The sequence below is a fragment of the Lepidochelys olivacea genome (genome assembly GCF_965140295.1).
Source record: "Lepidochelys olivacea isolate rLepOli2 genome assembly, chromosome: 10".
Classification (NCBI taxonomy): domain Eukaryota; kingdom Metazoa; phylum Chordata; order Testudines; family Cheloniidae; genus Lepidochelys; species Lepidochelys olivacea.
This window is the reverse complement of record NC_140420.1, coordinates 51,199,855-51,250,392: the sequence shown is the minus strand read 5'-3', so window position 1 is coordinate 51,250,392 and position 50,538 is coordinate 51,199,855. Positions and strand designations below refer to the sequence as shown.

Genomic DNA, 50,538 nt, shown 5'->3' with positions numbered 1-50,538 from the left:
GCTTGTAGAAAGTGGTGTTGGAGAGCTGCCGAGCAGCCTCTTTTTCATATTCCGACCTATTCATGAAGACAACAGCACCTCCTTTGTCAGCCTTTTTTATTATGATGTCAGAGTTGTTTCTGAGGCTGTGGATGGCATTGTGTTCTGCACGGCTGAGGTTGTGGGGCAAGTGATGCTGCTTTTCCACAATTTCAGCCCGTGCACATTGGCGGAAGCACTCTATGTAGAAGTCCAGTCTGTTGTTTCGACCTTCAGGAGGAGTCCACCTAGAATGCTTCTTTTTGTAGTGTTGGTAGGGAGGTCTCTGTGGATTAGTATGTTGCCCAGAGGTGTGTTGGGAGACAGGCCAGTCCTTGCCTACAGACAACCCCACAACCTGAAGCAAATACTCACCAGCAACCACATACCACACAACAGAACCACTAACACAGGAACAGTTTCAGAGTAACAGCCGTGTTAGTCTGTATTCGCAAAAAGAAAAGGAATACTTGTGGCACCTTAGAGACTAACCAATTTATTTGAGCATAAGCTTTCGTGAGCTACAGCTCACTTCATCGGATGCATACTGTGGAAACTGCAGAAGACATATACACAGAGACCATGAAACAATACCTCCTCCCATCCCACTCTCCTGCTGGTAATAGCTTATCTAAAGTGATTACTCTCCTTACAACAATGTGTATGATAATCAAGGTGGGCCATTTCCAGCACAAATCCAGGTTCTCACCCCCACTTTGGATAAGCTATTACCAGCAGGAGAGTGAGATGGGAGGAGGTATTGTTTCATGGTCTCTGTGTATATAATGTCTTCTGCAGTTTCCACAGTATGCATCCGATGAAGTGAGCTGTAGCTCACGAAAGCTTATGCTCAAATAAATTGGTTAGTCTCTAAGGTGCCACAAGTACTCCTTTTCTTTTAACCCAGGAACCTATCCTTCCAACAAAGCCCATTGCCAACTGTGCCCACATATCTATTCAGGGGACACCATCACAGGGCCTAATAACATCAGCCACACTATCAGAGGCTTGTTCACCTCCACATCCACCAATGTGATATATGCCATCATGTGCCAGCAATACCCCCTGCCACATACATTGGTCAAACTGGACAGTCTCTACATAAAAGAATAAATGGACACAAATCAGATGTCAAGAATTATAACATTCATAAACCAGTCGGAGAACACTTCAATCTCTCTGATCACGCGATTACAGACATAAAAGTTGCGATATTACAACAAAAAAACTTCAAAACCAGACTCCAGCGAGAGACTGTTGAATTGGAATTCATTTGCAAATTGGATACAATTAACTTGGGTTACCTTGCATAATGACTTAGCCACTCCCAGTCTCTATTCAAGCCTATTTCCCCTTGTTTTTTTCCTACCCCCCCCCCGACGTTCTTATTAAAACCTGGATTTGTGCTGGAAATGGCCCAACTTGATTATCATACACATTGTAAGGAGGGTGATCACTTTAGATAAGCTATTACTAGCAGGAGAGTGGGGTGGGGGGAGAGAAAACCTTTTGTAGTGGTAAATACCCATTTTTTCATGCTTTGTGTGTATAAAAGATCTTCTATACTTCCCACAGTATGTATCCGATGAAGTGAGCTGTAGCTCACGAAAGCTTATGCTCAGATAAATTGGTTAGTCTCTAAGGTGCCACACATACTCCTTTTCTTTTTGCTTCATACTACTGCTTCCTATGGGAAAAGCAGTTTCAACTTGTGTTTCAACTTACAATGCAATTCTGAGGAACGAATTGTGCCGTAAGTCTAAGGACTCCCTGTATTTTTATTTATTCTGTTAGGTGGGAGGGTGATGATTGTAGCTTGTAGGTGGAGGGATACAAGAGAAGGGATACAGGAGAATGATTGAACTTGGAACTATTGCAGTAGAGTAGGTTCAAGAAACTGGCCTTATGTAACTTTCCTGTTACTTCTAAAAATGTGGAATCACCTCTTCTTATCTGAGTGTAAGATTGACAGAATAAATACCTTACATTGAAGAAAGACACAAATTTAACCTGAGTCACACCAAGAACTGACCTTCTCTCAGGGCTTGTCTACACTTACATCTAAATCGGCACTGCTGTGATCGATGCAGCTGTGTCAATGGGATGGGAGAGCACTCTCCTGTTGACGTCTGTACTCCACCTCCACAAGAGGCGGAAGGTAAGTCAGCAGGAGAGCATCTCCCGTCCACACAGCATGGTGTAAACGCCGCTGTAAGTCAACCTAAGTTACATCGACTTCAATTACAAAATCCAAATACTGATAGCTCTGTGATCTTGCAAGTACTCTGAGTTGAATGAAGCTTTCCAATAAGGTCTGGAGCGTCTGCCACAATAGCCATGTTTATCCAGAGTTCCTGTCATTGGCTGCCATATCACAAACCAGGAACATACATAACTGAAGTAGCGTAACTTAAAGGTCGACTTATAGCTTTAGTGTAGATCAGGCCTTAGTCAAATAAAGTAAAGGGAAGTAAAACATCCAAACACTTTTTAGCTAAAGATACCTGTAATGAGCTATCTGCCAGAGCATCTGTGACTGGAATCCCAGGGGAGCTATGCTGAGTTCACTCAATTAGGGTGAACTGCAAAGAATAGGGCAGACAATCCCTAAAGCTGGTGGATATTCCAATACTTAGATTTACCAAGACAGGACAAAACAGCTTCTATAAATACCTCACTGGTTACCCAGAAGCCAACAACACAGTTCCCTCAAAGCAACCCAGCCTCAGGCCTCCAGCCAGACACCCAAGTCAAATATGATGAGAATTACTGAAAAACTTATTCATCATATAAAAAAGTTCTACCAGTCCCAAAGGATCAGACACATTACCTCCCAGGTTAATGAATATTTTGGCTCTTACCCAAATACAAGCTTACAGCCAATTCTCATTAACTAAACCAGGGATCGGCAAACCGCGGGCCACAGGGATATGCTGGCCGCCGCTTCCCACAGCTCCCATTGGCCGGGAACGGTGAACTGCAGCCATTGAGAGCTGCGGGGGGCCATGCCTGCGGGCGGTCAATATGAACAAAATGTCTCGCAGCCCGCCAGCAGATTACCCTGACGGGCTGCATGCCGAACATTGCCAACCCCTGAACTAAACTAAAATGTATTTAAAAAGAAGAGAGAGAGAGAGAGTATTGGTTAAAAGATCAATATACATACAGACATGAGTACAGTTCTAAGATTAGATTCATAGTAGAGATGGTGAACTTTGTAGCTGCAAAGAGTTAGTCCATAGTTATAGTCCAATGTTCATACTCAGAGTGATCCAGACAGGACTGGAGATCTCAGCCTTATGACTTACGTTTCCCCTGCATGAAGCGTCAAGCCAATCTGAGATAAAAAGGATCAGGATCCAAGGGGGTTTTATACAGTTCCAGGACTTCTCTTGACAGGTTGGAGTCCTTAGGTGAACAACAGGCAATCATGGAGACTTTGAAGTAGACCTATTTCCTAAGCATCACTGGTAATTACCTACATGGATTAACATAAGGCAATTGCCCGTTTTCCACCATTCTCAGGTGATTTGCTATACATTTCAAAGAGAGATGAATACAGTGATATCCTATGTTTACAGTTCATTTAGATGTGAATACTTCCTTTTGATCTCTGAATTAACAGAATACAGCATAGACAGGGACTGTTTGATTACATTGTTAACCTCTAACAATATATATGTAAACCCACAAAAACACAAACATTATCTACCAATATGTCCCTAAAGGTTGAATCTGGGTCAATTAGCCTGCAAGCTGCTTTACCCTTTCTGGCCATGCATCACACTTTGGATAAGATTCGTTGCAATTATATAACAGTGGTAGCAACAATGATTTGCATGGTCATACTCTAATCGGATAACGTCACAGCATCTTACTGATAGTTGACTGTTACTGATGAAAAGTTGCTTAAAAGTTTGAATTCACGTTTATCTATATCTAACTGCTAATGTATGGTTATCTTTAATTACACATACATATACACATACTTTTCTAAATCCTTATTGTATAACTTATATTGACCCTTGAAATTAACTATCGAGTGAAGTTCTTAGTGATCTTCATGGTCAGTCCCTAGCTATCTGTTAGAGTATCCAGCCAGTTTAAAGTCAGTGATAGATTTCTCATTCATTGTCAAACAAGTGTACTATCTCAAGGCCAATCAAACCATTGATTTTTAAGCAAAATTCCCCCACTTTAATGAATGGGGAATTTTTCTTAATAAAAAAACAATAGCATGTGTCCTTCAGTCTTCAAATTTACAAAATATGCAATTAAAGTATTTCTGCATTTAGTTGCCTATATAACTTCATAGCTGCTATGTACAGTATTTTAATTACTAGCAATGTGATTTTTCAGCATCGAACTGTGCCCTTGATTGCCATTTTGATTTTCTGTGGATTTTTTTCTCTATTTTATTCAGTAAACCTGCACAACTTAACCAGAAACAGAAAGTCCATAAAGAACACAGACAACTTGAGTTTATATGGTAAGACAGCTTTATCATATTTCATGCAATTCGTGCTTAACCTAAAGGGGCACCGCATAGCCAAATACCATATAGTTAAAGTATACTGCAAAATGACCTATCTATGCAGCTAATTACATTAGATTTTTCAACCAAACAGATTTTTATTAAAATGGAATGGATTTTTAAAATCAAAATTAATTTAAAGTTTATGATGTTTATGTTGTGTCTTTCCCGGGTGTTAGACAATGAAACAAACTAGTCACTTTCAGTTTTCCTTAAAGCCATTTTTAGTTAATTTCATTTTTTAGCTCTAATGGAATCTCTGTGTTGCAAAAACTGGATGGGAATTTCTCTTTTTTAAAAAGCTGTTTCCATTGGAATGAAAAAAATCCTGCAACAGTTCTATGAATTTTAGGTCTGGACATTAACTTGTTTTTACAAAGCCTACTGTTTGTACCTTAGAGTGTCACTTTAAATTGCGATTTTCTACATTGAATTTTGGTCTTACGGTCTTTCAGTGAAATGATTACATAACTTGGTTATACTGCTAGCCCACGTTATCTAAATATTGCATTTGTGTAGTAAATTATTCATATAAGTCTCTGGTTGCCTGGGGAAAGGTGAAAACCAATCCAGATATCTAAACTTTTCTAAGAGGAATGGAAAAAGAATAGAACAAATGAAAAATGTACATCTAGTGGAGGTACCATCAGAGATTGGTTACATTAAAAATGCCTAAAGTATGTAAGTTCTAATGCAAATCCAATACATTAATTTATAAAAATAACTTACCTGTAACATGTAATATGACCTTTGCTTCTTAATAGCCTAGGAAGGGTTTGTGTCTGACTACTAATGAATATATTCAAAAGCTATTTATAAAATAATAAATTCTACAGGAGAGAAGGACTATAAATTCTGCAAAACATTCTGCAACAGCAACATTATAGTCTAAGGCCTTTCTACAGTAAGGAGCAGCAGCCATTAGCTAAAAGTGGGGAGTCACGTTCCATCTAAACTGTACAAAACAATAGAATATCTGGTTGTTAAGAAAGCATTCCTGGCCTAAGAAGGCTTGCACCAACAAGTGACCAAATAAACAGACAGACCTTAAAACAGTTTTAAGAAAAACTTTGCAAGATAATACTCTGTCTGGAAGAAACACTTAGTAGTTTAAGTTGGGAAATCTATAATTAGGGCCCTACCAAATTCACGGCCATGAAAAACACATCATGGACCATGAAATCTGGTCTCCCCTGTGAAATCTGGTCTCTTATGTACTTTTACCCTGTACTATACAGATTGCATGGGGGAGACCACTATTTCTCAAACTGGGGGTCCTGACCCAAAAGGGGGTTGCGGGGAGGGGGTTGCAAGCTAAGTTCCCTCTAAGCTGCGCGACCGCACAGCTGCATATTAAGTCCCACTCAGGTGCTCAGGGCTGCGGTGGGGAGAGGCGCCCCTCCACACTGGCCAAAGCACAGACCTGCAACAGCAGGGAGAGTAGCCTCTCCCTGCCATGGCAGGTCCATGCTTTGGCGCCCCTCCCCGCCAGCCCCAGCACAGACCTGCCGTGGCGGGGAGAGGTGCCCCTCTCTGCTGGCCCCAGCACAGAGCTGCCTCGCACTTACCGTGGCCGGGGGAGAGGAGCCCCTCCCTCAGCCCAACCCAGCTGCCACAACCTGAGAGAGGTGCTTCTACCCCAGCCCAAGCTGCTGTGGCGAGAGTGGGCTGGGGGGAGTCCTCTCTTCCCACTGCAGCCTGGGGGCAGCCTGCACCCTGAATCCATCATCCGCAGCCCCAGCCCACAGCCCAAGCCCTGAGCCCCCTCCCACACTCTGAACCCCTCATCCCCAGCCCACCAGAGAGCTTGCACCCCCAGCCAGAGCCATCAACCCCAACACCCCAACCCTCTATCCTAGCACTGAGCCCCCTCCCACACCCCAAACCCCTCAAAGCCAGCCCCACCCCAGAGCCTGCACCCCCACCCCAATCCTCTTCCCCGGCCCTGAGCCCCCCCTCCCACACCCTGAACCCCTCATCCCCAGCCCCACCCCAGAGCCCGCACCTACAGCCAGAGCCTTCATCCCCCCAGACCACAACCCTCTGCCCCAGCCCTGAGCCTACTCCCACACTGCAAACCCCTCAGCCCCACCCCCACCACATGAATTTTGTTATGTGCACCAATATGAAGGTGATGTGTCACACAACACCTCCATATTGGTGCACATTACAAAATTCATTCTGCATATGGATGTAAAAAATTATAGGGAACACTGGTCGCAAGGTTACTGTAGGGGGGTCACAGTATTGCTACCTTTACTTCTGCGCGGTCTTCAGAGCTGGGTGGCCAGAGACTGGCAGCTACTAGCTGGATGACCAGCTCTGAAGGCAGCACCCTGCCAGCAGCAGTGCAGAAGTAAGGGTGGCGATACCATACATTTCACCCTTACTTCTGCACTGCTGCCTTCAGAGCTGGGTGGACGGAGTGGCAGCTGCTTGCTGAGGGCTCAGCTTTGAAGGCAGCAGCGCAAAACTCAGGGTGGCAAAACCATACCATGCCACCCTTACTTCTGCACTGCTGCAGGAAGTGGTGCTGCCTTCAGAGCTGAGCTCCCAGCCACCACTGCCACTCTCCGGCCGCCCAGCTCTGCAGGCAGCGCCACCAGCAACAGCAGCACAGAAATACCGCAACCCCGCCACAATAACATTGCAAACCCCCCACCCACCCCATGACCCCCTTTTGGGTCAGGACCCCTACAGTTACAACACTGTGAAATTTCAAATTTAAATATCTGAAATCATGACATTTATGATTTTTTAAATCCTCTGACTGTGAAATTGACCAAAATGGACCATGAATTTGGTAGGGCCCTATCTATGACCCAAAGGTAGCAAGTCAAAATTCCCTTTTATTTTATCTTTAATTGTTTCTGACTGTTTTGTAACTGGTTTCACAATATTTGAATTGACTCTTGTATGTAGCAGGTGATGTGCTAGGATTGGTTAAAGAATTGTTTTGTAATGTGCCAGGACTGGTTAAAATATTGTTTCATAATACTTTAGTAAAAATGATTCATTAAGGTACAGATAAGCAGGACCTAAGTTTAATTATATAAACTTGAGTCTAAAAAGAAGTTCTTTGGAACCTAGCTCCAGGACACAACCTAAGATCAAAGCTGTCAGAACCCTCACACCCTGCCGATCACACCATGCAGAACACGGAGGCCCAGATGACTCAGTCCTGACTGACCATCAGGAAAAGTTTGTCTGCTTTATCGGAAGTGGTGAGCATTGTATCCTTAGCGTGTGTATTCTGTTGATCAGTTGCTAATAAGTACAAGTTAAGGATATTATTGTGTAAAGGCTCTTTCATTGGGAAAAGGCCCCGCCAACCCATAGAGAGTTACACCCCGAGCCCAGGCAGGGTAGGAGTGGGTGTCCTAAATTGATTGGGTTACACCTCAAGCCCATGGAAGGGTAGGGGTGGGTGGCCTACATTATGCGGATAACAACATCAAGAGGCATTTATGTGGCATTAGATTTTAGTGACACAAACATTCTTCAGTAGCTGATAAAGGAAAACAGACCCCTTAGAATCCGTATTCTTCAGGAGGCAAAAGGAAACTTCTGTTATGTTCACTGAATATTGCTTTGGCAATTTACAAAACTAGAATTTAAACAGAATACACAGAACCTCCCCAAGCACCAGAAGGGTACTCTCATCAGTCTCGTTACTAAAACATTTGCAGTCCCTAGTTCAAAACAGATGAAATCATGATTGCTAGTATACAAAGAAACTTATTATGTATCCAAAGCTTTATATTAAGTAAAAAACAATTGATATTACCTTCTTTTTGCTTGTTAATAGACAGCCTGAAATTATTGCTCCTTGTTGTTTTCTGGCTTAAAGCCACAATTATTTTCTTGACCTGCTTGCTATTTTACATCTGCAGGAATTTCCCATTTCCCAGGAATTAATTTCATTAATATATTATTCACTCTGTAAATTTATTCTCTCTAGTGTTGCCAGACAAAGAATGTCTGCATCCCTACCCTAAAAACAAACTGCAAAACTTTTTTTAAAAAAAATTAAAATTAAAGATCTTAACATTCTTAAAAAAATATGTATAGTCTTAAAGTGCAAATAATTTACATTAATTAACAGACTCTCTCAATACCATTCCCTCCTTCATTTACCCTCAAAGACCACAATACTCAAACTAGATGATCAGAGTTGTCCCTTCTAGCCTTAAAATCTATTATTCCAAATACTAAAAAGAAAAGGAGGACTTGTGGCACCTTAGAGACTAGGTGCCACAAGTCCTCCTTTTCTTTTTGCGAATACAGACTAACACGGCTGCTACTCTGAAACCTATTCCAAATACTGTACTTGTGTAAAAAGAATCTTAAAAAGCATAACTGAGTCTGTACATTATTATAGCAAATACCTGATTTTCAGAAATGCTGAGCATCAGCAAGTCCCACTGAAGTCAATGGGAGTTGCAGGTGTCCAACATCGCTAAAGATTAGGCATTCAGACATCTTGCAACAGTGTAAATGGCCTTTGTTATGAAGGTTTAAGAAGGGAGATTCTGGGCTAGATTCTGTTTGTTACCACCAGTGTAAATCCAGATTACCTCCGTTTACTTTAATGAAGACACTCTGGATTTAAATTGGTGTAACTGAGTTCAAAAACCAGGCATAAATCCAGACATGAGCATGACTGGTCAAATAGGAGGCATGTCTTATGCAAAGTGCACTTAAGAGCATCCTTTGTTAAAATAAAGGGCACCTAAATCAGTGAGGTATGTTAGAGTAGTTCCCACTTTCCAGCAGTGCACTGGGATACTTTCCAATTACAATACTCATCAAAAGACTATGCAGCACATCCAGCCAGCCAAACAGAAAACAATCCCAGTAAAATGGTGAGGAGCAGTGTCCTCCAAACTTTACCCCTGTTGCAGTGTTCCCCTCTGTGGCCACACTGCTGACCAGATTTCAGATCAGGATCTCTCCCAAAGCCCAAGGGCTGGTCCCTTTGTCTTTTTAGATGAAAGAGAGAGCACGAGCAGTGATGAGCTGCCAAAATCTTAACAACCAGTTCCCTATAAAAAGTTCTGGTTGAAGGGATGTGCCCCAGTATGTATTTTTTCTACCAGTAGGGTTACCATATTACCTTATTTTTATCTTACCTTAAATTACCTATTACCCCCACCCCCTGTCCTGATTTTTCACACTTGCTGTCTGGTCACCCTAGGGTGTGCACATGTGTGGGGCCCAGCTGTTCCCTGCCCCCCTCATTGAAGCAGGTGTGCAGGGTTACTGCCCTGGGAACTGCAGGGCACCAGTGGATGTTGGGCCAGCTGCAGACAGGGGCGTGGGCCAGGGCTAGCTGGAGGCAGGGGGTGCGGGGCTGGCTGTGGGCAGGGCAGGGGCTGACTGGAGGTAGGGGCTGGCTGGAGGCAGGGCAGGGGAGTGCGGGGCTGGCTGGAGACAGGGGGTATGGGGCTGGCTGGCTTCGGGCAGGGCTGAAGGAGGGTGCAGCAGGGGTTGGCTGGAGACGGGGGGTGTGGGGCTGGCTAGCTTCCGGCAGGGGGTGCGGCAGGGGCTGGCTGCGGGCAGGGCAGGGAGTGCGGCAGGGGCTGGCTGGAGACAGGGCAGGGGTGAGTGTGGCAGGGGTTGGCTGGAGTTAGGGCAGGGGGTGCGGGGCTGGCTGGAGACGGGGGCTGGCTGGAGACGGGGGCTGGCTGTGGGCAGGGGCTGCGGGGGCGGCTGGAGATGGGAGCTGGTTGCGGGCAGGGGGTGCAGGGCTGGCTGCAGCAGGGCGGGGGTGCGTGCAGCAGGGATTGGCTGGATACAGGCAGGGGGTGCGGGGGTGGCTGGAGGCAGGGGCTGGCTGCGGGCGGGGGGTGCAGGGCTGGTTGCAGAAGGGCAGGGGGTGCATGCAGCAGGGGTTGGCTGGATACAGGGCAGGGGGTGCGGCAGGGGTGGCTTGATACAGGGCAGGGGGTGCGGGGGTGGCTGGAGATGGGGGCTGGCTGCGGGCAGGGGCTGCAGGGCTGGCTGTGGGCAGGGGGTGCTGGCGTGGCTGGAGGCAGGGCAGGGGGTGGCTGGAGACGGGGGATGGCTGCAGGCAGGGGGTCCTGGGGTGGCTGGAGACGGGCTGGCTGCGGGCGGGGGGTGCAGGGCTGGTTGCAGAAGGGCAGGGGGTGCATGCAGCAGGGGTTGGCTGGATACAGGGCAGGGGGTGCGGCAGAGGTGCCTTGATACAGGGCAGGGGGTGCGGCTGGAGATGGGGGCTGGCTGCGGGCAGGGGGTGCAGGGCTGGCTGTGCGCAGGGGGTGCTGGGGTGGCTGGAGGCAGGGCAGGGGGTGGCTGGAGATGGGGGATGGCTGCGGGCAGGGGGTGCAGGGGGTGGCTGGAGACAGGGGCTGGCTGCAGGCAGGGTGGTGGGTACTCACGGGGAGAGTGGCTCGGAGCAGCCCGAGCAGCAGGACGCAGCCCAGGCCCAGCAGAGCAGCTGGGGACCCACCAGGCAGCAGCGGGAGCCCCAGGGCCAGGGGAGCAGCAGCAGCAACAGGGCTCGTGCCCAGGGCCAGGCGGCAGCCCACATGGCTCCCGCAGTGCAGCGCCCCCGGCGGCCAGAGGAGGAATTACATCACTTCCTGGCTGGAGTCCATCAAAGCCTCAGCGCCCCCTGCAGGGAAGCAGGTAAACAACCGGTTCTAAAACTGCTTCAAAATTTAACAACCAGTTCATGCGAACAGGTGCGAACCGGTGCAAACCGGCTCCAGCTCACCACTGAGCACGGGAAAGAGGAGAGAGAGAGAAAAGTGAATAGGGAGAGATGACCTGGGGTGTTTTTGCCCCGCCTCACTTTTATACTCCAGTCACCTTTGAAGTGGGTTTTTCTGTGGATTACCCCTCAAAGCTAAGGGCACATCTACACAGGGAAAGTTACAGCACCGGCAGTTACAGCGTCACTCACAGAGCGCTGAAGGGAAACCGCTGTTGTGTGTTCACACTGTCAGCTGCCTGCGCAATAGCGTGTTCACACTTGCGGCACTTGCAGTGGTATTCGGAGTGGTGCACTCTGGGCAGCTATCCCACAGAGTACCTCTTTCTCTTCTGCCGCTAAGACTTGTGGGAAGGCAGAGGGGGTCGTGGAGCATTCTGGGTCCTATCCCAATGACTTGTGATGCATTGCTTCACATCCCAGCAATCCCTGTGCTTCTGTCCACATTTGGCACCATCTTTCAATGGTTTGTATACTGCACGCCCTGCCTCTTCAGGCTGCAGGAATGGATCCCAAACTGTTGACCAATATGCTGCTCGCTCTGACTAACACGTCACAAGTGGCAGTGGAGTTATTTCTTAAACTACAAAGGCAAGAGGAGTCCGACATTGATCTTGCCACACAAGTAGCTTTGACACAAGATTGCTTCTGGCATTCATGGAGGTGCTGACCACAGTGGAACATTACTTTTGGGCTCAGGAAACAAGCACTGAGTGGTGGGATCACATGTGATGCACGTCTGGGATGATGAGCAGAGGCTGCAGGACTTTTGGATGAGGAAACCCACATTCATGTGACTGTGTGATAAGCTCACCCCAGCCCTGCGGTGCAAGGACATGAGAATGAGAGCTGCCCTGTCATTGGAAAAGCGTGTGACAATTGCACTGTGGAAGCTGGCTACTCCAGACTACTACCGATCGGTCGCTGACCAGGTCAGAGTGGGAAAGTCGACCGTTGGACTTGTGTTGATGGAAGTGTGCAGTGCCATTAATTCCATCCTGCTCCGAAAGACTATGGTTCTGGGCAACGTGCATGACATTGTGGATTGTTTTGCACAAACGGGCTTCCCTAACTGTGGAGGAGTGATAGATGGCATGCATATTCCTATTCTAGCACCAGACCACCTAGCCACCAAGTACATTAATTGCAAGGGATATTTATCAATGGTTCTCCAGGTGCTTGTGGATCACTGTGGGCGTTTCACAGACATTAATGCAGGCTGGTCTTGAAAGGTGCATGATACACGCATCTTTCGGAACACTGGCCTGTTCAGGAATCTGCAAGCTGGGACTTTTTTCCCAGACCAGAAGATCACTGTAGAGGAAGTCAAAATGCCCAGTGTGATCCTAAGCCCGCCTACCCCTTAATGCTGTGGCTTATGAAGCCATACACGGGGCAACTTGACAGCAGCAAGGAGCGATTCAACAACAGGCTGAGCAAGTGCAGAATGACTGTTGAGTGTGTTTTTGGCCATTTAAAAGCCAGCTGGCGATGTCTGTATGGGAAGCTGGACCTGGCCAATGACAATATTCCTATGCTTATAGTTGTGTACTGTATGCTCCACAATATTTGTGAAGGGAAGGGTGAAAGCTTCACTCAGGGCTGGACTGCAGAAGCTCAGTGCCTAGAGGCTGAGTTTCAACAGCCAGAGACCAGGGCTATTAGAGGGGCACAGTACGGGGCCATAAGGATCAGGGATGCCTTGAGGCAGCAATTTGAAGCTGAAAGCCACTAATATTTGTTGCTATGCTCGGGATTGCAGTGCTTGTAATGCTAGGAGGTGATTGGTACACATGATGCAATAAGGGGATTTAGCATAATTGTATGAGGGAGGGAGGCTGGGCTCCCAAAGTAATCTCTGTGAAGTTTAAATGCAACATTTTACAGAAACAGTATTGTTTGCAACACAGACAACACTGATTCAGTGCTTTAAAACACAGCCAGTATTCATATACCTGTCACTAACTGGCTGACTCCAGGCAAGCGCACGTGAGCCACAAGACCCCCAAAATGGTGAGTAGCCGCAGGAGCAAGGTAAATCACTCTTTCTGGACCCTGCTGCTGTACACTGGGCATGTGGCTCTTGGGGAGAGCCAGCACTGTAGTGGGGGCCTGATAATCATTCCTGTCCCCATACTTTTCACAGGATGTGATCATTATGGAAGATATCTCGCTGCTGACGATGAGCAGGGAATCAAGGGAGGGTCTTCTCCAAGCCTGTGGCCTCCGCCCTGGCCCCTATGGGGCTCGCCTATGTGCAGCAATGAGCCCAGCACAGTGGTGTGGGAAAGTTACCACTAATGGGGAAAAAAACAAAGCAGTTCTGCTGAAGAACATGTGGCAACAGATTGCCCAGTATCTACATGAGAGTATCCTAGAGATCTCTGAGGGAGATTCCCGTGAAGTGAGGGAGTCAATCAACAGCCTGTTCTGCTGCTCAGACTAGGCATACGGTGGGAGACAAGCCTGTTTTCTGCAACCTTCCTACCCCCAACAACTCACTTCAGTGATTCCCAAAATCAGATCCACTTACCAGGGGCCTCCTCTCCTGTTTGCGCTTAGTCAATCTCCGATAGTGGAAACACAAAAAAGAAGCTTACAAGAAGGGGAGGTTGGACAAATGACCAGAGAGGAGTATAAAAATATTGCTCACACATGCAGGAGTGAAATCAGGAAGGCCAAATCACACTTAGAGTTGCAGCTAGCAAGGGATGTTAAGAGTAACAAGAAGGGTTTCTTCAGGTACGTTAGCAACAAGAAGAAAGTCAAGGAAAGTGTGAGCTCCTTACTGAATGAGGGAGGCAACTTAGTGACAGAGGATGTGGAAAAAGCTAATGTACTCAATGCTTTTTTCGTCTCTGTCTTTACGAACAAGGTCAGCTCCCAGACTACTGCACTGGGCAGCACAGCATGGGGAGGAGGTGACCAGCCCTCTGTGGAGAAAGAAGTGGTTCAGGACTATTTAGAAAAGCTGGACGAGCACAAGTCCATGGGGCCGGATGCGCTGCATCTGAGGGTTCTAAAGGAGTTGGTGGATGTGATCGCAGAGCCATTGGCCATTATCTTTGAAAACTCATGGCGATCGGGGGAGGTCCTGGATGACTGGAAAAAGGCTAAAGTACTGCCCATCTTTTAAAAAGAGAAGAAGGAGGATCCAGGGAACTACAGGCCAGTCAGCCTCACCTCAGTCCCTGGAAAAATCATGGAGCAGGTCCTCAAAGAATCAATTCTGAAGCACTTAGAGGAAAGTGATCAGGAACAGTCAGCATGGATTCACCAAGGGCAAGTCATGCCTGACTAACCTAATTGCCTTCTATGACGAGATAACTGGCTCTGTGTATGCGGGGAAAGCAGTGGATGTGTTATTCCTTGACTTTAGCAAAGCTTTTGATATGGTCTCCCACAGTATTCTTGCCAGCAAGTTGAAGTATGGGCTGGATGAATGGACTATAAGGTGGACAGAAAGCTCGCTAGATTGTCGGGCTCAATGGGTAGTGATCAATGGTTCCATGTCTAGTTGGCAGCCGGTATCAAGTGGAGTGCCCATGGGGTCGGTCCTGGGGCCGGTTTTGTTCAATATCTTCATTAATGACCGGGAGGATGGCGTGGACTGAACCCTCAGCAAGTTTTCAGATGACACTAAACTGGGAGGAGTGGTAGATATGCTGGAGGGTAGGGATAGGATACAGAGGGACCTAGACAAATTAAAGAATTGGGCCAAAAGAAATCTGATGAGGTTCAACAAGGACAAGTGCAGAGTCCTGCACTTAGGACGGAAGAATCCCATGCACTGTTACAGACTAGGGACTGAGTTGCTAGGCAGCAGTTCTTCAGAAAAGGATCTAGGGGTTACAGTGGATGAGAAGCTGGATATGAGTCAACAGCGTGCTCTTGTTGCCAAGAATGCTAATGGCTTTTTGGGCTGTATAAGCAGGAACATTGCCAGCAGAGCGAGGGACATGATTGTTCCCCTCTATTTGGCATTGGTGAGGCCTCATCTGGAGTACCGTGTTCAGTTTTGGGCCCCACACTACAAGAAGGATGTGGAAAAATTGGAGAGAGTCCAGCGGAGGGCAACAAAAATGGTTAGGGGGCTGGAGCACATGATTTATGAGGAGACGCTGAGGGAACTGGGATTATTTAGTCTGCAGAAGAGAAGAATGAGGGGGTATCTGATAGCTGCTTTCATCTACCTTAAAGGGGGTTCCAAAGAGGGTGGATCTGTTCTCAGTGGTAGCAGATGACAGAACAAGGAGTAATGGTCTCAAGTTGCAGTGGGGGAGGTTTAGGTTGGATATTAGGAAAAAATTTTCACTAGGAGGGTGGTGAAGCACTGGAATGGGTTACCTAGGGAGGTGGTGGAATCTCCTTCTTTCGAGGTTTTTAAGGTCAGGCTTGACAAAGCCCTGGCTGGGATGAGTTAGTTGGGGATTGGTCCTGCTTTGAGCAGCAGGTTGGACTAGATGACCTCCTGAGTTCCCTTCCAACCCTGATATTCTATGATTCCTTCACTTGAACCTACATTGCAATGTGTCCCAGTCATGGCCTCTTTCTGTCATGCATCATGATATCTTTCCATCGGTATCATAATTCCTACAGCTGGAGCGCAGCTGGAACTGGACAGCCTCCTCTCCCCAAATGCTGATGAGGTCCAGCAGCTCGGCATTGCTCCAAGCAGGGGATCGCCTGGTGCGTGGAGCATTCATGGCCACCTGGAAAGATACGTTGAGACCACTGCACGTATCACCAAGCAAACAGGAAGGGGACTTTCAAATTTCCAAAGGAATTTACAGGGTGGGGATGATGGTTGGTCACCTGAGGGCAGGGCAGTAGAGTTCAAACTGATGACCAGAGAGGTGAGAACAGGCATTATAGGACACCTCCCACAGACCAATCACAGCGCTGTAATCAACCACAGTGGGTTTTTAAAGCGCTACAACTGCACGGTTTCTGCGCACTAAGTGGCTTGGCAGTGTGTACACCTCAGGAGTTACAGCGCATAAAGCTGCTTTACTGCACAGAAACTTACCAGTGTAGACAAGGCCTAAGTTTATTCAAACGGTAAAGAAGGTGGTGAAGATGGCTCCATGCTCTTTCTTCTCCTCTGTGTATGCTGAAATGCTGATTTGCCTTGTCTCCCGATTGTCTCAAGGAGCCTGTTTACTATTTATATGTAAATTGAGGTAAACACACATTTCTTTGTTTAACCACTCCTGCCTAGACAGTGCGGGGTGGATTTGAACAAGTGCCACCAAAAGTTTGCATAGAGCAGGCCAAGCGTACAAAGGATCAGAAACAGGGCCCAGATCTACTGACTACAAGTTTTGTGCCTTAACTCCAAGACAATTTATCCTCAGACAGGTGCGCCAACTACCGCATCAAATATATAGCCATCTCCTACAAGGAAGTGCCCAAGTGGGAAGGGGGGTTACAATGCTATACAGGCCAAACCATAGGTAATATCTATGAATAATGCTTAGTCTGTATAGCATTTATGAGTAGTTTGTTGTGAGTTTTTGATATTCAAAAGTCAAGCTGTATTGGTTAATTTCAATTGGACACACAGGTCATGTGGTATTCTTCTGTTTCCTGGTTGGTTGAGCATAACTGATAGAAGCAGGTTTTTGGTGTGAAAACTCAGGTTTACAAATTTCTATGAGTATTCTCTTGAACAGTGCTGTTTCCACAAACATCCCTTCTACAAAACTCACAATCCTGAAGTTTTGAAGAGTTGGGTAAGACTGTGATTTTTCAAATATTTTAATGTACATTCATTTATGACTATACATTCTGCTCTACACGAGCAACTTCAGTATAGGCCCTCTGAATTTACAACAGTGTAACAGAGAGCAGAATTTGGCATAAGAACCTGATTTGCTGATTCCCTGATGCTGCATGGCCCCACCAGTGAATACTCCCTGGTTCAGAATAACCCCAAACAGCTTTGTGACACTCCCAAAGAAGTCCCTGGCACAAGGGACATTTCAGGGCAAACTAGAGGTTGATCAGAGTAGGAGGTGGAGGAGGGTGTTTCAGCAGGAAGAGTCGCAGCCCAGACAATCCTGCACCTTATATATTGGGAATTATTATCAGGAGAATTTTTTTACTAGACATTCCATGTGCTTTGTGAAACCATTAACTTCATCTTTATGTTGATTATTTTGTTCCTGGATCAAAACTCTGTCTTGTGCACTGTATCTTTTTTTTTTAATTATGTTTTTAAGGGGTAGCTCCCTCCCACCCCCACCCATCTCTCCTTTTTGCATGCTCACCTCCTCTTTTTCCATCCATTACTGCTCTAGGAACAGTTCACTGTTGAATGGTGGAACTTTGGAATTAGAAGTAGTTCCTCCTCTTCACAGTTCCTTCTGCTGCTACTAACCTATAAATAGTGCAGCTCAACATTCAGTGTTTGGATTTACACGTGAGAAGCGTGTGACCCTGTTTTTAGGGGTGGATGCCAGAAGAAAGCCAGTCACAAAACAGATCACAAAACTGAGGCACAGAAGAGCGGTGGAATTGAGAGTGATGTCAGAGGGGAGAAGGTGATGTCGTGGGCACAGTTGAGATGGCGAGGTTAGAGGTGGATGGACAATGCAGTTGGTGGAAGTGGGATAGTGACAGAAGTGGGGTATTGATGTGGCAGGTGGGAGATCGACTCCTGGCAGTATGAGAGGTCAGTGTCAGGGCAGTGGTATAATGACCTGAGGGGGTAGGTGACATGGGAGGGCAGGGAAGAAGCCACAGGGGGCACTGTGAGGAATGCAGAGGAGTACCTCAATGATGTGGATAAATCATGAAAAAGGCAGTGTTGAGTGTGTTTCGGGGAGCACCCCAGGGGTTGTCTCAGAAAAAGGTGTGAAGTGGTTCATGGGGAAGCAGCGGGGGTTGTGTTTTGCATTGAGGTCAAGGAGGCTTTGGAGGGGGAAATGACAGGTATGTCTTTGGGAAGGGGGGTGACCTAAAGGTGTCTCAGTGGGGAGTTATGTGTGGGTGAGGAAGGATGTTGGAGGAACGGCAGTGTGTGTCTCGGGTAGGGTGGCATTGGGGTTGTGTTGTGGTCTGAGGGATTAGCAGGAGTACATTGTGGTGAGACAGAGGGCATTGTGATGCTGGAGGATTTTTTTTTTCTGGTGAGAGGGCAACCTGGGGTGTCTCAGGGAAGGAAATTTGGAGCGTACTGGGCATGGGTTTGTCAGAAAGAGTCAGGAGTTGTGTTTCTTCTGATGTGAAGAGAAAGGGATATCTCAGGTAAGGGTTGCCTCCAATGCGGAGTGCTTCCTGGAGGTACATAAGAACGGCCATACTGGGTCAGACCAAAGGTCCATCCAGCCCAGTATCCAGTGTCTACCGACACTGGCCAATGCCAAGTGCCCCAGAGGGAGTGAACCTAACAGATAATGATCAATTGATCTCTTTCCTGCCGTCCATCTCCACCCTTTGACAGAGGCTAGGGACACCATTCCTTACTCATCCTGGCTAATAGCCATTAATGGATTTAACCCCATGAATTTATCTAGTTCTCTTTTAAACCCTGTTATAGTCCTAGCCTTCACAACCTCCTCAGGCAAGGAGTTCCACAGGTTGACTGTGCGCTGAGTGAAAAAGAACTTCCTTTTATTTGTTTTAAACCTGCTGCCCATTAATTTCATTTGGTGGCTCCTAGTTCTTATATTATGGGAACAAGAAAATAACTTTTCCTTATTCACTTTGTCCACCCCACTCGTGATTTTATAGACCTCTATCATAGGCCCCCTTAGTCTCCTCTTTTCCAAGCTGAAAAGTCCTAGCCTCTTTAATCTCTCCTCATAGGGGACCCGCTCCAAACCCCTAATCATTTTAGTTGCCCTTCTCTGAACCTTTTCTAATGTCAGTATATCTTTTTTGAGATAAGGAGACCACATCTGTATGTAGTATTAAAGATGTGGGTGTACCATAGATTTATATAAGGGCAATAAGATATTCTCTATCTTATTCTCTATCCCTTTTTAAATGATTCCTAACATCCTGTTTGCTTTTTTGACTGTCACTGCACACTGTGTGAATGTCTTCAGAGAACTATCCATGATGACTCCAAGATCTCTTTCCTGATTAGTTGTGGCTAAATTAGCCCCCATCATATTGTATGTATAGCTGGGGTTATTTTTTTCCAATGTGCATTACTTTACATTTATCCACATTACATTTCATTTGCCATTTTGTTGCCCAATCATTTAGTTTTGTGAAATCTTTTTAAGTTCTTCACAGTCTGCTTTGGTCTTAACTATCTTGAGCAGTTTAGTATTGTCTGCAAACTTTGCCACCTCACTGTTTACCCCTTTCTCCAGATTATGTATGAATAAATTGAATAGGATTGGTCCTAGGACTGACCCTTGGGGAACACCACTAGTTACCCCTCTCCATTCTGAAAATTTACTATTTATTCCTACACTTTGTTCTCTGTCTTTTAACCAGTTCTCAATCCATGAAAGGATCTTCCCTCTTATCCCATGACAACTTAATTTACGTAAGAGCCTTTGGTTTGGGAACTTGTCAAAGGCTTTCTGGAAATCTACGTATACTATGTCCACTGAATCCCCCTTGTCCACATGTTTGTTGACCCCTTCAAAGAACTCTAATAGATTTCCCTTTACAGAAACCATGTTGACTTCTGCCCAACAATTTATGTTCTTCTATGTGTCTGACCATTTTATCCTTTACTATTGTTTCAACTAATTTGCCCGGTACTGACGTTGGACTTATCGGTCTGTAATTGCCGGGATCACCTCTAGAGCCCTTTTTAAATATTGGCATTACATTAGTTATCTTCCAGTCATTGGGTACAGAAGCTGATTTAAAGGACAGGTTACAAACTACAGTTAATAGTTCCGCAATTTCACATTTGAGTTCTTTCAGAACTCTTGGGTGAATGCCATCTGGTCCCGGTGGCTTGTTACTGTTAAATTTATCAATTAATTCCAATACCTCCTCTAATGACACTTCAGTCTGTGACAATTCCTCAGATTTGTCACCTACAATGGACAGCTCTGGTTTGGGAATCTCCCTAACGTCCTCAGCCGTGAAGACTGAAGCAAAGAGGTAGGTAGGTAGGGGTGTGTGTCCTGTATGGGGTGTGACAGTGTGTGTGTTAGGGTGACCAGATGTCCCAATTTTATAGGGATAGTCCCGATATTTGGGGCTTTATCTTATATAGGCACCTATTACCCCCGGCCCCCCGTCCTGATTTTTCACACTTGCTCTCTGGTCCCCCTAGTGTGTGTGTGTAGAGCAGCAGGGCATGACGGTGTGTGGGGGGTGTGACAGGAGCATATTATCTGGGACGGGAAGGCAGCCTGGGGCAGGTGGAAGGAGGAGGTGGGTGGGGAAGTCTCAGGTGGAGGGGAGGCCTGTGCTGTCTTGTGGGGAGGAAAACACTGGAAGTGGCTTTGCTGCGGGTTTCTCGGGGTGTGGTGGGCAAGCAAGCAGAAGGGTGTGCTGGGACTGTGTGTAAGTGAGCTGTAGCTCACGAAAGCTCATGCTCAAATAAATTGGTTAGTCTCTAAGGTGCCACAAGTCCTCCTTTTCTTTTTGAGTACCGGAGTGTCTGGCGTGGTCAGTCTGGGCTGGGAGGAGCGGAAGTGGCCGTGTACAGTGTTTCTCCGGGGAAGGGCGTTGAATGTGCGGTGTATGGGGGGAGGGGGGACACAGCTAAGCCCCTTTCAGTACCGTGAGCGCCGGTAGCAGCAGCGGTTGCCTAGTAACAGCAGGCGGCTGCTGCAAAGCGCGTCCCGCCCCGGCTCCTCCTCCTACAAGGGCTGGGCGGTGACGTCACGCGCAGGCATTCTAGACCGTTCCAGAACTGTGACATAGGGTGGCGTCATTCCAGAAGGTTCGGCGCTGCCGCTATAAAAGCTGCGGAGCTGGCCGGGCGCTGCGCTACGAACTAGTACTAAATCAGTTGCGTGCGGGGGCTCGTGAGTGCCATAGCGGTAAGAGCGGCCGGTCCCAGCGGCGCCGGGTCAGGGCTGCCCCTATGTCTGCTGGGGGCTGGAAGGATCAGCCGGTGCCTGACCTGAGGGAGCCGATCGCCTCCCGGCCGGCGTCCTATGCCCTAGGCACCAGCTGCCCGGCAGTCCCCAGCCGGGGCCGGGCAGCGCCGTGCGGGCCCCCGGTCGGGGTGGGGGCTGGTCGCTGGCCGGGCGAGGCAGCGCCGTGTCACGGAGCGCTGGTCCCCGGCCCGCAGCCCCCTAACGCTGGTGTCGCTCTCCCGCCCAGGGCGCCATGGTGAAGGAAACGGGATACTACGACATCCTGCAGGTGAAGCCCAGCGCCTCCTCGGACGAGATCAAGCGCGCCTACCGCAAGCTGGCGCTGAAGTATCACCCCGACAAGAACCCCAGCGAGGGCGAGCGGGTACGTGATGGAGCGCGCCCGGCTCTCGGCGGGCACCGCGCGGGCTGGCGGCACTACGGTTCAACCGCCTGTGGGGGGTGGGGCCTGCCGCAGCCATGAACCCTTCGGCCCCCCTGCCCAGGGGCTCCCCGGGTCTCGCAGAGCCGGAGGCGGGGTGTAAAGTCTCCCTGATCACGCTAGGGCCCGGCAAGAGAGACGCTGCTTAGCCCGGGGGGAGGGGGCGGTGTGTAAAAAGCACCTGCCGTGCGGCGCGGGGTTGCTTTCCCCTGGCGCGCCAGAGCCTTGGTGTTGGCGGGTGCTGTCCCTTCTGCCCTAGCAGCCGGCCGGGCCGGGGCTGGACCGCTCACGTTAGCGCCTTCCGATCGCCAGCCGGCTGCAAAGGGACTTGCTTGGCTGCTGGTGTTCCAGCTGGTGAGGCTTTGCCGCATGAGGACGGCCTCCGACGCTGTGTTCAGAAAAGCCAGTCGTAATTAAAAGCTCGTTTGAAAACCATGCTTCAGTTTCGACATATAACAAGTGCTGCTTTCGGCAAGCTTCTAGGATGAGCAAAACGGTTGTGGCTCACATGAAAACTAGCTTTTTAATCTGGTTCTGCATTTCTACACTAAGATCTTTCCACAGGACCACTTACTTGGCTGTGTCTAGGACTTTGCCTTGAGTTCCATGAATAATGCCACTTACATTTTAAACGGGGCTCAACTGCCCAGTATCTTGATGTCTATGGTATCAAAAGAAGAGCAATTAGGAGCACTTGGGTATCAGGATTGTTGATTGGTCCATGAAAAGCAAGTTAGTTATATTTAGTCATGTGCAGATGAGTGACCATTGGTCTCCTAAATAGCAGATGCTTTCTACAAGTGCCAGGGTAGATTTGGTTTAAATGGAATTGATTTAAATCACTGGTCAGGAAGACTCGATTTAATCATGGATTTCTACATAAATGTGCATTCTTGTTGGTTGTTACAACCTTAATACATATTCTTCACAACTTGGAGGTAGATGCAGGTTTCATTTTTAGAAAGTACACATTATACATTTTTAAAGTGATTTCTTTTGAAAACTTTTCAGATTAGTTTTACAACTATATCAAAAAATGAATGGTTGTTTGATTATTTCATTTACCAAAGCTAATTGAAGTAGTTCACCTCCCAGTGACTTCATACATAGCTATCTCCATTCCAATTCAACAGGTTAATTACATTAACATTTGGAGGATTTTCTTGCCATGCTGTATTAGGAGGAGAACATCACCAGACAGACATTTAAGTTGTTTTATTTAACTAAAACAATAATGTTATGTATTCTGGATTTTTTTCTTCAACAGCAAACATAATATTTTAACAAAACAAGCATATGAATTTTTGAATTTAGTTAAATATTCAAGTTTTTAAAAATCAGGTTTGTTTTTGTTAAAACTGTTAACTAAAATAGTTAAATGAAATTCTAAAAAAAACCCAAAAATTAAATAGAATATGTCAGCCAGGTCAACAGGAGAAACTTAAAATATTGTCTTCTGCAGCTAACTCCTTCATCTTCATTTTCCTGTTTGTTCATAATCTGGAAAAGGAGAACAAGCTTTCCTTCTTTTTCAGGTCCCAAACTGTTTCTCAATTTGGAATGAATTAGTCCAAAGGAAGAAAATATTCTTTCTACCGGCAGAAGAAGCTACTGCTGTTAAAAGTGAGATTATCACTTCAACAGTCTCTGAATCCAAGTGCTTAAGTGACTTCCACCAGTTCACTGGTGTGACTTTCTTTAAAACATCATCAGAAAACATATATTTCTTGAATGGTTCTTATTCCCAAACTGGGTCTCTTTTACAGCCTGCTGCCATTACAGGTTTTCCTTTCTAGTGAGAGAATGGTAGGGTAGATCTCAAATCAATGAAGGCTACACTCAGAAAGACCTCAAGACTTCTGGAATATGCTGCTCAAACAGTTTCACTTTTGTTTCTACTGCCTGTCCCTCCTTTCTCACATTTATCTCCAGACTTCTCCTTGTCCAGATCTATTCCGCTCCCAGCAATCTTCTAGTCATTGAACTTTTTGAAACTTTGCACTTTTAGAGAGAGGTTAGGGATTGAATCTCTGTACACAAATTTTCAGAGGGACAATGGGGTTGAGGTCTGTTATTTCTCACTGTTATCTATTATTTACTTATTTTAAAACATATTTGCTGTTAACAAGCATGTTATCTCTGGAGATACCAATCCACATTTTGAGAACTGCAAAACTAAGCATCTCTGATAGTATCTTCTACACTGAGCACTGAGTCCCATTGGGTAGATAGAAAGATTAACCTAAATAATCTATACAGAAGCCCCTGGAACTCTGTAAAATTGGGTCCCTAATCCATAAACTATTGGAACTCATTTACAAAACTTTTCTTAAACATTACATGAATATATTCTCTCATACTATAGAATTAGTATTTATAATCCTAGTCCATGATGAAATATTTTTGAGCTATAATGTATCTTAATTAGAACTATCTTTAGATAGGTTTTTTCCTCAAAAAGAATTTTATCAAAAAAAATCAGATTTAAGTTAAAAAATCTGATTTTTTTTAATTGAATCATTGATTTTTATCCACCCTGACAAATGCAGAGTAAAGGATTATTTAGTTCTGGTTCTCTTCTGTTATATCTGTTCTATATTGAACGAATGAATGTAGTGTTCTTATTGCGGTAAAGAGTATTTCCAATTAAGCATAATGCATTTTCCAGACCCTTTTGAGACTTAACTTTTTTGCTCATGTCTTTGGAGCATATAATCTCATATGCTTTCATAAACTTTAAGGGGGAGGGAGGATTGCTAGCTCAGCTGTCACAAGCTTGTGGAAGAAGTAGATTGACACCATTTTTGTTCCTACAGTCTCTTCTGATTTATGGGACTTTTTGGTGCTATCCTGTTGCTAAGAAATTCAGTTCATCAGTGTTAGTTCTGCTGTAAACAAGACTCAAATGACGGCTATGAGCACTTTAATCACTGTCATGCAGTGCTAAATGGCATGATAAGTAAAGCACTGCTACCAGTATTGCTGTACTACACTACTGTTACAATTGTTGGAGCTGTGCTTGTGATGGCAACAGCAAAAAAAGACAATGGAGATGTGTGACTTAATTGTCCAGAGGGAGCCATGTCAGCTCTCTATGTGGAATTAACTACAGTAGAATTTTTTTGTGGATGGTCAGAAGGAAAGCGCCTTTCTCAAACATCATTTGATGAGATGACAAGAGCAGTGTAGTTACATGCTCAGAAAACTAGCTGTACTCTGAGTGGTAGGTTTATGAATTTAGTGAAGCTTCTGGAAATTGCTTTAACAAAGGGCATAAGTGAAATCAGTATCTCTAGTCTTAAAGAGCAGTGTGCAGAACAAAAATTGAAGTAGCAGGGTCTAGCATGTAATTACTGTAATGTGGTCTGCTGTGTCTTCCATTTTTGGAATTTTGCCATTTTATTAATGCATGTACCGTTGTAATCTAAGACCTCTGGCTCCATAGGTATTAAAAACCCTTTCAGAAACAGTGTAGACAGTCTTTTCTCTAAGAAAATAACCTTGTGTCAAAAAGAATGCAAGATTAGCCTCTTTACTTAGGAACTCTAACTGCCTTACAGTGGAGTCTTGGTCAGGGGAAAAGAACTGCAGGTGACGTGTTAGGATATAGATAGTCAGGCCTGTCTGTAAAGGCCTATACTCTAAGAATTTAGGTGTATTCTTATCACTTGGCTGGTTAGAGGTATAAAAGAAAGAATCAAAATCACTATCTGCCAGTGTAAGGTCGATCTCTTACTGTGACAGTCTGAGGCCCTGTTCTTAGGCTAAGGCCTTTGGCTAAGCAACAGAAGCAGCCATAAGCTGGGAAGCAACCGGTCACCACCTCACATTCCAAACTAGTCACATTGAAATAAGGTGCTATTGGGCTGTTAGGAATACAGTCCTGTCCTGATAGTGCCTCTCATCTCCAGAGAAAGGGAAGTGCCTAGAAAATGTAAAAGGAAACTTAGTTTGATAGCATCCTGTCTGGCAAGAACACACTTATCAATAGCTGGGATGTGAAATCCTCACTTCTGTATTGTTTTGTCATTATAGTTCCCACTTTGCTATTGTTTGTCTGTATAATCTCTGTCTGGTTCTGTGATTGTTTCTGTCTGCTGTATAATTAATTTTGCTGGGTGTAAGGTGGTGGGATATAATTGGTTACATAATCATGTTACAATATGTTAGGATTGGTTAGTTAAATTTCAGGAAAATGATTGGTTAAGGTATAGCTAAGCAGAACTCAAGTTTTACTATATAGTCTGCAGTCAATCAGGAAGTGGGGGGGGGGGATTGGACTCATGTTTTGCTAAAAGGGGAAATGGGAACAGGGAATGGGGGTGGGGAAATTGGAATCATGTTTGGCTAAGGGCAGGAATGGGAACAGGGACACAGGTGTAAGGCTCTGTGGTGTCAGAGCTGGGAAGGGGGCACTAAGGAAGGAAACTGGAATCATGCTTGCTGGAAGTTCACCCCAATAAATATTGAATTGTTTGCACCTTTGGACTTTGGGTATTGTTGCTCTCTCTTCATGTGAGAAGGACCAGGGAAGTAAGCGGATGAAGGAATAAGCCCCCTAACAATATACAGCAGCAGATCATGAGGAACACAGATCATAAAAATAATAGTCAAAAGAACTGACATATGAGTCAGGTCACTAGAAAAAAGTTCAGTTGTTCATCATTTTGTCTTCAGCCTGTTGCATAGTAATAGGAGAACTATAAATCTGGATTCATATAATAAAATTTCCCTTGAAACCAAGGGATATGTCCACTTCTAGACAAGACATAAAACTGACTTTCTGACCACTTAATGTCAGTGAAGTACCTCTTCCTTTTGTCATAAAAGGCTTGTTAAACCTAATTTGACCAAAATATTACAGTTAAATCCTGCAGGTTTAACTGGATATAAAATCCTTCATTGCTATCCTTGCAGTGGTGAGTGAAGTAGTTATCAATGGCACTTCAGTGTTCTGTAATAAAACTAATGGAAGCAAACAACACCCAAACAGAATGTATAGCTGTTGGTGGCAGACAGTTGAGAAGGCTTGATGTGACTTTGTTGTAACTTGTATTTACCATCTCTTAGTGCAGCATAGAAATCACTTAATATGTGTTGGGGAAAACACTGCAAAAACACAGGTGGTATCTGTACATTTTAACTAACTTTCTGTTGACAGTGCTTTCTGCCGCAAAAGGATTACAAGTACTGCAGAAAAATCTTGTTGCAGTTCAAATTTTCTTGAGATTCACTTCTAGGTTATTCTTGCTCTTGGTCATAGTTGCTCAGAGCTTTTCTCTTTCTCTTTTTTAGTTTAAGCTCATATCCCAGGCTTATGAAGTTCTGTCGGACCCAAAGAAAAGGGACATCTATGACCAGGGTGGGGAGCAGGCTATTAAAGAAGGAGGCTTGGGTGGCAGCAACTTCTCTTCACCCATGGACATCTTTGACATGTTCTTTGGTGGTGGAGGCCGAATGAATAGAGAGAGAAGAGGTACATAGCTCTAAAGAGAAGTTCTAGAAACTTACTATGAACCAGTGCGTAAGACACCTGTGCTGCAGTATTGCTATTTTTATTAAAATGCATCTAGTTTGGATATTGTTAATAGCAACGGCATAGGTCATGTATAGTATGAGCTGATCTGTTGATTATAGAAATAATTTTATATCATGTAGCTGATACTAAAAAAAAAAAATCAGTGACATGGCTAGATTATGTTAAATGGGTCATGGATAATCTAGAGGAGAGACGATTTAGTGGCCAGAACAGAGGACTGGGAGTCAGGACCTATTTCTAGGTCTGCAACTGACTTGCTGATACACCTTGGACAGATTGCTTAAAAGGGTACTATCAACTTGAAAATAACACTTCAAAGCGTTACATGTAACATCTAACACTACAAACAAAAGATTGGAGGGGATAGGGGGAACAAAATTTAAAAACTAAGAATTCTTGCTGTGCTTTTGATGGCACTTTCTGTATAGGTCGTTTTACTGTCTGCCTATCCCCCATTTTTATGGGTTTAGTAATAGGGGAGAGAAACTTTTTAAAATTATGCCACAAACTGGTGAGGGAATATGAAGGCAGCTCTAGCATTAAAGTGCTTCTAAATTGACATGATCGCATGTTTACAATGCCCCAATAATGTCTTGCTGTCTCAGTTAATCTACAAAATGAGGTTAATAATGGCTGCCTAATTTATGGCCAAATTAAGTTCTCATGTAAGTGGATGCAACTCCATGGAAGCTGTCAGGAGTTGCATTTGCTTACACCAGGATTGAATTTGGCTTTTTAAAATTTGTAACAAACTGAGATTCCTCAGTTAGCCTAAACATATACTAACAAGTAGTCTGTTTAGAGACCCTATAATAAGAAATTGCCATTAATAATGTTTGTATTGGCCTTTAATTTTTCTAAACTCTTTTCCTTGAAGGCAAGAACGTTGTGCATCAATTGAGTGTCTCTCTTGAAGACTTATATAATGGAGTTACAAGGAAGTTGGCACTACAAAAGAATGTAATCTGTGAGAAGTGTAAAGGTATGAACTTCAGTAATGTGGATCATATAAAATTCAGCTTTTTAAGGTACAGACAAAGGGAAAGAAGCACTGAGTGGCTACACGAATCTCTGTAGAGCCCATCATTATCATGGCACCTAGCCATCAATGAAAGGGTCTGAAAACCTTTTTTACACTGTACTTATCAACAAATAAGGCCATTCCTTTCAAGTAAAACAGTAGCCTTATCATATATTAGTGAATAGAACCTAGATTTTAGTTCCCGAAGGAGCAATAATAAAATTCAAATACAGGATGTTAAGATGGTCGCTTCTCTACAACATTAAACAACCAACCATGTATGTTCTTAAAATCTTCTTTTATATGTCCATTAAACATCATATGCTTACGTAATTGTCTGACCTTGTTGACTAGCATAAATCTTCAAGTGTTAAGACGCTAGACAATTATGTAAAATTCTAGCAGACAGCTTTGTTTTAGAATGCTGCTGGAATGCCAAATGGCTACATTTCCAAGACATGATAAATATGCTGATCATTCACTGAAAATTGCTAAAATGTGAAGGGAGGGTGAAATCAAGTGTGTGCAACTGGGAATGTACCAAATGTGTCTGATTTCACATGCAGTACATCCTAAGTGTACTTCCCTCTTAATGCTAAGAACTAGGGTTCAAGCAGTCTTATTGCAGAATGGTATGAAGGAATAGCTTTCCCTAAGGTGTCGACCTCAGATTTTCTTTCTACCTCAAGGATATGGTGGAAAGAAAGGAGCAATTGAAAAATGCCCCATGTGCAAAGGAAGAGGAATGCAGGTTCTTGTTCAGCAGATTGGACCTGGTATGGTACAGCAAATTCAAACTATGTGCTCAGAATGCAAAGGCCAAGGTGAACGAATAAACCCAAAGGACAGATGTGACAATTGCAATGGATGTAAAGTTGTCAGAGAGAAAAAGATCATAGAAGTTCACATTGATAAAGGTAAGAATACTTAAAATAGTAGCTCAATCTCAAATTTAGTGTAAATCTTTGAAGTGTACAGATTTGTCCCAGAAATTTAGTTTTGTTAAAATGAGATCTTAAAACATGTTACAGTATTGGTATCTAACAAAACCGGTATAGAGTAAACCTATTAATTTAAATTACCCTTTATAGGTATGAAAGATGGGCAAAAGTTGGTATTTCATGGAGAAGGTGATCAGGAACCTGACCTGGAACCTGGTGATGTTATAATTGTGCTGGATCAGAAGGATCATAGTGTCTTTCAGAGACGAGGACATGATTTAATTATGAAAATGAAAATTCACCTCTCTGAGTCTTTATGTGGCTTCAAAAGGACTATTGAAACACTGGATAATAGAGTCCTTTTTATAACTTCTAGACCAGGTAGGCTTTCAGAATTTTACTTGTTCTTTTAGAAATTGCTTGTTAGTTGGCAAAAGTCAAACTTCACTGTTTAAGGTTCCACTGAATTTGTTACAGGAATGGGATTTTAGAAATTAGTCAACCCTGATCTGATTGAGTTAGTTCTGTCAGAGTTCCTGCTCCCGTTCTATTTCCAACTCCAACTTGTTGGCTTCCTTTATTACAGGTGGAGTGGATAGCACTGCCTGTAGATGAGGTTGCTTGACACTTTCCAGTATAAGATCCTGGTTTTGATTGCTTTATAATTTTGCTAAAACTAAAATGGGAGTCAAACATCTATGAAGTTAAAAATTGGAGTGAAGAACCAGGAAGCTACTGAGTCCATATACAGCTGAAACACTTTCTGCAAGAAAATCCCTTAAAGAGAAACCAACTAACCCCCCCCCCCACACACACACACACCTCTACCCCCCCTTGGATTTTCACCTACTGTTCTTTAAGGGTTACTTTTAAGACTGGAGAACAGACTTCATTTTTTTCTCATTACACTTTGTGTACAGTCAGCATCCCCTTGTGTTTGTATGGGCTTTCGCAGCAATGGTGAAGAGAAAATCATAAACCCAGGAATGTTTCCTGTTACAAAGCTTTGCTTTTATGGCTGTAAACCCAAATGTAAAGATACCAAAATGTATACTGATTCCAGATCCCTCTTTGTGGGCAGGTGAAGTGATAAAGCATGGTGCTCTAAAATGTATCCTTAATGAAGGGATGCCTATCTACAAGTCTCCACTGGACAAAGGCTATTTAATTATACAGTTTATGGTAAGTTCACTGCTTATTCACCTTCATGTTTAATGGAAATGTAAGGCAAGGAATTACTTACAGGGAAAACATTTTTTATTTGTAGGTCATGTTTCCAGAGCATCAGTGGCTTCCCATGGAGAAACTGCCTATATTGGAAGCTTTGCTTCCTCCACGAGAAGAAGTAATGATTACAGAGGACATGGATCAGGTTGAACTTACAGAGTTTGATCCAAGAGAGCAAACTTGCCGTAATAGTAGAGAAGTATATGAAGAAGATGAAGAAGGTCCCAGAACAGGAGTGCAATGCCAGACGTCTTAAAATGAAATTGAATGGATGAGTCATCTGGAATGTTAATTTTCACAATGAAAACTGCATGGCTTCAATAGCCACTACCTCTTTTTTTTTTTTTTTTTGTCTTCAGCAAATTGAGTTGCTGTGTTGCCCATATGTTTGTAACCAATTCATATTTAAGTATTCATAGTCTTTATATGTAACTTAACATTTCCTAGTTATGCAGCTGAGAAAATGGACTGTGCATATCTTTTAGTTGCTATAAAGGTCCACAGCTTTAGTGAAGTACCGCTCAGGAAGCAGATTTTTACTATTTTATGTAAGACTCTTGCAATACCAGCTTAGTGTGTCTTATGTAAATATTTTTCATATGGTAAAGTTAGCTTGTTTCCTACAATAAAAACATCTTAGGACCAAGCAGAAGTCTGTCTGAAAAGTAGAGTCTTATGCTCCTTTCATCATTAAGCCTGTTATAAGTCTATAAATCTTTGTTCTGTATGCCAGCCCAGAACTAAATGTTGAGCTGAGGCTGTGTTATGTCCAGTAGCCAATCTCAGAACGAACTTGCTTTAGTGTCTCCATGTTAACTTTTCAAAGTTTATTCCTCTGTTGCTAGGCAGTTCAGGCTAGGGCTTTAAGGTTTAGTTTAAACAAGCCTTTAGACTGTTTAGTATAGTAATACTATGTTTTTACCTCCTCAACAATGTCCAGAAGTATAATGGATTCTAGGCAAACATACTGCTACACAAAACAAGCTTTTCATTAATCATTTACTTGAGCACCAGCTTTGTTTGCCTGTCTTACCACCTAGCATAAGTATGGCTAAGTAGCAAAAACTCAAATAGGATAAGGCATGGTATGTCTATAAGTTAGTCTACTAGGAAAAGCTTTTTACAACTATAATTCCTTGTGATGAATACACTTAATCGGGTAAGTAATGTCAGTTTAGCTGAAACACTTGCCAAAATGATAAGCTAAACTGGAAAAAGAGCACTTCCACCAGAATAAGTACCTAGAGGGGCCATTATAGCCAGAACTCAGCTTTTTCTTTTCCACAAACCAAGTACATGACCCTGCCTCAAACAGTGCATAGAGGCCCTGAGACTTCCCCCATTCCTCTCTGTAATTCACAGTACCTTTAGAAGGAGTGGAGAAGTTAGGTTTACCTGCCACTTACACTAGCAGGCCAAGGGAACTTATGTCCTGTATTTTTAATAGGACCTATATTTTTTTCCTCTCCCCATACTGTCAAATGTACTCTTCCACCTTAAAATCTGTTCTATTTGTACTTTAGGCTGTAGAGTAACTACAGGGGCTTGTCTGACAGTGATCTCTTTAGATTTTATTCCAGCACCAAGTTAAAATAATAATCCTGTAAAACATTAGTGTTACTGTTCCAGCTTCAGGTAGCAGAGGTTTCCCTATCCTATGTTTTAGGTCCTTTCTTAGCTCATTTACTCTCTCAAAGCTAGGACTGTTTCAGATTACAGCAGCCTACAGTAAAGTCATAAGTTTTCTGAAGGGGGATTATATCAAACAAGTCCCTATTCAGAATCCATTGGTTCTAAAATCTCCAGCCTGTATTCAGATGAAATGCACAGGGGCTATCAGCACTTGTCAATTATATTTCTAGAAGTAGTGGAGATGGTCTGTATTAGCAGTTTAGTCACATGAGATAGCTCCACTGTCTAAATCAGTGTAGGATTTATGTACTACTGCTGAATGGAAAAATGGGTGCTTCCTGTAGCTGAGCTTTTCAAATTCTCATTGATGTGCTGTAGTAACTGTAACAGCAATGTGCAGGGCCTCATACATAATTTTACAAACACAGAATGACACCAGTCATGCTTAAGTTCAAAGTAGCTAGCTGTTTTTATTTATGCAGCTGATAGGACTTATTGTGTTTATAGCAGTATACATCTCTATCCAAGGGTATTTGTATAGAGAATCAGCAAGATCTGAGATGGCACTAGGGATCAGCATATAGCTGCTGTTCACATAAAAACATATGGCCATATGCCCACATGGTATAAAAGGCAACACCCTTGTACACAATTTGATTTAGTTTCTGTAACATAACCCCCTATATCAGTTCTATTTACCTGCTTTTTCCACTAAAGGAATTCCTAGCTTCAGACAAGAAAAGAGCTGATCTTACATATGACTTCAACCTGCAGAATAAAGACTTGAACCTTCAGCTCTTGCTTGCAGTGGGATGGGGTGGGCAAACTATAGCCCATAGGCTAGCTCTGGCCCACCAGCCGTTTTAAGCCAGCCCATAAGCTCCAGCTGGGGAGCAGGGTCTCATGCTTGCCTGGCTCCAGCACTCCAGCTGAGCAGCAGGGTCGGGGGCCACTCTATGTGGCTCCTAGAAGCCACAGCATGGCCCCGCTTCAGCTCCTACATGCTCCAATGGATCCCTCTGACGCTCCAATGGGAGCTGCAGAGGCCGTGCCTGTGGATAGGGCAGTATGTCGAGTCACTCGGCCATGCTTCCATGTTGGAGCCAGAGAAGGGACCTGCTTCCGGGAGCTGCTTGAGGTAAGTGCTGCCTAGAGGCGGCACACCTGAGCCTCTCCCCATGCCCCCAACCCCTGCCCTGATCCCCCTCCCACCCTCTGAACCCCACAATCCCAGCCCAAAGCCTCCTGTCCCACGCCAGAGGCCCCTCCTGCACTCTGAACTCATTTCTGGCCCCATGCCAGAGCCCATACCCCCTCCTGCACCACAACCCCAATTTTGTGATCATGGCCACCATACAATTTCTATTCCCAGATGCGGCCCTCTAGCCAAAATGTTTGCCCACCCCTGCATTAGGAAGAGGAAAAAAAGTCCCCTTTGAACATTACCACTGACCACAGAGTGTCATACTTCGCTTGTAAATACCTGTCTACCACTACATGAAGCATAGTATAACTTTTACTTTTGGCCCATTTTATAATTAGGTAGCTGTCTTACACATTTGGGATAGCCTGCTTGCAGTTCACGGTACAGGCATAGGCTGCTACTTATTAGACTATGCAGAATAGATGTTAAACTTAAAAACCTATACCTAATCCTGCACTAGAGCTAGGAAGAGGGTTTTTACATGGAGTGGGGAGGAAGAGTAACATTTGTAGAACAAAAATTATGGAAGTTATTTTATTAAGATGTTTGCCACTCACAGCATTAGTGTCAATAAAAACTTAATGGGAAACAGGGACCCTTAAAATGTGTCTTACATAGTGCTGGGAACTGTTAGAGTATCTCACCTTTAAATGTTTATTATTTCCTCAAACTGGTAGTTAACACAGAGGATATGACCATACATACTTCTTGTCTGGAGGACATATGATAGAGGAAAATGTGAAATTAAGCCTGTATTTTATAGAAGTAGCAAATGGTAGCATCAACCTTAGAATGCAAGAAATTAATGGTTTACTTTGTATATAACTGTTCTGCATTGAGATAGAATTGAAAAAAAAACTCTAGTAAAACCTACTGCAGGAGGGAAATTTGAAGCTGAAACAATCCAGAGGTTCTGCATCAATAGCTTACCTACTATATGCCCTACAATGAGACTGTATTACAAGAGCTCCCAGAAACAGGTCATCTAAGCACTGACATGAAAGGAAACTTCTCCTCTACAGTTTGGTTTTATGGGTTTAAAAAAAAAAAAAAAGTTGAATTTTAACTGGAACACTGAGGAAATGTTTTTCCATGTGTCACATTGAATTCCACCCCCCCTCAAGAATCAGTTCACAGTCAGGAGACAGGACTAGGAAATGGGTTATAACTTTTACAGCTAATACACTTCCAGTAAAAAGAGAATATAAATTTAAGTTTGGGGTGGTTGTTTTTAATTTAAAATTGATACATCATGACTAGTGAACCATGTGCCTTGAGCACAGGTGCTAGAATATGTTCAACTTAAATGACCCTGTCCCACATCACCAGGACAACTGTTTAGCAACCAGCATGCTGGCTGCCATATCTGACACATATACATGGTTTAAGAGCCAGTAATGTTTCTTAAATTAAGTCTCAGCCAGAGCCAGTCAACAATTTCAGATTCAAATCTATTTATATAGTTCTGGAGAGAAAAATATGGAGGTAGCTTAAGTAAGCAGTTACTTCACCTTGGAACAGTATGTATTTGGAAATATGTACCTGAGACTGCTTAAGAGAAAGCAGTAGTTTAGTTATATGCAACTACAATAGTAACTTCTATTTTAAAATGTAGAGTTCTTTCATGCCAAATGTAAAGTGATAAAGATACATATAAACCTTATGTATATTTTGATTTTTCTATTGTGTCAATAGAGTCCAAGATTCATCTCAGCATTGTTAAAATATATTATCACATTAACAAAATAATCAGAAGCATCTTTAAGTAAGTGGCAACATATGAGAAGTGCAGTTCTCCTGAAAACCTGTACATACATAATTAACCAATACGCCTGACTCAGCATATTTAAATTGGACAGTCATAGATATGGATTTCCTGGTCGTCTCCAACAGATACAATTTTGGAACCATTTCCATTGTATTTCACTCCCCAGACCTGCAAACAGAAGAGTGCAAACAATAGCTCATTGAAGTGGGTAACAAGATGCCATTGTTTCACATTTTCAGTAGGCACCAAGTAGTGGGGATAGTATTTAAATATATCACTTCCACTACTAGTGTAAAGCTGTTGAGATGACCAAGGCACGGTAGGAGACTGCCGTTGGTCTGAAAAAGGCACTAGCCTCATTTTTCATCTTCTGAACCCTGATATTGTTTAAATACTATAAAAACCCAATAATCTTCCCACTGCACCCATCTAGCTGAATATGCACTTTATGCTCCAATAACTTGGATGAATGAGGAATGAAAGGTATGTACAATGGTCATTCTAATGTGAATCGATTTCAACAAGTTCGGTTCTCTCAGTAGCTGTGGTAACCTACTCCATTCCAAGCCAAACTAGTTTATAGTAATTTCGGGAAGGGGAAGAGGAAGGAAACCAAGCATGAGAAATGCAAGGCTGAAAGGAAATGGAGGGGTGCACAGGCTGAAAGATGGCCACCTTCAGCAGAAGTAAACCCAGACAGCTATCTAATGACTTAAGTACTAATACAAACCCTATAGAGGTTTGGTCAGTCCTTAAACTATTCCTATCATGTTACAAGGTCTAAGATAAAAATTTAAAAATAGCACATTAGCGGGCTATTGCCAAAAGGGCTCTGTCTTCAGTCTATTTTGGGAAGTCTTTGTCAGTTGCACCACCACTTTTCATTAACACTCCTCTCACACACCTGGAAGGGCACTACTGTGTGTTAGTCTCCTGAGAGCAAGACATCAATACAGACAGTTATCAAAAAGAAAAAGAATAATTTATTTTACTTTTTTAAAAATTAGATATCCAGGTCTAATCTACCCTGTTTATCCTCAAAGACTGGGGGAAATTAGTAGCGATGACAGCACAAATTACCAAGGAAGTGAAAACTGACTAATAGGGAAGATAGGGTTGGTTTGTTTTTAATGATTTTGTTTTTAATTAAATACACCCCTCTCTTTGGTTTGTTTTTGTTAACACTTACATTCAAAAGCCCAAAATGTTTGGGAGGAAAGAGGTTAGTTTGGGAAAGATTTAGCCCCCACGCTGTCTCAAAGACAGCTACCACTCCAGTGAGAGCGCCTATTCCAAGAAGGCCTCCCAGCAAATGAGTTGATAACCCTGATTTTTGAGAAAAAAACCTCAAGAAGAAATAAGCTTTCAGGATTTCTTCCTACATAATTAGGGGAAAGGCACCAACCCACTCCCTTTAACAGTCTATATTTTTTCCTTTACATACAGAGCACACTCACCCTGTTTGCTATGAACCAAAATAGGAGTGTAGCAAAGATGTACTGATTTGATACAGACTGATGAGATTCCATTTCACCACCCTAGAGGGTGCCTCTTGACTGGGGTTGTAAAAAGTATTACAGTACTTAGAAAAGGTCAGCCTGGGAGCTAGGGGGAATAGATTCTAGGATAGCAACTGTCAAATACCATCAAATCTTTAAAATGTTAATGCACTATCCCAAGGACTAGTGGTGAAATCCTGGCCCCACTGATTTCAATGGGCTTTTGACTTCAATGGAGCCTGGATTTCAATTAAAATACGTAAGGACCTGCCAATACAAAACACTTAGTTTGCAGCAAGCCAGGGTGTAAATCAACCCCATTCTAGCCTGTTTCAAAACTGGAGCAGATTAAAGCACACTAGGGAACTTCTGGTGTACTGCAGCAGGGTTCACATGCCTGCTTGCTGCAAACTAAGCATTTGTATGGACAAGCCCTAAGTGAAGGGAAGTTTTCATACTAGTAAATCAATCTAGATAAGAAGACCGGATAAGAGAATTATACATGTCCTACATTCTTAATATACCTGATCCTGATGATCAAAGAAGGTATGAACACAGGTCCTTGTTCCAGCATCCCAAACTTTTACGCTTTTGTCAGATGAACTGGAAAATATTTTAGATCAATATCTGAATTAGTAGCAATTCGATTATAGTATAATTAAAAGACCAAAGATCTGATACTACAGTATTAAAAAAACCTCAAAATTAGGGGGAAGACAACAGAATAAATGAAGATCTACCAGCAGGTTCTAGAAACATTGGCCTCAATTTGCAATTATTTTAATATGAACAGCATGAAAAATAAATGAGAATTCCAAACACAGCAATCACCAATTCTCTGAAGCACATTGGTTAGCTAAAGAAAGCACAACTGAGTAGACTCTTACTAGTCTGTACTGTTCCAAGGGTTATTACCAAGATACTATTTTTACAATATACTATAGTACAATAGGATGATGCATCAATTAAATAATGAGAAGCTAAGCTACAATCGTTAAAATAAATTAACATGCATTTTAAGAATCAGTATCTTTGCCTTCAATTAGGTATGTTCACTTACTTGCTACTTTACAAAAATTTAGGGCCAGCTTGTGATACCCTTATTTACATGCAGAAGTACCTCAACTGCACAAAAAGCCCCCTGGATGTCAATGGGATTGTTTGTATAAGGCACTATTCCGATGTAGCGAGCCGTAGCTCACGAAAGCTTATGCTCAAATAAATTGGTTAGTCTCTAAGGTGTCACAAGTCCTCCTTTTTGCGGATACAGACTAACACGGCTGCTACTCTGAAACCTATTCTATGTAAGTAAGGATATCAGTCTGGCCCACAGTAATTTATAACAGATCTTTCACTCATTAAAAATGCTAAATACCTGGAAACAAAATGAGTATCATCTGGACAAAATGCCACATTTAATACCCAGGATCCATGACCACTTAGTGTGCCTGCCAAGTTTGCATGTTGTCTACAGGAGACAAAAAGTTTAGTTAGACACCATATAATAAAAAAAAATGCATTAAAATTTCATGTGCTAATTCCAGGTAAGTTCTTGGGGGCCTAGGTCACAGTTATCTGAGACACAGCCCCTCCCGCACTGGGGAGAGAGTCAGGCAGGGTGCTTGAACTAACAAGGCCTAGGATTTGAGCATAAAATACCTTTGGACTTAGCTAGGAAAAGGTAGGTAGTGATTTTGAGAGAAGTTTCAGCAAAGCGGAAAGGACAAAAGCCAGACTGGTGGAAATCAAAGAAAGCCCAGATAGCAGGAGGAAGAACGTATTGCCACAGAGAGTCGGGAGAGTGATAGGCTGTGCAAAAAAAGAGGGCAGCGATAGGGAGAAAGCCAAGGGCTTCAGGGAAGTGTGAAGACAAAGACAATGAATGAGGCAGCATATCTTAGGCATGAAGCAGAAATTCTAAAGGTGGACCAGAAAAAAAATGTATGCAGGAGAAGAACGAGGCTAGTAGGTATACTGAACTACCAAATACAGTGAGTGGGCATCAATTTTCTGAGCCAGTTCCGCCATCTACCCTTGCACCTTTTTAAAAGAGTCCAAGTTCACAGGATTTAGTGTTTTACAGTTTAAAATGTCAGATTTTTAAAAAATAGTTAGTTATTCAACCACACTTTTAAAGATAATTCCATACAGCAGAATGCTTGGTTTGTTACTCCTGGTGGAATTCTGGTGACAAAAAAATAAAAATTCTATGCACAATATTTTAACATTTTGCAAAATTCTGCATATTTTATTTGTCAAAACAACACAATATAATCACACCAGTTTCAATTATTTTTGGTCATTTATTTCAAAATACCTGTCAGCAAGTATGTCTGTAACAATACAGACAGCAAAAAAGATTCAGGACACGTTTTTTAACAAATAGATTCCTTACTGAGCATATTAATACAGAACTTTGCGTAATAATTCATTTAAACTACAATACAGAACCGTATTTCCCACACACCTCAGAAGCAGAGCAAAGGCTTGTGGGAGTCAGGGTAACGGAGAAGCTGAGGGAGAGGGAAGTAAATTGCTGGGAAGGAGCCTCGGTGTGAACTTGGAAGGCTGTTGGGTATGGGTGGGAAAAGTACGGAACAGGTGTTTTGTTTTTGGGGCACAAGGCAGGGAGGAATTGTTAGGGAGCTTCTCCCATGTAGACCCTGGATGACCCGTAGCCTCTCCCAGTTAGTCAGGCACATCTGCCCATCCCCATGTGTCTCTGTGCCCTCACCTAGCCACTCCCCTGCCCCTATGTAGTTCTGCCCTCCCTCCCCCTGTCCCCATGTCTCTGCACTTCCCTCCCTACGTGCCTCCTCTCCCATTCAGCCTCTGTCCCAGTCAGTCCTCCCCCACTAGCCCTTATGAGCCCCCATCTGACAGCCCCCCCTCCTCCTGCACCCCACAGCCCGTCTCCTGACCTGGCCTGACAAGCGCTGGGAAGGCAGCTCTCCCCATCACTGTGGAGAGCTGCAACTTTATTCTATTGCCACATCGCCGTCTGGTGGGCAAAAGGCAGCACTGTAGCAACATTTTGGCAGCAGCTTTTTTCTGCGCAAAAAGTTAGAAATCTGCAGGGCTCATTCAATATACACATGCGCTGTAGCGCAGAATTCCCCCAAGAGTATTTTGTCCTGGGACATTACAGCCTCTTAGAATATTAGTTTTATATCACATGTCTTGTGAAACAACTTACACATCATAGATTTTGATATAGCCATCATCTGAAGCTGTAACGAGCAGCTGGGAATCCGGAGAAAACGTCAATGAGCGAATTGGCATCGCATGGCCTAAAATTCAAAATAGGCATGGTTGATCTGTAAATACTCTATCATTGGAAAGAAGAATTATTAAAGCGAGTTTTAGTCAAGATAATATCTTTCCTCAAAAAAAAAAAAGGCAACGAGATACTCTTCAATTTACATATTTGAACAATTGTTAAAGCTCCTCATTCTTAGGCTACTTCCGCCCTTGCCCCCAAAACTCTTCTCAATACAGTCAGTATAAGTATATACAAGTAATCTGGAGGGTTCCTGAGCACTAGTCTCTGTCATGGCAGAGCATACTCATTTCCACACAGGATTATCATGTTTTTACAGCTATGGTTCTTACTTAGAAGAACTACAGAAAAAAATTCAGCACCGTGGTATCAGAAGTCATATTGTGCCCTGTGTGTCATTTATCTTCAGTCTTTTACATATTTTCTAAGACTACATTAAAAAGAGAGTTGCATAAACTACTTAAGAGTATCTCTTCATCCCTGTTAGAGAGTTTCAACGTTCCAGAACTCTTCTAGCCATGGGAACTAACGATATTAAAAAGGGGGGGGGAGGGGGAAGGAGTAAGGCAGCATTGAGAGACCAGCTTCATTTGCTAGCACTGGGGAAAGTTAAACTGATTTGTTAGGAAGAATCCAGTTAAGCATAACTGGTTTTCCTTTCTAAAACACATCCATGGTGCATGCTGAAGATTTACAATTGGATCCTGCACATACTTCAGCATTTAGAACAGAGCTGGGCAACCTACGGCCCGCGGGCCACATCCGGCCTGTCGGACCGTCCTGCCTGGCCCCCGAGCTCCTGGCTGGGGAGGCTAGCCCCCGGTCCCTTCCCCATTGTCTCCCCCTCCCCCGCATCCATGCGGGCAGCGCGGCTTGCGCCCACCCACCTCCCAGGCTTTCCAATAAGCCTGTCCTGCCACTCTGAGCAGCATGGTAAGGGAGCAGGGGTAGGAGGGGTTGGATAAGGCGCAGGAGGTCCCAGGGGCTGGCTGGCTGGGGCAGAGGTTCAGGGTGGAAGCGGTCAGGAGAGAGGGAGTGGGGGGGGGTTGGATGGGTCGGGGGTTCTGAAGCAGACAGTCAGGGGGCAGGAAGTGGGAGGTGGCAGATGGGGGCAGGGGCCAGGCTGTTTGCAGAGGCACAGCCTTTGCTACCCGGCCCTCCATACCGTTTCGCAACCCCGATGTGGCCCTCAGGGCAAAAAAAAAAAAAAAAGTTTGCCCACCCTGATTTAGAACCATAAAAATGATGGTGCCTAAATGAGAGCACAGATATAGGTGGACTGGCTTGGAAACCTGTCCATCAGTGTAAGCTTGCAAGTGAACATTCAAGATGGACAAATTAACATGACATTTCAACCCATCAAACAATATTAAAGTGTTTCTTAACTAACATTTTAATCTGGACTAAAGCTATAACTTGCACACTGCAAACATTCCAAGACTTACCTTCTAGCGTATGCAGAAGTTTTCCAGTTGCAATATCAAAAATATTGATGATGCCATCTATTGCTCCACTGGCTAAATATTTTCCATCTGGACTCTATAACAATACATATATTACACATTTTATAACGACTCTTATTTTGTATTGGGAGGATGGGGAAGGTGCAAAGAGACAAGATGACATCAAAACAATCTGCCATGCAAGATATTTAGTATGGTGGGCTCAGAAAAATCTGAAGATCTAAGACTGATATTCATAAGTAGCGCATGAGCAAGAGCGACTTTTCCAGACAGTTTTCAGACTGCATGTTGTCCTTAATGTCCATCTGCCTCTTTATTTTACTAGATGCACTATTCATTCTAATGTACAACAGGGGATTTTCTATTGTAATAATTTACAGTCAAGAGTGTGTGCTTTTCAATAGTTTTGTGTCTCACTTAGGAAAAGTCATTTAAACTTATTATGCCTCAGTTTCACCATCAACAAAGTTACCTCCTAATGTGGAATTCAGAGATTTAATTGGTATCTGTAATGGTCGGATATCCTTGCTGGAAGAGCAAGGGCATTATAGAAAGCTTGTATTACCTTTAAGGCTGGTCCAATTCATCAGTTAAGTTGGAGCAAAGGATCATTATACATACATGAAAGGGCAATGGCAATTATAAGCAGAAGTAAAGTGCTTGCTTTAGGAGGTTATTGCCTAGAAGTGGAGGATAGGTAGGAAGGAAGTCGGTGTTGTTTTTTAAATAAAGGTTCCTGTTAAGGTTGTTACTACAGTGTTAGAAAATGAGTGATTTACAGCAGATTACAAGGATGATATTTTAACAGAAGAGAAGTTCTTACATATGCAATGCTAAGGATGAATTTCCCTCTAGTGTCCAGAGAATATTCCTTTTTTCCAGTTTCAACACCAAAAATGTTCACTTTTCCCACATGACTTCCTGTTGCAAGATACTGGGAATCTGGTGAAAAAGCCAACGACCAGGCATCAACTGTACGGAAAAAGAAAAAATATTTGGTATATTTAATCTTGTTTATAGTTTTTAGCCAACAATGTTAATTCCACATATACCTCTTCACAGATAGTTTATTCCCCTGTACTTCAGCCACAAAAGTTAAATTCACACCAAGCTAACAAAAGCTGACAGAATAAACGCTTAAGGTGTTTGTTTTTCAGCTGAATCACAGATCACATTTTCCAGAAATATCTTAGTCTAGGGCATCCTCCTAGAACAGCAGCATATTAAGTGCATTAAATAGCAGTAGCTATCACTGCCTTTCAAAAAAAAAAAAAAAAAAATCCTCCTATTTGCTTGAAAAGCATTAGAAGAAAGAACGGTTGCCTTTGTCAGAAGCAGCACTACAGCAACAGAGACCGAAAGCACTTACAGACAGAAGGGAAAAGAGTGCCGGGCAGATCATTATTCATTGAAATAGAATTACATGGTGACTTTTTATAGTTATCTACTTAGCCTGGTGCTGCGTGCCTCAGATTTATTATATATGTGCTTAGTCATTCATTCCCCGACCCTACAAGGTTGATCTACCAACATTCCTTGTTATAATACACCTCTACCCTGATATAACGAGGTCCTTGGGAGACAAAAAAAATCTTACAGCGTTATATCAAACTTGCTTTGGTCTCGAGCATTTCCGTTATTAATAGTCATTTCCCACCCCCCGACTGACCACTCACAACCCCCGACCCATCCAACCCTCCCTGGCTCCTTGCCCCCTGACTACCTCCTCCAGAGACCCCCGCTCCTAACCACCCCTCCCAAGACTCCACCCCCTACCCAACCCCCCCTGCTCCCTGTCCCCTGACTGCCCCAACCCCTATCCACACGCCCACGCCCTGACAGGCCCCCCAGGACTCCCATGCCCTATCCAACGCCCCCGTTCCCCGTCCCCTGACTGCCCTGCCCCCAGATCCTCCAAACCATCCAAACCCCCTACTCCCTGACCGCGTCCCCGAGACCCTCTGCCCCTTATCCAACCCCTCAGCCCCGGCCCAGAACCCTTAACACGCCGCTCAGATCAGTGTCGGAACCAGACATGCTGATGCGCTGATCTGCTGGAGCATGCAGCCCCACCCCCCAGAGCGCTGCTTTACCGCATTATATCGAGGTACAGGTGTATTTCAATCCTTTGGTTAAGATCTTGTGCCCTCCAGATTGAAATTCAGTGCTTGTCAAGGCTTATCTAGGCTTACGCCTTATTTGTTTTGATTTGCACCTTCGGACATAGCCATGCATTCCATAAACAAGCACTCTCTGCACAGTACTGAATTTCAAAGTGCACCTGCAGCAAACCTGGGGCCTTCTTAGTATGCAAATCTCAGCCATCACTATGTATTTGAATAGGGTTTTTTGCCACCACTAGACTTTCTGATCACTACACCTATGAGATAACTGGATTCTATTCTGCCTTATGCATTCTCAACAAAAGTCACTTTAGTGCAATTCAGAACTCTAATGAGACAGTGAGTAAAACCAGCAAGATTACATGACGGCCTTGTCTACACCTAGAAGTTGCACTAGTTTAACTAAAATCAGCCACACCGGCTGATTAAATAGATTGTTATCAGTGCAACCCCAAATAGAGACACATCAGTTTAACACTGGCTTATACCAGTATAGAGTGCACTGGTAAAGTGAATGCAAGTGAATGTCTGTTAATCTCATATCCTTGTTTTGCAAAAGGAAGGAGACAGTTGTGACACTATAAAAAAAGCTAATCACTCCCAGCTAGTATGTTAGTTCTTTACTGTACTGTATACACACACACACACACTACACAGATTACAAATAAACCAAATTAGCACCAAGATCTTACCAGGACCAGCATCTATGGACTTGATCTGTTTGCCAGTTTCTAAGTCCCACAGACGAATATGAGCATCTAGGGAACTGGATGCTGCAATGGTACCGGTGTGGCTGATATCTACTGATACCACACCCAGTTGATGGCCCTCTAAAGTCCATTGTAGATCTAATTTTTCATCAGTCCTTTTGTTAAAAACCACAAACAAAAACAAACTAATTAACAGTAATTTCAGATACTGCACCCACCTCCAGCTTTCCCACCTCCCCCTTCTTTATCGGTCTCTCTTTTTTTAAAAAGCATTTCTTACCTTTTGCACAGCAGGTGAAGAGTGAAAGCAGACAGTTTGTGCGTAGCACTACTTACAACCTTTTTTTCCAGTTTGTTTCCCAAGCCCAGCCCCCATTTCAGCAAAGCAAAGTGCTCTGCTACTTACTGTGCAGTGCACAGCTACTGATGTTCTAGGGCTAGAGAAAGGAAAGAATACTGTATTTCTGCACTAGTTTACATTGTATTTCCAATTGTTAATCAGTTTAACCAATGTTTATTGAACCCCTCACTTACCATTTCCAGACCTTTACTAGATCATCTAATGATCCAGAGATTACCGTTTCAGAACCATCTCTTTTATTCTTTCCCCATGCAACTGACCAGATGGCATCATCATGTGCTGAAAGAGAGCACAAATGTTAGAGAGAAAACAATGGTGTTTCTTGGAATCAAGCAGGTATATTTACCCACAGCAGTTGCTTGTTCTTACTTCCTGCTATAAGCAGACGGAAGCACTAATAATGCGCTGAATCGGCTAACAATACCTTCCCCTCTCACCTATAATTCTCATGTCATCCTGAGAACATATACACTATGGAAAGAACAGAATAGAAAGCTGCTAGCAAGCATGGTATCTGAGCAGCAGCCATGTTAGACTCCACCCATAGCACAATGCAAGCCCCGGTCAAGGCCACGTGAACCATGTAGCCAGCTGGACCTAAATCCTGCAGCAAAGCTTCTGGTTACTGTGGCAGTTCAGTCCAAAAGACTTCGAAATTCTGCGTCAGGTTTAGGTAGTTTACACAACAAAACAGGGACATTTAACAAAAACCAATCAGATTCAAAAATGAAAAATAAATCAGTATAGCATTCATTGTGTTAGAAATCTAGGAGCTCAGTAAATCAAACACGTTGCAGATGTTCGTATTGACAATTCATAACTATAATGGAAAAGTTGTCAGGGAGGAAGCTCTTGGTATCTGCAGTTGGGAATACTATCACTCATGAAAGCATGGGATTCTGTGGCAGAATTCTGTGGCACATGCTGTAGAACCACAGAATCCAGGGAGCCGTGGTCACAGTAAACGGCCTCAGGGATCATGGGCTTGCCTATGAATCCATACATTCTCAAGTACACCTGAACCAGTCTACAAAAAAGTAACATGGATTGGGAATGTTCTCATAGGGCCTGAACCAAAGCCCACTGAAGTCAACTGGAGTCCTTTTGTTGACTTTGGTGTGCTTGGATCATGCCCATGCAGCATTAAATCCAATTTTATTTACCGTGATTACTGCAGCTAAAAATACCATAAAACCCACTCAGATTTGTGAAACATTTCACATAGATTTAGACTTAGTGAGAATACAATCTGTTAGTACTCATTTTAAATCCAAGGAAATAAAGATTTTAGAGAAGAAAAATTAACAGCACAATACCATGTTAGTATCTCCTCACCTTGTTCTTGCTTGAAGAGAATACTGTACTGAAATGAAAAAGAACATCCACGTTATAGAAATGGTCAAAAATCAAACTAGAGAGATTAGTTTAATTACTCCTGTGTATTTACCTGTGTGGTCATTTCTTTATATAAGCTGAATATGCATAGGAATACTCTGGAAACAAAAAGAAAAAAATTAAGGTCAGAAATAAGAATTAGGGCTGTCAAGTGATTAAAAAAATTAATCGCGATTAATTGTGCTGTTAAACAACAATAGAATACCAATTATTTTAAATATTTTGGATGTTTACTACATTTTCAAATATATGAATTTCAATTACAACACAGAATACAAAGTGTACAGTGCTCGCTTTATGTTTGTTTTTTATCACAAATATTTGCACTGTAAAAACCAAAAAAAATATTTTTCAATTCACTTCATACAAGTACTGTAGTGCAATCTCTTTATCATGAAAGTTGAACTTACAAGTATAGAATTAACTAGGAAAAAAACCTGCATTCAAAAATAAAACAATGTAAAACTTTACAGCCTACAAGTCGACTCACTCCTCCTACTTCTTGGTCAGCCAATCACTCAGACAAACAAGTTTGGTGACAATTTGCAGGAGATAATACTGCCTGCTTCTTGTTTACATCACCTGAAAGTGAGGACAGGTAACGCCAGCTACAACAGTGCCATGCGAACGCAAGATATTTACGTGCTTGTTGTGCTAAAGATTCATATGTCCCTTCATGCTTCAGCCACCATTCCAGAAGACATGCATCCATGCTGATGATGGGTTCTACTTGATAATGATCCAAAGCAGTGCAAACTGACACATGTTCATTTTCATCATCTGAGTCAGATGCCACCAGCAGAAGGTTGATTTTCTTTTTTGGTGTTTTGGGTTCTGTAGTTTCCGCATCAGGGTGTTGCTCTTTTAAGACTTCTAAAAGTATGCTCCACACCTGGTCCCTCTCAGATTTTGGACGGCACTTCAGATTCTTAAACCTTGGGTTGAGTGCTGTGGCTATCTTTAGAAATCTCACATCAGTACTTTCTTTGCGTTTTGTCAAATCTGCTGTGAAAGTATTCTTAAAACGAACATGTGCTGGGTCATCATCTGAGACTGCTATAACATGAAATATATGGCAGAATGCAGGTAAAACAGAGCAGGAGACATACAATTCTCCCCCCAAGGAGAAGAGTCACATATTTAATTGACATTTTTTAACGAGCATCATCAGCATGGAAGCATGTCCTCTGGAATGGTAGCCAAAGCATGAAGGAGTATTCGAATGTTTAGCATACCTGGCATGTAAATACCTTGCAATGCTGGCTATAAAAGTACCACACGAACGCCTGTTCTCACTTCCAGGTGACACTAAATTGGAAGCAGGCAGCAGTATCTCCCGTCAATGTAAACAAACCCTTAGAGGTTTGGCAGAATAAGAAGTAGGACTGAGTGGACTTGTAGGCTCTTGTAGAAAGTTTTACACTGTTCTGTTTTTGAGTATGGTTATGTAACCAAAAAATCTGCATTTGTAAGTTACACTTTTATGATAAAGAGACTGCATGTCAGTACTTGTAGGAGGTGAATTGAAAAATACTATTTCTTTTGTTTATCATTTTTACAGTGCATTTATTTGTAATAAAAAATAATATAAAGTGAGCACTGTGCACTTTGTATTCTGTGTTGTAACTGAAATCAATATCGAAAATGTATAAAAACATCCAAAAATATTTAATAAATTTCAATTGGTATTCTATTGTTATAAGTGCGATTAATTTTTTTAATTGTGATTATTTTTTTTTAGTTAATTGCGTGAGTTAACTGCGACTGACAGCCCAAATAAGAATACAAATAAATCTTCACAAGACAGTTTACCCTTCCTCTTTCTTCCCCCAGGTTTACCACAAGAATGAACTAAAAGGGCAGAAGTACTATTTAACCTTCCAAAGCAAGACTTGCCACTGAGCCCTACCTGGGATTCAAACAGTGGCATATAAAGTAGTGTCAGCAATAAGAAGCCTCTAGTAATCATATCATGTTCTGATATGCAGTAAGATATTATTTTTCCAAGGTCACAGTCCTGCATCAGGATCCAGTACCATATACCTCTCCACTTAAATCAATTGGACTTTGTACAGATTCATGGGACCAGGACAATGGATCCTGCAATATGCATCCTATGGGAATGAGGGTCCAACCCACTTGGAGCTCATTCCAAGATTGAGGCCTTAGGCTGTAAACACTTCAGGGCAGAGAAACTTGAAAAGAGTGAAAGATGAAATACAATGCACATGTATAGCCCTGAAAAAGTAACAACAGAAATATGACAGAGCTGGGTGAGTGGAAGTAAAGCAAATATGAAATCCATTTTTCATTACTTAAATTTTCTAATTTCAAATCTGCGGTTTCCTGTATTGTCACAGATTAAATGGGCACTGTCATCTTGAAATCAAGCTGATTTTTAAAAGTGAGTTTAAAACACTTCCAGGTTCTACACCTACTCCTGGGTCCCCCTACCACTTCTTTGGGTTTGATAATCATGTTTTCCTAATTTTTAAGAAATGCTTCTCTCCCCTCTGGCTGGGTGAAAGGTTCACACGAAGAAGAGGGGGAACTGGCTAATTACACGGGGGGGGGGGGGAGTGACACCCACTACGCAGAGCGCGGCCAACTGCACGGAGGGCCAGGCCAGTTACTGGGATCCTGGGGGCTGGAGTAACAGCAGGCGGGTGGGCACTGCCCAAGAGGAACGCAGGACATGGGACCCTCGACATCCTGTACCACCCCCACCTCCCCGGAAACCGCCTGAGGGTCCCCCCCGGGTCCCCAGCGGCCCCCCCCCTCCAGCACCCGCCGTCCGCGGCGCCAGCTCCCCTCTCCCGCACCAGTTAACACCCCAACAGGCGCCTGGCGCCCGCCCCGAGACCCCACATCTCTTACCTGGGCGCCGCTCCTGCTCCTCCCACCCGAACTCGCTGTCACCCAACCAGCACCCGCGACGCCGGCGCCCTATGATGAGGTTTCTTACCATAGAGAGAAAGGCTGGAGCGTCCAACTTCAGTGCCTGTCTCCCCGCAGTGATCATAGAGGAAGACGCGGCCGGGGCGTCGTGCTGCCGCCTTGTGGCTGAGAAGGCCCCTTGAGCCGCCCTCCACGTGCCCTGGGGGCTACCCACGGCGCCGCCCCCGCTGGCCCCTCTTCGCCTCGTCTCTCTCCTTTCAGAAGAGCAGCGCACGGGCCCTGTTCGCCCCGAGCGCGACTCCAGCGAGCCCAGGGCCATGTGCAGCCAGGCGGGGTGGGGCTGGCCTGGGCTGCAGGGCGCAGTGGGTGGGCATCCAGGGTGCCAGGCAAGTGCCTCTGCGCACAGGCCCAGCCAGGCCCACGCAGGGCTGTGGCCAGTTAGGAAAATCCCATCACTTCAGCCCGCTGTCTAGCCAAAATGCTGCCGTGAAAGTCCTCCCCAGCCACATCCAGCCCCTCACCAATCCCAGCCCCTCGCCTCTACTTCACACCCGGACGCCTGTTCCTGGCCTCCTGCCCACATAGCACCTGCTGAGCAGCCTGCTCCGTCCAGCCATTCACCAGTCCCTTAGCTAGCTGCCGCCGCCGCACCCCTTTCCTCTCTGCACCTGCTGCCTCTATGGCTGCCCCATTCCTGGCCTCCCTCCCTGGCCTGGCCTCCACCTTTTCCTTGGTCAAGTTCCCCCTCAAAACATTTCTTCAGTGGGGCCAAAAACCCTCTCCAAAAAATGATAGTGAAACTGGTGGTACTACCCACACTCCTGCTGAATCACACTGCTCAGTCGCTTGCTGTGCACCACTTCCCTTCCCCCATCCTCCTGTGAAATATTGCCATTCAGATTGTAACTTCCTTGGGGCAGGGACCTTGCCCTCATATTTGACCGTAAGGCCCTTCGCACATGTTGGGCTCCAAATAAAGTAACTAATTATTTTTATTACTATAATTAATAATAAATAGTAGCAAAAAATTAAACCTCATTAGGACATAATTGGCAGGATTTGGGAGTGGCTTCTTAAGAGGCTGACTCGGCAGTTTAGGGACTTGCTGGCTGTGAGTTGTACCTGGCTGCCTTTTGTCATGGTTAGGGAAGAACTTGTCCACAAAATTCTTCTTGTCCTTGATTATTCTGTGTAATAGAGACTCCACATACTCTTGAAAATGTTCTGGTAGTGGGATCCATGCACCTGACAGCTCCTCCAAGGAAAATACTGTAGCTTCTTTACTGAAGGAAGAGGAAGTTTCCTTGGTAACCATCTATGATCATACAGAAGAGGTAGGCTACTCTTTCCAGCAAACTGGATCATTTCCAAATTTCATTTACTAACTCTCACCCATGCGTTAAGATTGTGGGAAAGCTGTCCAAATTAACTGATACTGGGACATTAAGTTAAAACCCCTGGATGTGATTCAGAAGGCATTCTAGAATTTGTAATCAGTCTTTACTTGTCAAAATTTGCCTGAGTAAGCAAAGTAAAAACAGAGATGGGACCTTTGCATTTGTCCCAACACAATACTGCAGTAAAAGAATGAAAATCTAGAAAATATTATTTAGTATAATTTCACAATTCTGTGGTATCCTGATTATTTGTAGACTGACTTTTAAGAGATACCTCTGTACTGATTGAATTTTAAAAGTACACACTAGCTACAAGGTGCTAATTAGGAGCCTACCAAAAAGG

General features: G+C 43.7%; 2 protein-coding genes across 2 annotated transcripts; one reads left to right on the top strand and one right to left on the bottom strand.

The window, feature by feature from the left end:
• The first annotated feature begins 21,110 nt into the window (after positions 1–21,110).
• Positions 21,111–31,117, top strand: DNAJA4 (DnaJ heat shock protein family (Hsp40) member A4). The gene is made up of 8 exons (XM_084642005.1): positions 21,111–21,256; positions 21,543–21,680; positions 27,033–27,213; positions 28,154–28,258; positions 28,987–29,214; positions 29,389–29,619; positions 30,320–30,420; positions 30,506–31,117. The coding sequence occupies exons 2-8, from the start codon at positions 21,549–21,551 to the stop codon at positions 30,719–30,721; spliced, it is 1,194 nt and encodes a 397-aa protein (XP_084498131.1). The 5' UTR covers positions 21,111–21,256; positions 21,543–21,548; the 3' UTR covers positions 30,722–31,117.
• Positions 31,118–32,542: 1,425 nt separating this feature from the next.
• On the bottom strand, positions 32,543–48,856 carry SKIC8 (SKI8 subunit of superkiller complex). Its single transcript, XM_084642006.1, has 11 exons — positions 48,778–48,856; positions 45,953–45,998; positions 45,841–45,868; positions 44,679–44,784; positions 44,127–44,299; positions 42,135–42,283; positions 41,294–41,387; positions 39,765–39,858; positions 37,944–38,036; positions 37,093–37,171; positions 32,543–35,237 (listed from the first exon to the last, which is right to left on the bottom strand). Exons 2-11 carry the CDS (start codon positions 45,962–45,964, stop codon positions 35,148–35,150), a joined length of 918 nt encoding a protein of 305 aa, XP_084498132.1. The 5' UTR covers positions 45,965–45,998; positions 48,778–48,856; the 3' UTR covers positions 32,543–35,147.
• Between the last annotated feature and the right edge of the window lie 1,682 nt (positions 48,857–50,538).

Bases quoted from the DNA above. Each gene is read 5' to 3' on its own strand.
- DNAJA4 (XM_084642005.1), top strand. From the start codon at position 21,549: ATGGTGAAGGAAACGGGATACTACGACATCCTGCAGGTGAAGCCCAGC. The intron at 27,214-28,153 runs GTACATAGCTCT...TTTTCCTTGAAG, and splicing joins AATGAATAGAGAGAGAAGAG to GCAAGAACGTTGTGCATCAA. The intron at 30,421-30,505 runs GTAAGTTCACTG...TTTTATTTGTAG, and splicing joins ATTTAATTATACAGTTTATG to GTCATGTTTCCAGAGCATCA.
- SKIC8 (XM_084642006.1), bottom strand. The intron at 44,300-44,678 runs GTAAGTGAGGGG...TTTTAACAAAAG, and splicing joins CTAGTAAAGGTCTGGAAATG to GACTGATGAAAAATTAGATC. The intron at 42,284-44,126 runs GTAAGATCTTGG...TTTTCCGTACAG, and splicing joins GTCCATAGATGCTGGTCCTG to TTGATGCCTGGTCGTTGGCT.